Below are 71068 nucleotides of genomic sequence, written 5' to 3'. Positions count from 1 at the left end.
ATGCATGGTAACTTCTCTACAGTATTCAGTATGAGAGGACTCCATGATTTATACAATACCTCCTGCCATAGACATTTCCATGTTTTTAAGCTTTATAGACTCTGTTGTGATAAGCAACCATGTACATGATCTGACCTGGTTCCTGAGGTATATACTTTTCAGTTTTATCAGATGTTGCCAAATAGCTCTCCAAAATTATGGCAACAGTTTATATTCAGTTTATAAGTAGTCCGTTCATCCACAGCCAACCACGGTGCCATCAGACTTCACTGTCCTGCTAATATAAGAGTTGGTAATTTACCATTATTCTCAGCAGCACCGTCTCTTGTTCCATGGCTGGCTGACTCCCTAAGGAACTTCCTTCTTGCAATAATGGAACACTGCCTTATTTTCTCCATTGATCCCCACTCTGTTCTCCTCACACTGGAGGCTCTGATTATGGCCATCTAAGATTCCCCCAGAACATTTCCTCAAGTGTTTCCATCAAGTCAGGGACCCCCATAGTTAGCAACTCTTTTTTTAATCAGAATTTAAATTTTATATGCAGAGGGGCTGTGTGCGGTTTGGGGAAGAGTGTGTTCATATTGGAGGCAAACAGCTTGTAAAACTTTCTGTGAAAATAGCTCAGAGAGCCTAAAAAATCATATTTGACTTGGACTACTATCTTAATTTAGGCTGCTATAGTAAATTATCATTGATCGGCATATAAACAACAGAAATTTATTTCTCATAGTTCTAGAGACTGAAAGTCTGAGATCAGGGTCCCAGCATGGTGGGATTCTGATAAGGGCCCTCTTCCAGGTTGCAGGATACTTTTCACCGGATCCTCTCATTGCAGAAAGGGCAAGGGGGTTCTCAGGGTCTCTTTTAAAAGGGCACTAATCCCATTCAGAAGGGCTGTCCTTATGACCTAATCACCTCCCAAAGGCTCCATCTCCAAATATCATCACATTGGGGATTAGGTTTCAACATATGAATTTTGAGGGGATATAAGCATTCAGTCTATAGCAATAATCCAGTTGGTAACCATTAAAACCTTTTCTTGTGCACAGAAATTATTTGTCATACCCCAGATTCCATCTTTTTAACATGCACTGGCTCTATTTTTACTTAAAATCTGGATTCAATTAACCAGACACTTTAGTCCTACAGAAACCATGGAGCTAAAGAGCTTTGCCATCACTGAAATCACCATTAGCCTCCTCAATAAGTAACATAAACTGAGTCATAGTTCTCATGGGGTAGCACTGGTGTTGTGCAAAATATTTAATGATCCACACCATGCAGAAGCTGATCAATCAGAGCTGATAGTACCCGTCAACAGCCTGGGGCAGCCATACTATGCCAACCAGCTGAAGAGCAACCTGGGCCCAAGACCTTCCTCCTCATTACTGCACTGCCAGACTTCTGGATTATGTGGGCCACAAGGGTCAGGGCAGAGTGAGTGGGTAGAGGATGAAGTCAGGACATCACACCAACACAGTATCTGACCAGAACCCCAAGAACTGGCTCACAAAGAGTGGGGCCAGGTGTGGTGGCTCACACCTGTAATCCCAGCACCTTTGGAGGCCAAGGTGGATGGATCGCTTGAGCCTAGGAGTTTAAAACCAGCCAGCAACATGGCAAAACTCTCTCTCTACAAAAAAATTTTAAAAATTAAGCCGCATGTGGTGACACACGCCTGCAGTCCAAATTCCTTGAGAGGCTGAGGTGAGATGATCATTTGAGCTCAGGTCAAGGCAGCCGTGAGCCGTGACCACCATGCCACTGAATTCCAGCCTGGCCCGGGTAACAGAGTAAGACTCTGTCTCAAAAAACAAAAAAAAAAAAAAAAAGAGAGAGAGAAGAAGAAGAAGAAGAAGGAAGCATATTGCCCTAAATCCATCGTCTGTGCTCCTTAGACTGCACCAGTCAGTTTCCCTTTCATTGCTTGCTACTTTGAAAATTGAGCATCTCTCTCTGAAATATAAGACGAGTTCTCTGAGGGTTGGGGTTGAGAGTGAAGGTGGTGGAGGTAGTAGAGATGGCAGAGGTGGACGTGGTGGCCTTTTGATGGAAATGTGATAATAAGATGTACTTTACTAAGAAACCAATCCAAGGGAAAAATGGAAAGTGAAAAATGGAAACGTGGAAATCTACAAGATGTGAGTCAACCTGAAGAACCATAGAGTTCAGTTAAAAGAAGAAATATAAGTGATTTTATCAGGAGGGTGAACTGGACACCACCCAGACAGAAAGTGACTTGGAAGATACTGAAAGTCTGCTTTGCTAAAAGCAGCTCCATGATATGTTCTTGACTTGTCTTGATGGTCAAGGAGGTGATTACCTTATAATGCCACCTCCAAGTTCTGCTTTCAACTCTAGGTGGGCTCAATTTCTGGGGGCCAAGGGCTGCCGGCAAGCTCCCCTCCTGAGCAGCTCACACCTGGACAGCCTTTCTCTATCCTCAGCTTCCTCCTCAGGCCAAGGTAGACAGCTTGGCAGACAAGGAGTTCTCATGACCATAGGCTTCACGGCTTCCTCCCTCCCTAACCTGGCCAGAGTTGCACAAGAAACAGTAGGTCAGAGAGACTCAAGAGTTCTCCAAGTATAGACTTGGGTTTACACAGTTTTATAAGCACCCAACTCCTCCTTCCAGGGCAGCATCACAGTGCAACCCCCAGACCGACCCAGATTGGTCCACACTTCCAGTTCCAAGTATTTCCATCAGTAGGATTTGAGCAGAGACCTGAGGTCTGATGTAGGGCAGTTCCTGCAAGTCTGTCCTCAGTCAGAACCCCAATGCTGGTTGGAGCATGAGGCATGCCATCCACCACACCTGGAGCCAAGAGTCCCCTCCCAGGATGTGTCACCAGGGCAGATACATCTGGAGACAGACCTGTGAGGGTTCCACTGACCCTGTTGTTTTCCTGTTATCAAGTCTATATATCTTTTAATATAATTTGAACTTGACCAAACTGATTTATATTTGTTGCCTACTTTACTCTGTATCATCTTATTCACCGATAAAAGATGCCCTCCTGTATCATACTCAGTCGATGATCCCCAGCAGAGCTGCTTGGCTGTCTTTGCCCCAGGGCATTGGTTGCCTGCCCAGAAGAGAATCTGGCCACTGGCTTCCTCACTTTATCTCCCAACAGACCAGCCATCTCCGCCTTCTCAAGGGGTGAGGGTTGGGCATGGCACAGCCACCATCATGCCCACCACCGTGGGAGTGGCCACAGCTGAACACCCAGCCAGTGTGTCTCATGGTTGCCCAAGCAACAACCTAGAAGTGTAGGGAAATTAATGTCTCCCCCCGGGTGAACTTTCACTAGTGCCAGTTAAGAGATGGGAAGGAGGGGATAAATTCCTTGTCCTTTCACCCATACACACACACTGTTTACATGATTCTTTTTCTGGAAACAACCCAAGTGTCCAAAGAAAGAAGCTTTGTTCTGAAGACTGTGACCAACTCAGTAATGCACCCCCTGAATTTTACTCTCCTTCCACCACCTCACAGCATTCCCCTCAAGTTTGCTGCCCTGAAATTTCATCCCACCCCGACCCTTCCTCTCCTGTAAAGTGTTAGCATGGAAATTTACCTCGGGCTCTGTTTTGTTAGAGTACCTAGAAAGATAGCCACTTAAAATCATCTCACTCACTAATGTTGTTATGTAACAACATTAGTCGGTGGAGAGTGAGCTGCAAGATGACTGCCAAGGTCTGGGCCAGCGGTATGAAGGTTGAATCTGGGAAGAGGCATACCATGGAAAAAGATGGTGATGAATGAGAGCTGTTGTGGAGCTGGCACTGGTATCCTCGGACACCGACTGGATGGGGAGGACGAGGGGAGGAGCCCAGAGCTGAGTTTGGGATCTTAGCCTGAGAGGCAATAGAGCCATTAATAGACACAGGGGACAGGGGAAGTTGGGAGTGAGCATGGGCTTTCCGGTAAGACAGACCCAGATTCTAGTGCAGGCTGTGCCACTGACTAGCTTTGTGACCTTGGGCATGTTACTTGCCATCGCTAGACCTCATTTCTTCATCCCTAAGGTGGCGTCAATGAGGATCCCTCATCTATTTAAGAGAATGAAATGAACTGATAGGACAGAGCCTGGCATGTAGCGGAGCTGGATAAAAGAATGTGGTATGTGTCTTTTTTGCCTTGGCCCGGCCAGAGACTCCTCCAACAGTGCAGTGTGGCTGGGACTGAGTCATGACCTCTGAGGTGCCTCCCAGGCTGCCCATCCAGGGGTTGATGGAGGGCCTCCACCCCTTCCTGGGGGATTGTTAGCTGGTGAAATAAAAAGTGTAGGAAGTCTCCAGCAACTGTGGAGAAGGTACCCTCAGAGCACCTCATGCCCTGGCTCCTGCCTGCCCCCTGTCCACTCAGGGGCTCCACAGTGTGGGGAGAGATGAGAGGGAGATGGGGGACCAATGCTTGGCAGATCCCGGTGCAGCATTTCTCATTGTGATTGGTACAGTCCCTACGAAAGACTTTTTTGGGAACAGGTTAGAAATACAGATTTCTGGTCTCCCCGACCTGTGAATCAGACTCTGGGTTGGTCCCGGGAACCTGTATTTGCACATGCCCCACAGGTGAGTCTGCTGACTACTAAGGTCTGAAAACTGCTGTCAGGACCCTGGACCCAGAGGCTGTGATCCTGTGTGGCTTCTTCCCTCTGAACGTGCTGAGGCTGGAAGGGATTTGGCTCATGAGGGTCCTCCTTCCATCAGAGAGCTTGCCCAGGACATTTTTGTCTCTCTACCCTCACTTTGATGCCAGCCATCACCACAAGCACCCTCTCTATCTGCCTCAGGGAATTTCCTTGTCTCTCTATCTCTCTCTCATCTCTCCCTGTCTCGCTCTCTCTGTCTCTTGATCCCTTTGATTCCCTTTGTTCCGTTTCTGTTGTTCTCTCTTTCTTTGTCTCTCTCTGACTGTCCTGTCCTTCTATTTCTTTCCCTATGTCTCTATGTCTGTCTCTTTCTGCCCCTCGACTTCTCTCATCCTCAATCTTAGTCTCTTTGTTCCCTTCCTCTGGCTATCTTTCCTCCATATTTGTCTCTCTGCCTGTCTGTGGTTCTTTCTTCCTGTCTTTGTGTCTCTGTGTCTCTCTGTTTATCTGTCTCTCAGTGTCTCTGTCTCTCTCTCTGTCCCTATGTCTCGCTCTCTCTGTGCGTGTGTGTCTGTGTGTGTGTGTGTGTGTGTCTGTGTGTGTGTGTGTGTGTCCCCTGTTTCCCCCCCTCTCTCTTCCCCTGTCTTCACCCTTCCTGGAGGATTCCAGGCTGGCGGCCGGGAACAGATGGCTGTCAGGCCTTGGTCAGAGGCCCCTTTTCATCGGGGAGGCCCCTCCCACAGTGGTGGCTTTTCAGCGACCACCTGGGGAGTGCAAACTGTCCTGTCACAAACAGGTCGCTGTCACCACTGTGATCCAGGTCCAGGCCCAGCCCTGGGCCCGCCTGCCTCCAGTAACCCGGACACAGGCCAGGCTCCCGCCTTGCTTGTGCAATAGGGGGCCAGAAGCCTGACCTCAGGGAACTGGATGGGGCAGGGGGAGCCTTGGACGCAGTAGCCTTTTCCCAGGTCCAGGGCAGCACCAGGAGGTAGAGGTCCCTCATGGACACCAGGTCAGCCCTGACCTTTCTCACTGAGAGGAAGTGGTCACAGCAGTGTAGATGCCCTGGACCCATTCCCCTAGCCCAATCCCCTTCGAACTAGGAGATGGGGAGAATAAGCCAGTCTGGAGTGCCGTGAAGCTCCCTGCCTGATTTCTCCCAGGCCTACAGGGTGGGACCAGAAGTAGCCTTGTGCACCTGTCCTGAGGGTGGCTCTGCCCACCTCAGTCTACAGAGCATGTGAGCATCTGCTGAGAAGCCAGGACTCCCTCCTCTGCTCCTGTTGCCCCCACCATTCCCTTCTCTTCTTTCCTGGGTCAGACCCCAAAGCAACCTGAGAAAAATCTCTGCACTGGGGGATAGGGGAAACAGATGTCAAGGAGCCCTTTATTTCCTGCAGGCCATGCAGCGGGCCAGTGCTGAATTCAGAGCAGCCACTTCAAGCGGGAATCAATATACCCATTATTCAGATGAGAAAACCAAGACCCACAAAACGGAAAATACTCTTCCAACATCCCATGGCACTAGTAGGGTAGGTATTAAAGTTCAAATGGCCTGGTTACACACACACACACACACACACACACACACACACAGAGAACTGCTTAAAGAAACACCTGTCATGTGCCAGGAGGTAGGCTGTTCTAGGAAAATGCAAACAAATGGCCCTATCCTTGCCATAGAGAGCTGTCCTACACAAATGCCTGTGCACACATCACCACCCTGATGTAGGTGGGATCCTAGAGTGAGGTGCATGCACACGGGGCTGTCTCTGTCCCTGCTCTTCCCATCCCAAATGCCAGAGATGCCCTGAGTGTGAGATCAGCCACAGGGCTGCATGTCTGCACTTGTGTCCTAGGTTCAGGTTTGGGCTGGTACTGCTTGTGAGCAGTCGCTACTGTGTGCCTGGCTGTGTGCTGAGGGCACACTCTGCATTGCCTCACTTTGCCTTCCACCCTGGGCAGAGGGCATGATTGCTGCTGGGTTGCAGATAAGGAGGCTGAGGCTCTGACTCACTTGGGAATGCTGCAACTTCAACTCCCTGGTTCCTAGACGGCCTTTTTAGGATGAAAATAAAAATACCCAGCAGGGGCCCTCCAAGACACAGGGAAGCAAAGGGCAAGCCGCAAACTGAAGCAGCCTAACAGGTGTCCTGATGCCGGAGGAGGCCAGGGCAGCCCCTAGGCGCAGGCTCCAGAGGGAAGGTCCAAGTCTTGTGGTTCGCATACACCCCACAGTCGGCCCACCCCTTCAGCGGCCCAGCAGCAGCTAGGCCTAGAAGCTCTCCCCAAGCCCTGCCCTTCCCTGTCCCCATCCCGTCCTACTCTCCCTTCTGGCTGTAGGGAGGACAGGATGGCAGGATGCAGTGTGAGAAGGCCTGGCTCAGGTTTCCCTCCCCTCTTCCTGGCAGGGATTACATGGTGAGAAAGGAGGACAGCTGAGCTGGCCAGTGGGCCGCCCTGCCATGCCAAGAGGAAAGCTGGGGAGGAAGGACGGCTGAGGTAACTCAGGCCTGGTGCAGCCACTCTCCTCATCCCCATATCCCTCCTTCCTGAACCCTCTTGGTCCCCGCATGCCAGGGAATGATCCACTGGACCCAGCACCAAGACTTGAGAACCTGCACCCCCTTTCCCCCAAACGCTGCTCTCTGGAATTGGCAAAGACAAAGCCAAGTAGGTTTCTGAGCAGACGGACAGACTGACTTCAGAGAATAGAAGGCCCCCAGGGTTTGTGGGCAGCAGCGGGGCTCACGTGAATGAGATCTCTTTTATTCTAGAATATCTAATTAGCACTGACACTCTCCCCTAGCCTCTGCCATATCCTTACTCCACAGGCTCTGCAGCAGTGAGAAGGCGTCTGTCTAGTGATCTGCTGGTCTGCCTCACCTCAACCAAGCCCTTCACCCTGGGATGTCACTAGAGCTCTTGGTTACTTGAGCCACCTACCTAACCATTTGTGAACACTTCAGCCATGGGACAGCAATTGTCAATCAATAGTCCTCAGAGACTCATCAGAATGGTCAGGGTACAGTTTGGTGGTACCAAGCAATGAGCATGGGGTGGACCTAGAAAGTGCCAGGAATGATGTACCCGCAGAAAACCGTGCACATCCTGGGTGCCAGAGGGGCCTGTATCTGGGGCACATGGAGCCATGACCTCTCCTCTCTAGGATCCTGCTCTACCTCCACTCCCATCCCCAAGAGGAGATCCTGGATCAGAAAAGCGAAGCTGGACATTAAACTGGCTGTGTGAATGCCCCCAGATCTGGCCTGAGGTTACCTGGCAAATTCTGGCCAGAGAGCCCAGGGTCAGGAATCTTCCAGTAGGACCCTGGATCGATACAGCTGCCAAGGGATGCTTTAGTTCCCTGTCAAACAGGCACAACCTGGCATCAGACTCCAACAGCTGTGCATGCCCACCATCTCCTTCTCACTGAGTGATAGACTTTGTGGTTCCTATCCACACACACCTTCAGGCAGCACAGCCCAGAAACTATCTGTCAAGTAGCATGCTTTTCAATTGTCCTAGACATGTTTGCTTTAAACTCCACTCTGATGCTCTGTATTAGCAAACATATTTGAACTAGCCCTGCTCTTTGTGTTTTATTCATGCTGAATAGCTACCTTCTCAGAGCCCAGTTCCTCATCTCTAAAATGCAGGCAACTAACCACCTCAAAAGGTTGTTGGGATGATTAAGATTGCAAAGGCACCTAGCACAGGGCCCAGCATAGAGTGGGTACCCAATACACATTTTTCCCTCCTTCTTTACCACTGTCTTAATTCGTTTGGGCTGCTATTACAAAACTCCATTAACTGAGTGGCTTATAGACAACAGAAATTTATTTCTTACAGCTCTAGACACTGGGAAATCCAAGATGAAGGTGGCAGCAAATTCTGTGTCTGTTGAGTCTGTTGAGAGCACACACTTCCTGGTTCAAAGACGGCACCTTTTTTTTTTTTTTTTTGAGATGAAATCTCACTCTGTCTCCCAGGCTAGAGTGCAATGTCATGATTTCAGCTCACTGCAAGCTCCGCCTCCTGAGTTCAAGCGATTCTCCTACCTCAGCCTCCTGGGTAGCTGGGATTACCAGTGTGCGTCACCACACCCAGCTAATTTTTGTGTTTGTAGTAGAGACAGGGTTTTGCCATGTTGGCCAGGTTGGTCTCCAACTCCTGACCTCAGGTGATCCACCCGCCTTGGCCCCCCAAAGTGCTGGGATTACAGGCATGAGCCACCATGCCCAGCCGGCACCTTCTTGCTATGTTCTCACACAGCAGAAGGAGCAAAGGAGGTTTTTTGAACTGCTTTTACAAGGGCACTAATTCCATTTATGAGGGCTCCAGCCTTACGACTTAATCAATTCCGAAAGGCTCCACCTCTTGATATTATCACCTTAGGAGTTAGGATCTCAACATATGAATTGGGGGGGACACAAATATTCAGCCCATAGCACCTTCTTTCCCTACTCCTTCCTTCCTTCCTCTCTTCCTTCCTGCCTCCTGCCTTCCAGCTTTCCAGCCTAGCTTTCCTGCCTTCCTTCCCTTTTTCCCCTTTATCCTCTCTCTCTCTCTCTTTTCATAATATCTTCCCAGAAAGGAGAGTGCCAAGCATTTCAATTGCTCCTCATTCAGCTCTCTCTCTTCTCCTTCATCCAGATTCTTTGTGTTTCTTCTCTCAGGACCCTCTTCAATTCCATTGTTATCTTCATAAGTGGATCTACACGCTCTCTTCTAGGTCAACTACAAGAGAGAGATTCGTTCATCTGTGTGTCCCCACAACATCAGACACAGTCTTAGAACATAATGTTGGTTACAGATGGAATGAAGGAATCATAATTGGATGGCAATGGGGGAGGGGGGAATCTGAATGAATAAAGAATGGGTGAATGGACAAAGCACATTAGATGGAAGGTATAGAAGGGTGGGGTTGGCTGATGGTTTGCACAGTGGTGTCTAGGTTGCAATGGAAGGAATAGCTAAGTGGGATGGATGGAATAGATGGAGTGGATGGATGGATATGAAAGAGCATAGTGCTCAATCAAGTATGTGGTAGAGTGGAGGGATAAACAGATGGACAAAAGCACATATGCCATGTCTGGCTTTGGGCTGGGCAGGAAGGCTGCAAGAAACTCACTAAAATGTTTTCATCCCCAAATCACAATTTTCATTCTCTCTCCCATTGTTCTCAAACCACAAAGATGGGGGTGGTGAGGAAGTGGGTAGTTGACAACAGCCGGGCCCGGGTGCTACCTGCCTTCCAGCCTTGCCCATACCCTCACTAAGGGAGTCCTGCCATAGACTCCAGGCATCACAATGCTTAGAGCCACAGGACCCAGAAAAGGGCTGAGGACTTACTTGCCCCTTCCTAGCCCTCTTTCCACTCTCACCCTCAGAAGAGGCTATACTGAAGGAAAATTGACTGTACTGGTGGAGCCTTGACTGTCCTCACACTCAACACCAAAGGTTGGAAAGCTGCCAATTTCACTTCCCAGTCTGCTTTGCCCACAGGGCAAGCTTGCACACTCACTGCACCAAAGTTCAGCTGGGAGTCGATGCTATGTTGCCCTCACTAAATCAAGAGCTCCCTGGGAGCAGGAGTTGTATCATCCTCACTGCCCCATTCCAGTGATAGAGTTCCTGGTACAGAGTTGGCATAGAAAAAAAAAAAGATGTTTGTGAGTTAAGTAAAATGAACAATGAGTCTTACACACAACTGCCTGTTGTTGGGAGCAAATAGTGATAGACCTTTGTCTAGGACACTGAGTGTGAATCCTAGCTCTGCCACTTCTGAACTATGTGACCTTACCAAGTCCCACACCTCCCCGAACCTTTATTTCCTCATCTGTGAACTCAGGATAATAGTTGATACCACTCAACTATCCCCTGTGGCTTTGAGGATCATATTAGGAACTGGCTTCTAATCTAGTCCTTTTCGAAGCCCCCACCACCACCCCAGGAGCCTTGACAGCCAAGCCCCAAAGCCGCTCATCCCTCCATGTCAACCTCCTTGCCCAGAGGACAGAGCGGAGCCTTGTGGGGAAGGGATCGGCAGGCCACAGGACTTGAACGTGCCCCACTTTCGGGCTTCTGCTACTAGGCCTGCGCATAATCACCCTGACCTCAATATTTCTCTGTGAATTATGGAAAGAGAGTTCTCTGAAAATGAGACGTGTGAAAAGTTCCACCAGGCTCCCCCTCTTCCCCTCATTTCATCCTTTGCAATTTAATAAGGACCACGGCTTATTAGCTGTTCCTGTCCAGCTCGCCTTGTCCTGTGCCTGCACACGTGAGACTAAAAATACCCGCGGCTCCTATTAGAAGCTCTGCCCCAGGGACGGGCAAGGCTGGAGTCTGCACTGACACTGAAAACGCTCCTGCATGCCCCCTGGGATCCAGGCCACTGGGCTCCTCCTGCTTGGGGCGGAAGAACACCAACATCCTCCCACCAGGCCCCTGGGGGTGGACAGTAATCATCAAAAGGCTGCTCTTAGCTCATCTCATGGTTTTGTTGAGATCCGCCAAAGCGCTTTTCTATGTTCCTCCTCACCACCTGATCAGACAATCTCGAACCACTAGGGAGAGGTCCTCTCTCAGGGGGCTCCCACCACTAGGAGCACTCACTGCCTGGGCCCTGTGAGTGGCTGGCCCACATTTCAGCCTGCTCCTGGAAAAATGCCTTTTCACTGAAACGTGCAGAATGGCAAGCACATTAGGCTTGGGGGAGGACTGGGCCCATCCGGAAGCTACTGGGGAACTGTGTGAACCAATTTCTCAATCCTTTCTGTGTCAGTAAAATGGGCTTAAAGGCATCAGCCCGGCTTCGGGCTATTGTGAAGACTACGTGAATTCATGGAAATGGAAATGCAGAATTCTGCACAGAAGGAGGTGACTGGTATTGAGCAGACTCTGAAGCCTGACCTGCAGAGGAGTGAGTCCTTGTTTACGTCAGAGAGAGGGGCGGGTCAAGGAATATGCAAGGAGCATTTCAATAGCTGGGTAATCAAGACTTGGCTAGGTTAAAGAGGTAATCTCTCCATGCGCTCTCATGTGCCACTGGATACCTCTCTTGGCATTGCCCAGGATATTTTGGAAGTGGTGGTGAGAGACAGATTGATCTTCATCATCTCCCTCCCCAGCAAAGGGCCAAGAATGCCATGGAGTGTAAAGACTCCAAAATTCAAAGTACCCAAAATTTGGAAAGCAGTGCTTCCCACACTTGCACATTATTATATGCAAGAGGATGAGATTTTAATGAGCTCTGGACAAAAAAATATGGAAAGTAAATTAAGGTGTCATGAACAGAAATACTTTGAGAAAGGGAGTGGCTGACAAACTGATCAGGAAGAGACGCACCAGAAAGGTTAAGAATGAAAATTGCTCTTAACAGCATGAATCACGGCTTGTGACTTCTGATGGGGGCAGGGGGCAGGGCTGGTGTCTGCATGGGACTGAGCAGCGCTGTCTCAGAACCAAGCTCTCCCCAAATTCATGCTCCAGATGGTTCTGTCAGTGTGGAGGATGGTGCCTTCAGAGCTGCTTGTCCTCGTTTAACCTTCTTCTCCGTTCCCTGCAGGTCTGTGCGAGAGACACAGAAGAGCAAATGCTACACATCTCTGGAAAGCTCAGCTCTAGCTCCAGGCTAAAGGAAGAAGTCTCAGCTTGCTGGGAGGATTAATTCTGTCCAATTTGATTCAAACATTTGTTGAGCACTTTCTGGGTGCAACAAACATAGGCACAAAGTGTTGGGGGATTCAGGAATGAGTAAGACCATGACCTGGCCCCCTGGCCCTCAAAGAGCTTCAAGTAATCAGAACTATGAGCACGACTCTGCCATAGACTTTGCTACGAAATACAACAGATCTGAGGTAGGTTGGAAGAGTATTTTTTTTCCAACCAATATTTAAATATTTGTGCCGTTAAAGTAGGAAAAAGAACTAAGGATATGAATTTTTTAAATACACACACATGCACACACACTACACACACACAAGGTAAATTTATGCTTAAAAATTGTTCAATCTCCATGGTAATAAAAATGAAAATTAGAAAAGGTTACTATGTATCGGCCGGGCACAGTGGCTCATGCCTGTAATCCCAGCACTTTGGGAGGCCCAGGCGGGTGGATCACACGGTCAGGAGATCGAGACTATCCTGGCTAACACAGTGAAACCCCATCCCTACTAAAAATACAAAAAATTAGCCAGGCGCGGTGGTGCACACCTGTAGTCCCAGCTACTCCGGAGGCTGAGGCAGGAGAATGACTTGAACCCAGGAGGCGGAGGTTGCAGTGAGCCGAGATCGCGCCACTGCACTCCAGCCTGGGCAACAGAACGAGACTTCATCTCAAAAAAATAAATAAATAAAATAAAAAGAAAAGGTTACCATGTATCAATCATCATAATGGCAAAGGTTGATGTACCGATAGTTTTCAATGTTTGTGGTAGTGTATGGAGAGGTTGACATATACAGCTAGTGAGTGTAAATAGGCACAATCTTTCTGGTAGGTAATTTGACATTTCATATATATATATCTCTCAATCCTTAAAATAGTCATAGTCTTTGACTCAGTAATTCTACTTCCAAGAATCTATTCTAAGGAAATAACCAGAAATGCAGTCAAAGATATTTATTATCACATTATTTATAAAAGTAGACAATGCAAAACAAACTAAGAGTCCAACAATGAGAAAATAGAAAAATGGATTGTGGCATGTCAGTATAAAAAGTGACTAAGCAATCTTCTTTTAAATTAGCTTTTGAAGAGTTTTTGGTAAACTATTCATTACATGTTCAGTGAAAAAAAAATCATGATACCAAACTGTATATGGTGCAATACCAATTATAGTTTTTAAATAAAAATATTCATTTTTATTTTACACCTATTGATTTGGTTTGGCTGCGTCCCTGCCAAAATCTCAACTTGAATTTTATCTCCCAGAATTCCCATGTGTTGTGGGAGGGGCCCAGGGGGAGGCAATTGAATCATGGGGGCCAGTCTTTCCCGTGCCATTCTCCTGATAGTGAATAAGTCTCACGAGATCTGATGGGTCTATCAGGGGTTTCTGCTTTTGCTTCTTCCTCATTTTCTCTCGCTGTTACCATATAAGAAGAGGCTTTTGCCTCCTGTCATAATTCTGAGGCCTCCCCAACTATGTAGAACTATAAGTCCAATTAAACCTCTTTTTCTTCCCAGTCTCAGGTATGTCTTTGTCAGCAGCATGAAAACAGACTAATACACCTATATATAATAAATGTTCATTTATTTTACCCTATGTGGTAGTCATAATGAAAGGAAATAGTAAATAACAAAATGTTTAAAAGTGATTATCTCTAGTTGGTGGCATGATGGGATTTAGGTGGCTTTATTTTCTTCTTTACATAGTTCTTGCACTTTCTAAATTGTTAGTAATGAGCCTGAATTTGACACAGTCTCTTGTCTCCTGATGCCCTGTGGGACTTTATGACCCAGCTCACCCAGAGGGGTCTCCTGAGTCTGAGGACTGAGCTGGGCCTGGCCCTTCAGCTTGGGTGGAGGCCCTGTGTCTCCCCTGCCAGTCCTCTCCATCTGAGCCCAGTTCCCACCTCACCCAGCACTCTACCCCACACTACCCCAAAAGATCCTCCTTTTCTTACACAGCATCTGTATGTGGTGTTTGACTGTCTCTTCATACCATCACCACCCTTGCCTAGCGTCTTCCCCAGAAGGCCAGTCTCAAGTGACAGTGGTTTTGATCATGCCTAGGACAACCATGGGACCTGCACCCTCACCCTTGTGAATATCCTTGCCCCTGCTCTCCCAACCCTGCTGACCAGGACCAGCATCACCGCTCAGATGGGCAGCTGAAGCTTCACCCACAGCAGACTGGCCCTGGCTGCTCTTCTGCTCCTCTCAGAGCTCTTCCCCTGCACCATAGCACCAACCAGACTGCCCTGGTTTCACTTCCTGAGACACGCCGTTTTCTCTCTCACCTCCAGCACTCCTTCCAGCCCCTCCTGTTTCCTGCCCAGGCTCCTCCTTGCCTGGAAAGCCCGGTCCCTCTCTCCTACTCATTCATCCCTAAGGACACTGTTTGGGAATGTAGCTTTCTTGGCCCCTCCTCTCTGGGAGGACAGGTGCCCCTCCCCTGTATTTACTCTTTGATTTCATCCTATGGCATTGCACACAGTGGGGTCTCAAGAACAAGCCGTCATCTGTGCTGGGAAACATCTTCATGGCAAACCTAGCAGAGGTGGAAAGCTCTCTTTACAGTGTAACCATCCTCACCCCAGAATGGTATGGAACTATCACAACACAAAAATTTCTTTTCCTGTCTACAAAAATCGTAGTCTTCTGCCTTCCTCTCCATCCCTAGCAGGACTACCTCACTGCTCCTGAAGACTGCTGAATGCTCCCAGCCACCAACTTTTCACTACTGCCACTGCCACCAGTTCTGTCCCCACCCAAAACAACTGATGACACAGAAACTGTAAAATCTGTCCCCAAAAGCCCAGCTCAGGGCTTGAGCTCAAAGAATTTTTCCAAGACAGAGGTCTTGAAACCCCGGGTCAAGGTGTGTTCATCATGATTCTTAAGACCATCTTCCCCACAGGCTGACAGCTGATCTTTTCCCTGGCCTGGGCACTATGCAGCCTCAGCTCATGGGCATGTTATGGTCATATAGGTTGGGGGGGCAGGTGTTGTTCAGCACATGAGCTTTGGAGCATACAGAGTTGGGTGGGGTGTCAAGGGTTGGGTGTCCCCTGCTACCTGTAAGACACATGTGAGACCTTGGGTAGGTCACATTACGTTTCTAAGCCTCTGTTTTCTCATCTATAAAACGGAGATGATGCAAAGGATTATCCTACTGAATGCACACAGAGAGTTCACAAGTGTCATTGGGGTGGGAAAGAAGCAGAACTGTGCTGTGCCGTAACTCCTGCCAAACAGGCTGCAGCCGCAGAGATCTGATGTCAGTTCTTCAAGGAATGGATTCTGTGGCTCACTGAGTTTTTCTGTGATTGTAGAACAGTGGCCACAGAGCAGTGATATGGGAAGGAAGACAACGCGGAGGTCAGAGATGGCCCTGTTTCCTTCTATACTCCATCTCCAACTGTGAAACCACATCCATGAGACCTTCCCCAGAGCAGGACCCAGCAGGGGGTCTGACCGGAATACAGGAAGTTACCATAGCTATAACGACCCATAGCTAAGTACCTTATCTCATTTAATCCCAGCAATACCCTCACCCACTTGACAGATGAGGAAAACTGAGGCTCGGAGAGGTTAAGTACATTGTTCACTATTACCCTGCTGGGAGACAGTGTCTGGAAACAGGTTTGCCTGGCATAATTGTTCCAGAGGGGATTGATATGATTTCCAACTTTGGTGAGTGTGGGACAAGAGCAGGGGTGAGCTTCCAAATTAACTATTGGGATTGTAAAAAGAGGCACCACAGAGAACTGGCATTCCCCAGAACCTCCAAGGTCTGGGGTACCCAGGAAGGCTTCAAAGTAGAGGGAAGGAAATGGCTCCAGTTCCTTCTATACCCGCCCTCCAACTGTGAAACCACATTCATGAGACCCTACCCACAGGGTCCTGAGGGATGCCTAAACTGTACTTGCCAGGGAAGTCCAAAGGGGTTTTCCAGGCAGAAATCATAGCAATAGCAAAGGCTCAGAAGCAGAAGCAAGCTAAGCCAGGCCGGTCAAGAGGCCATGGGAAGCCTACACTGGCTGTGGAAAGGTTTCTAGGAAAGGTATCCCGTATCCCATGTAAGGATTCACTCATCTCAGGGGAGGCTGAGGGAGTTAGGAGACTGGAACTTGGTCTGTTACTCTTCACCAACCCACACCACTCTCTGTGTGCCTCTTCCCCACATCATCGATGGAGAAAATTCCCTGCCAAAAGCCTTTCTTGCATTGGCTTACTTACTCTCTCTCTATAGGGAAGAGAGAAACTTGCCTCTTGGAATCCCAAGAGTGGTAAAAACAGTTATGACTGATGGTCCCTGCAAAACTACTTCTGAGGGAACTGGGAGGGTCAAAACACACTCCTCTCTGGTGACAGTTTCAGCTGCCAGGTTGAAGCTGCCCCTGGTGAACACTTCTCATCTCCAAAACAGCAGAACCAACTCAGGGCCCAGAACCATTCAGACAACTGACAAATCTCACCTTCTAGCAAAGGAGTGGATGCAGGGCTGCTGACAGCTGGATGTGTCTAAGTGTTGAATTTGACGAAGGTGACAATACAACTATTTTGACTGCTCTTTGTCTTTTTGGATCCTGGAATTTCCCACTCATTTTGATTAAAATAAAGTTTTGCTCAAGAATGGAGAAGGCCCCTGGTTTGTCAGATCCTAAGACAAGGAGGCAGATGAATTATTTAGGTCAGAATACAGAGAGCCTTGCATCTTTTTTACTCAAGATAGTGGCAGGATGGAGGGGCTAGTATGGTGTGTCTGGGGTGTAGAGGACATGGTTTTTGCTGAAGCGTGTGTGGGTTTGGTAGGGAAAAAGGAAGAGATGGGTCTGGAGATTTGCAGTTTGGGGGTTCTGTCATTTGTCCCATTGACTATCTGAGCAGCTGCAGGGAGGATTTGAGCAGAAGGGACAGAGCCTCTACTTGAACGATATCCCAGCCACCTCAGTCTTCTCTTGTCTCTCCTTCCCCTGTCCTGATCTATCCAAATGCCTTCAGCCACATCACCTTCCCCATGGTGTCTCCCTCTCCGCCCAAGAATGGATAGTGGGGAAGAGGGGAGGCAGCTAGGTCAACCCAGGCCGAGGATGGGAATAGAGTTGGCATTAAGAAGAGCATCTCATCTATGCTCCTGGCAGGCCCCAGAAGCTGGGCTGTTGGACTGATGGCCATGGGTAAACCTCTAGGAAGAGGGTCTAGGTGTCAGGCAGCACCAGGATCCAGGGGCAGCAACATCTCCCAGAGCAGTCGAGGTAACTCCAACGTCAGGAGTTTGCTCCAAAGCGGTGTCCACACTGCAATTCTTTCCAAAGGAAACATTGGTCAATGTCTGGAGGCATTCTAAGTTGTCGCAATCGGGAAGTGAATGTGATTGGCATCTAGTGGGTAGAGGCCAGGGATGCTGCTAAACATCCCACAGTGTACGGGAAAGCTCCGCAAAAGAGAATTATCTGGCTCAAAATGTCAATAGCACCAAGGATGAGAGGCCCTGCTCCAAAGCTGTCTTCAGACATAGCAGAGAGACATGAGGCCTCCACACCATCTCCCCAGACCCCTGGCAGCCCATTCCCAGGTCAGAATATCCTTCTCCAGAGGCAGTTCTGGGAGGGGGCACCAGAGTTTGCGAGTTCCTAGCAATGACACTTTCCAGCAGGAGAGCAGGGGTTGGGAGATGGGAATGCAAGTGTAAGGAAATGAGACTTCAGCTCCCCCCACCATCACCACCACTCAGATCCATCCAGCAACCAGGGGTGCTGCACACGGGCTTCTTGTTGGTTTCAGCACTTCAGACAACCTGACACTTGAAGGAGTTAGGCAACACTGACTGGCCCAGGGTAGCTGGGGGAACTCTGGGACCTGAGATCTGCCTCAGCAATCTCCAACACCCCAAGAGCTTTGCGTAATTCATAGTTCTTACTTCCCCAGCCACACAGAGAGCAAGTGTTAGCCAGCCTCCCAGGGGTGTGTGTGTGTGTGTGTGTGTGTGTGTGTGTGTGTACCTGCACACATACAGATAGGACAAGACTCACTTTAGCAGAAGGAAACCTGCCTTGGGAGTCACCCATCTCCGCTTGTCTGTCTATGGCCTCAGCTCTCTGGGGACTCCAGTTCAACATTTCTGGAAGCCAATAACCTCTCCTTTCATCAGATGCCCAGTGGGTGAGGTGGGGGCAGGGTGGCAGGGGGCGCTGGTAATGCAATGAGACAGCAGCCTTTACATGCGACCAAACTCTGAGCCACTGTTATTGGGGGAAGACCTTCAGAATCTCAGGGTGTGGCTGTGACATGTCTCCTGCTTCTCTGCTCCACCAGTCACTTCTCACTCCCTCTGTCCCTTTACTTATCCTTAAAATGAAGTAAGGGTGAACTATTTCCTACCTACATGTGAAGGTATTACCCACCATGTGAAGACCACTTTCTGTACACCAGGTGCCTTATATTCATGCCATTCTCACAAGAGCCATGTGAGAAATTTTTACCAACCCAGTGATAAGGGTAAGAAGGTGGAGGGGAAATGGCTGGTCCAAGGTCACACAGCCAGGAAGTGATGGAACTGGTACTGGAATGCAGTCTATGTGACACTGGCTCCTCCAAGGAGGATCTGGGAACTCTCAGGGCCATGCTACAAGGTGGGGTCCACACACTCCAATGTGGGGAGGGCTCCCAGAGCAAAGGCCTCCATGTGGGGGGCATTTATTAACAGTAAAAACTCGAATTAGAGGAACGCCCCCAGCAGGGTGGGCAGTTAGTGCCCCTGGGTACCGGGCAGAAGCCTATGTAAACACTCCTGAGACCTACAGCCAAACCCCTGCTGCTGTTGGCTGGGCAGGCCAGGCCGGGCTAAAAATAGAAGGCTTCTCAGGTCCAGCTCCCTGTGCCCCAGCCTCCTCCTCTCCCCCTCCCTCCTTCCCCACAGGGCAGGAGCCAGGCTTCTAGAAGGAACAGAGACTTTAAGACTTTCGTTTCAGATCAAAGAGGATCGTTAGCTTGATACTCAATGGGCATGTTCCAAGTTCTAGAGGGGCCGTAACTGGGGGGAGCTCCTGACTCCAAAACCCCACCCAACTCCCTCCTAGGGAGAGAGCTGTCAACCTCCAAAACCCACCCGGGGAACGAGGGAGGTCGAGGCCAAAACTTGGCCAATTTCTGCACATCTTGCAATTCAATCTGGAGCCCCTTTGCTGTCTTTCCTTTTCCTGAACCTACTGTCAATGTTGACAGCACTGTGCGATTTCTGTATTTGCCAGAGGCTTCTCGTGGGAGGTGGGCTCCGGGCCCTCTCGGGAACCCTCCGGAGACCGTGGGGATGAGGCAGCGCTCAGCCAGAGAAGTCCTGGAGCCCAGGACCAGCGCTTCAAGTGCACCGAGCGGGAGGCAGGGGCGCAGGGAGGGAGGCTCTGGACCGGCCGCCTCTGCCGACTATGGCCCCGGTGCAGGTCAAGGCTTGGGCCTGGGGATTTCCTTTCAAAGGTGACTTAGAACAGCTTCATTAGGGTAGCGCCCTCCCAGGAGGGCCCTAATGGCGTGTTTGGCAGAGTCAGCGAAACGCGGCGCCCTGCAGCTCCAGCGGCGGGGGAGCGCCCTCTCCCGCGCCCTCGCCCTCTCCCGTGTGGGGCAGCTGCGCGCACGGGGCCATTTGCAGCGCAAGCAGCCTAGTGTGCGGCCGCGGCGCCCAGGTCGGAAGGGAGGCGGCATCATGGAGCTGAAGAAGGACATCAACGCCGTATCCATCGACATGCTGCTGATCGTGCACTCGGAGAAGCGGCGCGCCGCACAGGGTACGCACTCAGACCAGCAGGCGGACCCGAGCGCGCTGCTGCAGCGCCGAGGAGGTAACGCGCGCCCGACCCGGGTCCCCGGGTACCCCGGCACCTCGGCCTCCTTGCCACAGGGCCCGCCCGCCGGGGGGCGCCCATTGCTCCCCCGAATGAGGTCTGCGAGCCCGACCCTCTCCCCCATGGCTGCCGTCGCTTCCCCGCAGTGGCACCGGCGTCCCGTGGCAACGCGCAGTCCCGTGGCAACGCGCAGCCCCGTGATTGCCCCAGTTTGACTCCCTGTGCAGGCCTGTGGGTGCTTCCGTCACCCCTGGGAGTCTTTTTCCTCCCAGCCACTCCCTGACGGGGAGAGCAAGACTGGAAGATACCCTGGAGGAAGGCGGCCAGAGCCTCAGGGCTCACTCACGGGTAGCAGAGGCCTGCTCCCCTCCCACAGCACACTGCAGGGCACAGGGGACGCTGGGAAACCTTTGTGCTGAGTCAGCCTTTGAGATGGGGAGCTCCCTGTGTGGCCCTGCACAGTTTACAGCCTCAGTTTCTCCTTTCTTGAGACTTTCTCCTAGCCTTCTATAGATGGCAGGCATGAAAAGGCGTAAAAGGAACGCAGGTTTGGATAGGGTAAGATTTGAAACCTGCTGTCTCCACTTGAACTTATCCATCAATTTTACTTGTCCTACATATTTTCTGGGTAAATTTATAAATTGTAGATTGGTAAAATAAAGTGACTGTTTACAGAGTGATTGTGGAAAGCAGGATCCGGGCCTCTCTGTTCTTCAGACGACAGAACACAATGTGAATAGAGTGCAGATGGATGATAAGGAAGGTTAAATAAGCCCCTGAAAAGCCAGAGAACCTCAGGGTCCTGGATGGCAAGCTGTCTCCCAGGCTGGTGTGAGGATGCACTAGGCAGACTGTGGCCAGTTCTTTAGAAGTTAGGCCTGACAGTCCATGCAGGAGAATGACTTCTGCCTCTCTCCTCCCCTCCAGCTCTGGAGCTCCTTGGAATTCCTGCTGCTGCTCTGCCCTTGGTTCTTCTGTCCCCAGAGCCTCTGTGTGCATTGAACATCCACTTTCCACCTGCCTTGCTAAAGTAATGCTGCTGTGGCTGGCCTTGCCACTACCAGCCACATAGGCTACAGCTGCCTCCGGAGCCCTGGGGACTTCCTGGGAAGGCAGACAGGGGAAAGAAACAGAATCTGGAGGGCTGAGTATGTTGACAGGCACTCTAGTCTCAGGGCTGATTCCTGACTGAAGCAGGAGTTGTTTGGATTCATTGGCTCTTTAGTTCTCAGACCTGCTCTTGGGAGAAGGGGAAATGGCCTGTCCAGGGTATTTGTAGTTAGAAAATCAGCAGAGGGCATCAACTTCTTGATAGAAATGAGACTGCTCTGAATACATGTACCACAGTCCAGAATGCCTTCTCCAGTGTATGGTGAGGCCTAGTTCCAGGTCAGCCCACAAGTCCCGCGATCCTCTCTGATCACGTCACTTCTAAAGACTCTGACACTAGAAAGGGCAAAGAATGCAGAGAAGCCCAGGAAATACCAGGCATCAGGACTGTCCTGAGAGGTGCCCAACACCCAGCACAAACTCGCCATGACTCCAGACTAAAGGATGCACACTTGTGACTGTGACAGAGAAAAAAAGACCCCTAATGGCTGGGCCCTTTCTGCTGAGCTTTTCTCCAAATATTTTCCTGATGGCCGTTTCTCACAGATGCTATGAATGACAGTGTAGAGATTTCTGTCACTTATTCACAACCAGAGCAGAGAGGAGGGAAAGTGCATGACTTTTGATGCCTGGTGGTCAACAATGATATTCAGGAGACCCCGGGGTAAGCCAGCCTGCAGACCCCCTCCTCAAAAAACAGCCTAAGGGAGGAAAATGCCTAACAAGATCAGCTTGTTCCAAAGCCTCCCATGGGTGCAAAGATCTAAAACAAACCCATGATCACTTTCAGGTATCTCCTCCTTTCTCCTCCGCACTCCAGGTCCTCCACTGGAGAGTGGATCTTCCTTGGCTATGTAAAAGAGGGCCTAGACTCCATGTCAGGAAAGATCAAGGCTCAGTTATTGTTGCAATGAAGAGGATGGAGTAATCTGTAACCAGTGGCCCTTCTGCTGGTGGCCTTGTGGAAGAAAAGAGTCAGGGGGACAAGAAGGCAAGGAGAGTGTGGACAGGCTACATCACTAGGAATTTGGGCTACAGAGCCAGCAGATGTTCTCTCCCATTTCTGTAAGGCATCCTCCCAGTCATTTCCCTAGAACAGTTCTTCTCCAAAACGTGCCTGAAAGCCCTCAACTCCTATCAGAAAGTAAAGTGCATATATTCCTTCGGCAGTAGAGGATATAGCCTATAGCTGCCTGCAGCAAGACCCAATGAGCTTTGAAGTTTCAGGCCTTATCCCAAAAATCTATGTGATTTGTGTATTCTACTCCATAGGTGTGTCATGAGGGTTCCAAGTGGTAAGTCACTGGCCCTGGCTATGGGGGACTCTGCAGAAAAGAAGGGTGTTAAGAAGGGAGTGGCGGCCCCTGAGTGGTTGAGAGGGCTGGAGAATAAGACTCAAGGCTGAACTTCCAGGAACAGTGCCATCAGCAGTACCACAGAGCTGGTCTAGTGAGGAAACCTCCTCGGCCACCAAGGAGCCCTGAATACTCCTTCCGCGCCAGAATCTCAATTTTATTGCAGCAGCACCCGCTGCCAGAACGTATCCCCATGCTGTGCCAGGAACTCGACCTTGCGGCTACCACTTGCAGCCGCAGCCAGAGTGAGAGCTTTCCTTCCCTTCCTTGTTGCATCACCAGGTCCCAAGGCAGAGTGAAACACAGGTACATCAGATTGGCCATGGCTAGGCCATACGTGTTTACCCTCTAGCTGCAAGGGAGGCCAAGAGAACTGGCAACTGTCATTTTCCGTTCCCATTGGGATTGACGGTCTTAGCCCACTCCTCCCACTCTATATCAAGACTCTAAAAGTGAGTGATTCACCACTTACAGAAATAGGCAGGCAACATGGATAGCAAATGACTTCTAAAATAATGCTTTCATGTGTATGCAGAGGAGAGGTGGAAATGGAAAATGGGCATCTCTACTACAAAAATTCTCCCCAAATGATCCTGATAACCAACCCCACTGCCCTTGAAAACTGTTTTAACACTTTTTAGATGTTTTGAATTTTGAGAGTTGCATTCATTTCCTCAGGGGCATCTGATTGATGGGTAACCTCTCTCAGATTCCAAGAGAGCCAAGATCCGCCTGCTCTACCATAACCCAGATAAGTCTGCAACTGGCACATCACTCTTTTGCCCTGGGTCTCCCGCCTCAGAGAAACTTGTTATTTTGCAGGATTCCAAGGCATTGGGAATGGAGTCCGAAGATGGCAGAAATTAGAAGGAAATGACCTTCACGGTAAATTCTCTTTTTCCTTTCAACCTATAGGATTTAATACATTGAATAATAACTGGAAGGATTGGGTTTCACTCATTTGAAGACTGGCCCTAGACATCTAACCACTGAACAGAAAGTGGCTGCTCCTGACCCAGCCAGGCCTCTAGGACCCCTGTGACTGTGGGAAGTGGTCCCTGGTGTCAGGCTCTCCTGGAGGCTATGGCTGAAGAACAGGAACTTGAGCACCCATTTGTTTGCTGGCTGAGCTGTAGGGGAGGACTTAACATCCCTTGGGATGGTGAGGTTTGAGTGTGCTCCTATGAGAGGCAGTCATCTATGTTTTGAAAATGTTTCCCAGCAGAGAGGACAGTGGTCTGCCTTGGGACGGTATGACTTGAGGCCTGAGAAGATGCCACTCAAGGGTTCTATAGCTTCCTGCTGGCCTGGACCCAAAATACAATAAGAAGTCGGCTTCCAAAGCCTCTTTTTTCTGGTGCCAGGCATCTGCCACCCCAGGCCCAGGATCTCTTTGGGAACACTAAGGGGCCAACTATAAAAGGCTTTATTCTATTCCCTTTAGAGTTCATTAGCCCAGCCTCCAGGGACAAACATCAGGGACATTGCACAGTGGGCACATGAGGGTTCTAGTAGAGACCAAACCTCTACTCCCAGAACCCCAGTAGAGAACTCCATCCGCCCCCAGCTAAGTGAGCCCTGGGATCAGATGATTGGTTTATCAAATGCCAGTCTAAAGGAACCACCCTCCATGACACAAATGGGGAAATAGAATTGCAGATGAATAGGACTAAACTGCTATGTTCTACCATCCTTCTGACAATAATGAAAGGGAAAGATGAAGTTCTAAAAGTGAATTCATTCACTCATTCTGTCCACAAATGCCTAGAGTGCTTACTTTGTGCCAGGCATGAGTCTAAATATTGGAAATGAAACAGTGAAAAAGACAACCAAGAACACTGCCCTCAGGGGAGCTGTGTGAAAATGATTGGAATTGTAATGCACTGCAGGTGAGTCTCGACACCCTGCAGGTGAAGAGTGTTCCTATGTCCCCTGCCTTTGGTAGGAGTCCTCAAGACACACCCTCCACCCCTACCCTGCCACTGCCAGGGAACCACCCCCTCTGTGACCTAACCTATAGACATGCATGGGTGCAATGGCTTCCCTGTAACCTTGCTACAGGGGCCATCAGTTGGTAGACATGCCAGCTTTAGCTCTACTGAAGTAGACGCCAAAGCTAACAAAACTCTGCTATGGGCTATTGAGAATTTTGATAAGAATCAGACCCCCAGAGACCTGTTAGCCACAGAAATGGCCATGCAGGGCATGGAAGGTATGCATGCTCGGCCCATGTGTGAGTGGGTGAGCGGGCAAGCAAGCCACAAGTGGAAGCAAAGAAGCACAGCATCCTTGTTGGTTGCGGCTCTCTCATACCTTGCCTGAGTTGTCTGACACTCATCTTAGGGCTTCTCAGGCATGTTATTACATCAGGAGAAGATTGAAATATACTGAATTCATTCTATTTTTACCATCTTCTGGGTTTCTGATTTAGGAGAAGGTTAGTGGAAAAATATCACAAAACACAAAGTGACACATTGACTATTACAAGACCATTACAAGACTCTTGTAAAAGACATGAAGTGAGTCTTAGCACTATGTGTCAGCTGATAGAAGATGATTAAAATAGTCCTTGCAAAACCACCATGAGAACTGGGAGTTTCAGGTACATGCAGGGCTGGAGAGAGGCTCTACAGAGGCCCTGAGCCCAGAAAAAAATGACACTTCTACCATTCCACCAACATGTGTAAAGCAAAATTTCATTTATTTTTCAAATGGTGCGTTTACATGCATGCAGAAATCAAAATTAGTTTCTTTCTGTGTTTTCTGATGCTGAGATTCTGAGTGCAGGTATTGAAGCTGACCTTTTCTCATACCTGTCTTACCGGTGCCCAAGGCACCCAGCCCTGGTAACCAGCAGGCTGCCCAGCCCTGGTAACTGGATGGCTTCCATCTTAGAAGGAAGTGGCTGATGGCATGTGCTGGTGGAGTGCACACAGACGCTGCTGAGCATGGGGTTGATCCAGAAGGGCGCATATTCCCCTTCTTGCTACCCCGTGCACTGCTTGGGCTGGGGCATTGGCAGGGTGCTGAGACTAGAGAGCTCCAAACTTTTCGAAGCAGCAGGTGTTTGGGCCCAGCCGCCTCCTCACCCCCGCCACCCCACCCCGATAGCTTGCCCAGCAACGGGCTTCCCCTGCTGTGATTGGCTACTTTCCTTGGTCCTGGACAAAGTCTGCCTAGTAGCACAGGGACTGACGCTCCACAGCTAAAAGGAAACCAATTGTGCAGCCTTGACTATAAATACCCCACAGCAGCTATGCCAGCCAATCACCCTCCTTGAGGATTCCCTTCCCGGATTTTGTTTCCTCCCTCAGCCAGCCGAGGCACTGCCAGCTGTGCCTGCAGGAGGCGGCCCTGGCCTCCCTGTCCTCGCCTGGTCTGGGGCTCCAGCCCTGCATGCCACATCACCCTGTATTGGAATACACAGTGGACCTGGCCCTCGGCTGACTAGTGTGGGGCTCAGGGACCTAGCTGCGCCTGTTCACAGGAGAAGGCTGGAGCAGGCAGGCTTTCCAGGGCAAGACCCTGTCAGGTGGATCACAAATCCAGCCTGACTCAGTACCTCACCCCCTACCTTGATTGGCTTCTGCGTGGGCCCAGGCATGGGAACCACTGAGTGGCTCATCTGCACAAGAAGAATCATCTAAATGGACCTGTTCAGGCCAATGCCCCAGAGGCATACTTGTTTCCACACTGAGGCCCTGGTCCCAGTGGTCACCTCCAGTGACAAACCCACTGCAAGCCAGCAGGAAGCTATAGAGAGAAGATGGCAGGCCAGGGTGGTAGTGGTGGGTGAACCTCCAGCTGCCACCATCCTCCCCTTGCCCAGCCTTTCCCCCACCCCTCTGAAGCAGAGGTTCAAGGGCAGCCTCACTAAGAGCAGGCCACAGCAGCAACTGTAAAGAAGGGAGGAAAGGTCATGCTTCCCATAGGAGGGCAAGTAAGCCTGTGACCTCCCACTTCTTGGCCAATGGCAGGAACTAGGCATCACTCCATGGCAGCCTGACTCCACTAGGCACTGAGGACAACTCTGTGTCCCAGGGACAGAAATATCCCAGCATGTGGAGAGAATGTGTGTAGAGTGCATGCCCTGCAAATGTTTGTGAAACAGAACCAAACTACACATCATCCCGTCTCCTAGGCTGCTTCTTCTCATCAACAAGCAGGAGGCTCAGCCGGGCGCAGTGGCTCATGCCTGTAATCCCAGCACTTTGGGAGGCCGAGGCGGGTGGATCACGAGGTCAGGAAATCAAGACCATCCTGGCTAACACGGTGAAACCCCATCTGTACTAAAAATACAAAAAAATTAGCCAGGCGTGGTGGCGGGTGCCTGTAGTCCCAGCTACTTGGGAGGCTGAGGCAGGAGAATGGCATGAACCCAGGAGGTAGACAGAGCTTGCAGTGAGCGGAGATCACGCCACTGCCCTCCAGCCTGGGGGACAGAGCAAGACTCTATCTCAAAAAAAAAAAAAAAAAAAAGAAGCAGAAGGCTCAACTGGGAGTCAGAAGACCTGGGGTTTAAGTCCCAGGTCAGAACCTCCCAGCCTGCTCCACAGAAAGGTGTGAAGATCAGTGAGGCATCTGTGTATGGACAGTGCTTTTGAAACTGTGCCTGATGACACCAAAGTTGGGAGTTATGGCTACAAAGACCATGGAAGACTGGTAGCCTGTTCCAGAAGAAACCCAGCATGTGCTGGCACATGATAAGAGTCACAAGGGGTATGTGCACATGGGCTTCCAGGCATTTGTCTCCATGCACAGTGTCATTGTGCTGGTTTGCACATGTGCAAACTGTGAGGGTGCGCACACATTTAGGCCTGGGGATGTGCTTGGCCCTCGCCAGCCCACCTTTCCTGCAAACACATACAGCCCTTTGCTCTGCCTGGGGTCAATTCCCCAGTGGTCACTGCAGGCCTCTCTGTCTTCCTTAAATAGAAAACTTGGTGGAGAAGCAGCACCCTCAGCAGCCCCAGGTGATCACTTCCTACGACAGCCAAGGTAAGTGATTCACTGCTAGCCATGACCTCCCCTGCAGATGTGTGCCCAGACCTGATGCTCTGGCCAGTGACAGCCCAGGATGTGGAGCTCAGACTATGGGGAGCAGGGTCCTCTCTGCACCCATGGGTTTTGGAAAACCCTTTTCCTCTCCCTGTGTCTCACGGGAAGCAGCAAGAGGCTGCACAGTCTGAGTCTTCCCCTCACCATGAGATCAAGAAATAAAGCCCGTGGGCCTCAGAGCCCGCTGCTGTCATCATCTTCACTATTACTGTCATCACTATTCAACATTCAACATTCAGCATTTGTTGAATGCTAACCATGTGCCAGACTTGTGCACTTATTCTCATGTAAATTAGGCTTCACAGTAATCCTGTTTACCATCCTCAAATTACAGATGAGTAAACTGAGGCTTGGAAAGGCTGTCATGTGTCCAAGATCACATGGCCAGCAAGAGTCAGAGCTGTGCAGCCTGACCCCCAGCAAGTCTCAGCTGTTAACCTTCACACATCTCTGCTTCCTCATCTCCCCTGGAAACCAGTCTCCCTCCTGCTGGCTCATGGCATCCAAGCCCTCCCTTGTCCTGACCCAAAGCAGTTATTCGGCCTCTCCTGCTGAGACTGAGCCTTCCCAGGGCATCCTATCCAGTGAGTTTGCCACAGCAAGGCAGAGTGAGAGGCACCTTCGTTGGGAGTCCTCACTTTTTGGGGACAGACTCTGGGGACTCGGGGAAGGCAGGCAAGAGCATCACTGACTCTACAGTTGACTGGATCTGAGCACATGACAAGATAGAGACAGGAGGGCCCCACAGCAGTGGTGGCGGGAGGCCAGGTTAGAGAGTCTCACTCCCACCGTGGTTAACTGCTCTGCATTCAATACTGGGCCCTGGTGTCTGTGTGCTCTCACAGGCTCAGCCGTAAGAGTTCATCACGCTTGCTCTGAGAGTTGATGTCCTAACCTGCAAGGAAATTATCTGATCAAATTCAGAGGCAGTGACTTCCCCCATGCCCCACATGAAGCAGGAGGACTCTGGAGGCCCTGGAGGATTGGAACCTCTCAGGGAATTGCTCTCTGAAATACAGGTGGACCAGCTTCTCTAGAGGAAGGCGCTGGCAGGTAGTGATGAAAGGCCAGCCAACTGGGGTTACCAGCATGGGGGAGCTGGCTCTCCTCACAGTGCAGGCCAGTGTCCCTTTAGGCCAGAATTCCTGAGAGTGCAGCTCTAGGACAGGCCTTAGAGACCTCTGTGGGCCCAGCAGGACCTGCCACCAGCCCTAGAAACCACAAGGAAAAGCCCACATGCTGTTGCTTCTCGAAAATGAACTCAACTACACATGGCTCAACACAAAAAAAAAGGACTCAGAGATATCTGGCTCTAATGAGAGTGGATTAGCACCACTTACCTCACTTAGTGAAGAAGACAGACAAAGGCCGCTGTCCTTGTGGAGCTGACATCCTAGTGAGGAGACACAGACAATCCTGACAAGTCAAACACCCTGATCCAGATAAGGCATGAGGGGAAGTGAAGCAGGAAGGATGATAAGGAGTGTATGTGGGAATGGGGGCCTGGGACTGTGCAGGGGTGTGTATTCATTTTCTATAGCAGCTATAGGAAATTTCCACAAATGAGGTGGCTTAAAATATCACAGATTTGTTCTCTCACACTTCTGCAGCCCAGAAGTCCAAAATCTGTTTTACAGGGCTAAAGTCAAAGTGTCAGCAGGGCTGGCTTTTTTTAGAGGCTCTAGGGGTGCCTTCGTTACTTGCCTCTTCCTGCTGCTAGAGGCTGCAGGCCCACCATGGCTTGTGGCTGCCTCACTCCAATCTCTGCTTCCATTGTCACATTGCCTTCTCTGCTTATAAATAGCTGAATCTCCCCGTGCTCCCTTGTATAAGGATATGTGTGGTTGTATTCAGGGCCCAGCCAGATAATCAGGATGGTCTCTCTATCTCGAGATCCTTAATTTAATCACAACCGCATAGTCCTCTTTGCCGTATAAGGTAACATTCACAGGTTCCAGCGATTCTGGCATGGATATCTCTAAAGGTCATTCTTCCGCCTATCCCAGGGGACAATTTAAAGTGGAGTAGGTGAGAACAGTCTCATTGGGAAAGTGACATCTAAGCAAGGAAAGAAGTGAAGAACAAATGATGTGGGTATCTGGGGAAGGGCTTCCAGCAGAGGGAGCAGTGAGTGTGAAAGCCCCGGGGCAGGAGCGTGTCTGCGTGTTCAAGGAGCAGGCAACTGTGCTGTGGAGAGGAAGGGAGGGGCATGGGCAAGGTGGGGGTAGCAGGAGAAGAGTCAGAGAGGACACAGGGCAGAGTTGGCAGGGCCTGGGAGGCTTCTAATCTGAGTGCGATTGGAAACCATTAGATGGTTGTAAACATGACTGCTTCCAATGCGAAGAGAATAAACAGAGGGGGCAAAGTTGGAAGCAAGACAACCCTTAAGAGGCATCATGATAATCCAGCAGGAGACGTTCCCCCACGGTGTGAATTTGGGGTATACGAGAAAGAGAGGAGTCAAGGCTTGGGACCTGAGCAATGGGGAGGATGAAGGTGAGGGAGATGCAGGAGGAGCAGGTTGGGAAAGAAACATGAATTCAAATTTGACTTTGTGGAGGCTGGTGCCAGCACCTGCCATTTTGGAAAGCAGTGGCCAGAGAATCGTTACTCCATGTGCCACTTTCTTATTCATCCCATGAGCCTTGACAACCTTTGGGCTCTGTTCTGAGAACCACACCAGCCCCCAGAGAAGCCTTCTTGGAAGCTCTATCACAGTAATAGCGGTGACCAGAGGCGGGACACTTGGTGTGTGCCAGATATTAAGCTAAGCCCCTCTCATGGCTCACCTCATTCAATCTCCACACCCACCTTCTGTGGAAGGTTATCATCCTCATTTTACAGATAGAGAAGCTCAGAGAGATTTAAATAACTTGCCTGAAGTCGCACAGTTAGCACATTCCAAACCCAGAAGAGGAACCCATGTCTGTGTGCTCTCGAAACCGGCGGGCTTAACTACTCCACCATACTGTCCCTTCCATACAGGACAGGGGCCAATCTGGTGGTGTTGATCTGGGTACAGTACCCCCACCCAACCCCCACCCTCAATGTGCAGCCTAAGGTTTCAGTCTGAACTCGTTGCTCGGAATGCTTCAACATTGTCCCTCCTCCTCAGCCTCTCTTTCAATGATAGACTTTATGCAACAGGTGACAAAGGAACATTGGAATCCTGGGTCAGGGAAGGGGCTTTGGAGATGGATCTGTAGTGGGTGTGTGGGTTGAATGAATGGAAGGTGGGTAATCACAAGGAGCCCCTGCAAAGGACTTTTTTTTTTTTTTTTTTTTTTTTTTTTGAGACAGAGTCTCACTCTGTGGCCCAGGCTGGATCACAGCTCACTCCAGCCTCAAACTCCTGGGCTCAAGTGATCCTCCTTCCTCAGCCTCCTGAGTAGCTGGGGCCACAGGCAAGTGCCACCATATGGCTGGGTTTTTTTTTTTATTTTTTGTAGAGATGGGATCTCACTATGTTGCCCAGAATGGTCTCAAACCCCTAGGCTCAAGCGACCCCCCTCCCTCAGGTTTCCAAAGTGCTGGGATTACAGGCATAAGCCACCATGCCTGACCCCAAAGGACATTCTTGGGGAGTCAGTTTTCTGTTGGGGCTTCTGTCCTCGAGGTCATCAGCTCTTATTCCCATGCAAACACTTTGTAGAGTAGCCTTCTTTGATCATGCGTGCACTGGGGTCAAAGTGCCATGTTTCCAGACCTCAGACCTCCCTGTGGAGCTCCAGCCCATAGAAGGAATCATGAACGGTCCTTTGTTTTCAGTTCCTAATGGAAGCCAGGGGCAGGGCTGCCAGTGATGACCTTCATCATGCACACCAGCAGATGCCTAGTCGCAGCCCTGAGCTCTGGAACACTAGCTTGTCATCTCACAATGAGAGCTGCTGTGTGGGGTTTTCATGCTGTGTCTGGCAGTACCCCCTAAGGGTGGTGTTCCAGCATGTTATACAGAGCTAGACAGTCCCTGTCACCATCTAGCATGCTCGTTCCTGGGATGTCACTGCTCTCCACTTCCTGACTACTGCATCCTGGGTGGAGTCACAGCATGTCTCTGTTGAATAACTAACCAGGGACTATTTAAGGGTATTTTTTTTAAACTACCAATGCTTTAGCTGTTTTTCTGACTCTAAGCTACTGCAGGAAAAAAAAAAAAAAAAAAAAAAACTCCAAGGTAGAGGAAAAAAGGCTGTAAATGTGCCAACCTGTTACAGAAAAAGTTAACAAACACCTTAAACCAATGATGGCAAGTATTTCACATGAATCCCATGACCCCTGCATACATATATACACCCGTGCACATGCACACACACACACACCTGACAGTCTTTGTTAATTGATCCCTTCAGGCAGCCACTTCCAATCAGAGTTAATGAAAAACATGAAACCTGTTTGCCATACTGCGTTAGGTGTTCTGAGCCAATTAGGCCTTTAGATAAATCCTGATTGAAACCTGAAGAGATCTGGAGAGCAGCTGTCAGGTAGGAGAAACCTGACTGGGTGAAAGGCAGGTGCAGGGCAGTACGCATGTGGACATTCTCGTGCTTGCCTGTGTGCTCTGTTCCTGAGAAGGCGGGGGAAAAGCAAGGAGACCTGGCGGGGTCTAGGAAAGGGGCCAGGGAGCCACTTCTGAGGATTAGCAGAAAACAATCTCTAACAAGCTCTTAACTAAGATGGTCAAAACTGCAGCTTCAGAAATGTGACTTTGTTGACAGCTGGTGGAGCTGGGGAGAGGTGCATGAGAGAGGTCAGCCAGGCAGCCTGGAATCCCAGGAAGGGCCTCCTGTAGGTTTGGTTGTGATGGTTCATAGTCAAGATTAGAATAATGTACTGTGCTGTACTTAGGCTGTACTTAGGGTTTAGATCTGACTGCAAATTTTGCTCCAAATGATCTACTCTCTGTTAGAGATTGGCCACGTTAATATTTTTTCTTAAATTAAGAGTTTTATTTGATCCAGGAGTGTCATAGCCAGCAAACTCTCTCCACTCCATGCCTTAAGGAAGCATAAAGCTATATTGTGAATGCTCTTCCCCTTGAAACAGCGTGTCCAGCCCAGGCCCAGTTCCTGGAGCCAGCAAAGCCTCCCGGTGGTGCCCTCACACACCTGTAAGTGAGAGCAGGAATCACACTCCTACGCAGATCAGGGAGGCCGAGAAATGGGCTGTTTTCCTTGAGGGAATGCTAAGCAGCAGCACAGCTTTGGGGGAGAACCAGGAAGTGGGATTCAGGAAAATATTGGACATTGACCCCTGTCCAAGAGGGAAGAGGAATCACAGAAAGGAGAGAAGGGATTAGGAATAGTGATGGCTGGAGCTTCTGGGCCAGGGCCATGCTCCGAACGTGAGCCCACCTCTACACCCTGCCCTGGAGGGACTTTAACAGCAGTTTGTTTTTCAGCTTGATCACTCTTTCACAAAGAGACATGGCTGAAGTGGGACATGGCTAATACCCATAGAGACATGGCTCAGGACACCTAACACAGGGTGGCAAACAGGTGTCATGTTTTTCATTAACTCTGACTGATTGGAAGTGGCTGCCGGAAGCAACTAATTAACAGACTGTCAGGTGTGTGTGTGAAAGTACCTGGGCATTATGAGAAGTTTGGGGAAGAGATTCGTTGTTGAACCCTAGGCCGGTAAGTTGTTCACTTTTGCAGTTTCTCTAAGCATATGGAGATTGTTCCAGTCCAGCATTTTCCGAATTGTGTTTGACAAAATAGTATTGGGTCAAATCGAGTTCTTTACTACAGGACTACTCAGATCATTGTGTATTGTGACCTGTGAGAGGGGAGAGAGTGAACATGTTTCTCAATTCATTTTTCACAAGGCATCTTGAAGTCAAGTACCACTTAGCACCCACTTTACAAGACACCTCAGAGGGTTTGAGGTGGAGAAAGTGAAAAGGAGAAGAACAGGCCCATGCCTCACTCTGATGGGAATACACACAGGAAGTATTTGCTGATGGTGACAGCACCCGATCCTATGACCAGAACTGAATTATGCCTTGAACTCTGAAATACTTAATGTTTTAATTATAAACTCACAAGCTGATTTTCTCTCAACATGGAATATGCTAGAAACCACACTTCAAAATGAATGTTAACCCCTTCAAAGCTACGCTTGGCAGAGGCCACATTGTATCTTTTCAAATTGTTTGAGAATGACCCTCTTTGGCATGCAGAACAAGTTTATGAGTTACACAAAAAAGACAGTATTGTTATTCTACGAAAAATAATTGCAACGCATTTAGCAGGCAAAGGGTTATAAAAGGAGGTTTTACAAAATCAACGAGGAAAAAATAATACTTCAATAGGAAAATAGCCAATTCACAACATAAGAATTTAAAATGGTAAATAAGTATATGCAAAGAATACTACAATAAAACTAAATGTACAAAGCAACCAGGTATTATTATTCATTGATAAAAATTTTAAGGGTTGATAAAACCAAACATCAGTGAGTGTATGTGTGATCTACTTTTGCGTTACAAACCACCACACAACTTAGCAGCTTTAGACAATAAGCATTTACGAGCTCACCAATCTGCAGTTTGGCTAGAAACTCTCATTGGATCCATACCCAGCTGATCTTGGATCTTGGGTGGGCTTGCTCATGTGCTTGTTGTCAGCTGGTGGGTTGGCTGGAGACCAGCTGGTCTGGGATAGCCTCACCTGAGAGGCTATGCTCTGCTCCATGTGAGCTCTCATCTACAACCTGGCTCATTCACATGGCAGTTATGGCTAGGATCCCAAGAATGAGAATGGAAACCTCAAAGTCTCTAGATGCCTAGACTCAGAATTTGTGCAACATCACTTCTGCCATGTGCTAACTGGCCAAACCAAATCAAAAGCCCAGCCCGGATTCAAGGGGTGGAACAAAAGACCTCTCATTGGGGGGAAGTGCAAAGTATTGCACTTTGTGACCAATTTTGCAATCAAGCACAGCGAGAATGTGCAAAATGGGCATTCTCTTGCATAGTACTGATGAGCTCATAAACTGATAAAATCATTCGTGAGAAAAATTCGCCAATATCTAACAAAAGCCTTTAAAATATCCATATTATTTGATTCATACTTAAGAATTTATTCAAAGGAACTGATTTGCAAAGTGTGCAAATCACTTTACATACATACAAAGATGTTTGTATCAGAGTGTTCATTGCATCGTTTCTAATAGCAAAACTGTGAAAAGCTAAATATTCAACAAATAGGGATTGCTTATATGGATTATAAACCATCTACAAAATAGAATACTATGCAGCCATTTGAAATGATAACATATGGCTATGCTTACTGACATGTAAAGATTTAAATGAAGAAAGCAGGTTATGAAAAATATGTTTACTGTAATCTGCTTTGGATTTTTAAATGTAGAAATGAAGTCTTAAAGGAGTTTCACTTTCTACTTTATATCTTTCTGTGCCATCCAAGTTTTTGTTTTAATTCTGCTTGGGTTTTTTTGTGTGTGGTTGGTATTTTTGCTTTTATTTTTATTTTACATTAACATACAGTAAAATTGAATTTTTGTAGTGTGCAGTTTTGATTGCTAACACATGCATAGATTTGTGTAACCACCACCACGGTGGTTACCATCATCAGAATATACAGAATACACCACCATCAGAATATACAGCAGTTCTATTACCCTCTTTAAAATTATCTTGTATGGACTCTAATCCTCCCATCACTCTTTGAGTTCCCTTGTGTTGTTGCAAAGTACTTTTTTTTTTTTTTTTAGACAGACTCTCGCTCTGTTGTCCAGGCTGGAGTGCAATGGCACGATCTTGGCTCACTGCAACCTCTGCCTCCCAGGTCCAAGCGATTCTCCTGCCTCAACCTCCCAAGTAGCTGGGGTTACAGGTGCCTGCCACCACACCCAGCTAATCTCTGTATTTTTAATAGAGATGGGGTTTCACCATGTTGGCCAGGCTGGTCTCAAACTCCTGACCTCAAGTGATCCTGGGATTACAGGCATGAGCCATCATGCCCAGCCGAGAACTATTTCTTGATACAGATGTACCACAGGTTGTTTATCCAATTCACTCACTGAAGGACTTTTAAGTTGTTTCCAGTTTGGGGTGATTATGAATAGAGCTGCTATATAAACATTTGTGTACAGGTTTTTGTGTGAACATAAGTTTTCATTTCTCTGGGATAAATGCCCAACAGGGCAATTTTTAGGTTGCATGGTAAGTACATGTTTTGTTTTATAAGAAACTGCCAAACAATTTTCCAGAGTGACTGTTCTATTTTACAATCCCACTAGCAATATATGAGATCCAATTTCTTTGCATCCTTGTCAGCATATGATATTATCACTATTTTTAAATTACAGTCACCCCTCAGTATACATGGGGGATTGGTTCCAGGACCACCCACATATAACCAAATGTGGGCATACTCAAGTCCCACAGTCGTCCCTGCAGAAACCCCATATAGGAAAAGTTGGTCCTCTACATGCGAGTTTTGCACTCCACGAACAGTACTCTGCATCTGCATCTGGTAGAAAAAAAGGACGTATGAGTGGACTTGTGCAGTTCAAAACCATGTTGTTCAAGGGCCAGTTGTATATTATTGCTCTTCTAATAGATGTAATGTCTCATTTTGGTTTTAACTTGCCTTTTCCTAATGGCTGATGATGCTGAACATCTTTTCATGTGCTTATTTTCCATCCATAATCTCTTTTATGGTAAAATATCTGTTCTTTTTCCCTTTTTCCAATTGAATTGCCTTTGCACTTTTGTAAAAATTTATTTTGCCATGTTTGTGTGAATCTATTTTTTATTATTCTGTTGATTGATCTGTTTATCCTCTTACCAATATCACACTGTTGTGATTACAGCATCTTCACTAATGCATCTTAAAATCAAAGAGTGGGAGTCCTCCCATCTTTTTTTTCAAAATTCGTTTAGTTATTCCAGTTCCTGTGCCTTGATGTCTATATTTTATAATTATGTATTTGCACAGTTCCCCCAAAGTGTTTGGTTGAACTTGTATTAAATCTATAGATCAATTTTGAGAGAACTGCCCACTTGACAATTCTAAGTCTTCCAATCCATAAACATGGTATGTCTCCCTATCTATTTAAGTCCTCTTTAATGTGTTTAATCCTATTTTGGAGTTTTCAGTACGCGATTATTACCCATGTTTGGGATTTTTGTTTGTTTTAGATTTAGAACTAATATTTTAATTTTGGAACTATGGGAAATGGTTATTTTTAAATTCCATCTCCAATTGCTTATGGCCAATATACAGAAATACAATTGATGTTTGTATGTTAACCTTGTATACTGTGACCATGCTAAACTAACTTACTAGTTCTAGGAGCTTTTTCTTGGAGATTACTTGGGATTTTCTATGTAGACAGACATATCAACTATGAATAAGGACAGTTTTATTTCTTCCTTGCCAATCTGTAGGCCTTTTATTTCTCTTTCTTGTCTTATTACACAGGGTGGGACTTCCAGTACAATATTATTAGGATCAGTGAAAGTGGACATCTATGACTTGTTCCCAATATTATTCTAAGTTGTAGAAATTATGTACACATAGGTTTTGTATCATTCCTTTATTATTATTTTAATACTTATGAGGGCCTATAGTGATAGCCCTCATTTCATTCCTGATATTGGTGTATTTACCCCTGATTTGTGTCTTACCTCTTTTTTTTCTTGGTCAGATCAGTAAAATCTTTACTGATCTGTTTATCAGTATTATTTAAAAAAGAACCAGCATTTAGTTTCATTCATTATTCTCTGCTGTTGTTTTTAATTTCAGTGATTTATTCTCTCATTTTTATGATTTTCTTCCTTCTGCTTGCCTTGGATTTAGTCTTCATTTCTCTACTTTCTTAAAATGGAAGCTTAGATTGTTGATTTGAAACCTTTCTTTTTTCTGTAATAAGAATTTAATGCTACAAATTTCCTCTTGAAGCACTGCTTTGGCTTCATCTCACACATTTTGATGTGTTTTATTTTCATTTTCAATGAGTTCAAAATATTTTCGAATTTTCCTTGAGACTTCTTCTTTGATCTATGTGTGATTTGAAAGTATGTTAATTTTTAATATTTGGAAATTTTCCAGTTGCTTTCTGTTTTTTACTTCTAGTTTAGTTCATTATGGTCAGAGAAGAGTTTTGTATGATTTCAGTTCTCTTCAACTTTTTAAGGTTTGTTTTGTGACCAAGGATGTAGTCCATCTTGGTGACTATTCAATGGGCATTTGACATGAATGTGTGTTGTGCCGTGATTAGATGGAATCTTTTATAAACATCAAATAAATTTTATTCATTGTGTGGTTCATTTCTTCTGTATATTTGCTGATTTTCTTTCAATTAATTCTTTCAATGACTGAAAAATCAGCAAATATATAGAAAATAGATTTGTCTATTCCTCCTTTTCGTCCTATCAGTTCTTGTTTCATGCATTTTAAAACTTTGTTGTTGTTTGACATAGGTATATTGAAGGCTGTTATGTATTCTTGCTAATATTCCTCTGTCCCTGATATTTTCCTTTCTCTGAAGTGTGCTTTGTCCGATATTAATATAGCAACTCCAGCTTTCTATTATCTTTTCACTTAATCAACCTTTATCATAATAGTTAAAGTTGGATCCTTGGAAACTGAATGTAGTTTAATCTTATGTATTTACCCTTTCTGACAATCTCTATTTTTTAATTAGTATGTTTAGACCATTTACACTTAATGTAATTATTGATACATTTGTATTTAGGTTTTCTACTTTATTATTTGTTTTCTGTTTGTGCCTCTGTTTCCTCTTTCCTGCTTTCCTTTCCTTTCAGAATTACATTTAAATTTGCCTATTAAGTTTTTTACTATATCTCCATGTATATCTATTTTTGTATGTATTATATGTACTTAACTTTTCATAGACTAATTATAGTTAATATTAATATTTCAAGTAGAATGAGGAAATCTTACCTCCATATAGGTACATTCACTCTCCTACTCTATGTTGTAGTTGTCATATATTTCACATCTATCAAAAACCTATCAGATGTTATAATTATTTCTTTCAATTATTATTCATATTGTCAAGAACTTGAGAGGAGAGCAGACTAATATATTTATCTAGATATTTACCATTTCTATCCCTCTTCCAAGTTTTCCTCTGGTATAATTTCTCTTCCATCTGAAGAACTTCCGTTAGCATTTCTTTTGGAGCAAGTGTGTTGGTATCAAATTCTCTTGGCTTTACATCACCTTTCACTGGCTACTTTCCATATTTTTTTCTTTAATAGTTTGATTATGCATCTGGACTTGGATTTTCTTACATTTATCCTGTTTAGAATTCACTGAGTTTCTTGAATCAGTAAGGTTTTATGTCTTTTGCCAGATTTCAGAAGTTTTCATTATTTCCTCAAATATTTTCTCTGCATCACATTATTTCTGTTTGCCTTCTGAGACTTTAGTGACATGAATGTTAGACTTTTAGGTATGGACCTACAGATCCCTGAGGCACTATTCACATTTTCTGTTGTTCAAACTGGACAATACCTGCTGATCTATCTTCAAGTTCTCTGTGTTCTCTGTCATTTTCATTCTGCTATTGAGTATATCCAGAGGATTTTTAACCATATTTTTCAGTCTAAAAGCTTCACTTACTTCTCCTTTATATCTTCTTTTTATTGCTGATACTTTATATCTTTCCATTTATCTCAAAACTGCTTGCCATTACTTGTTAGAGCATGTTATTGTGGCTGGTTTTTTGTGTGTGGAGTTGTGTGGAGTTGGCATCTGTTGATTATCTTTTCCTTTTCAAATTAAGATTTTCCTGAGTCTTTGTAGCTGAGTAATTTTGAATTGTAGACTTTGCAATGCTATACAGATCTGCCCTGCATGTGCACTACCCAGTGGCCAGTCTGGGACCTGGGCATTAATCTACCCCATAGTTTACTTCCTGAAGACTGTGGTATGATGTTTAGGATGAGATCCATGCATGCACAGTTCAGAGGTGACCACAGGAGTCCATCTACAACTTTATGGAATTGCCTTCTTGAGCTCCCCCCTCTTCATGACCCATTTCTCATTCCTCTACCCAAAAAGCTGGAGCTTCAGTTTCCTCACTCTGCCATATGGGCCTCACAACTGTGTCTGCATCTGGGGCAAATCAGCAGAAAACAGAGAGAAAAAACAATAAATATTTGCCCTCATTTTCTTGGGACTGTAACTTCTCTGGTAGAAGAAAATAGTTATCCTTGCCCCAAAGTTGTAGGTGCCTGCATGGCCACCAACATCACTGCTGCCATTGCTACCAACAGAATTGCCTGGGGACTGAGTTGGGAAATAACAGAATAAAGAGGGGGAAAACCAACAAAAGATTTCTTTCGCTCTCTCTGACTCTTAGGGGTTCCCTTTCTCACTCTGCAGGCCAGAAAGAGAGGATTTCTCTTGTGTGCTCTTTTTCTGCATCCACTGTACCCTTCTGGGTTTGAGAATGCCTTTACGTTCAGTCTAGATGATACCAGAGGGGGAAGAAGAATGGTAAATTCACTGTCAATTTGCTAATGCTTTAAAAATTCTTCCCAGTCTTTGCCAGTTATTCTATTATTTACTTTGCAGAATCCTCTAATAGTTGCCCCTTACATTCAGTACATTGTTTATAATTGCATTCAGTGGGAGAGACAGGGCTGAGTTTGCTTTACTCCATCTTGCCTGAATTTGGAAACTATCTGCTTGGTTTGTTGTTGTTTTGATTTAAAGAAAAAAGCAAGGATGATTTGTACACACAAAAGAAAGTTCTAAAACTAATTGTTTTGTTATTCAATCATCAGTCATGAGGCATTTACCCTTTCCTGGCAGCATCTGGTTGAGAATGTCATCTCTTTTTCCTTTGTAGGGACACAACTGACTGTGGAAGTCCACCCTCGAGATGCCATGCCCCAGCTACTCAAGAAGTTCTCCTTGGCTAAACGTATGTATGACAGAGGTACTCATGGTGGAGGGCTGGCAGAGAGGATTGAAGGCAGCTGGTTGGGCCAGATCCCAGCGCAAGCATCTTCTGAGGGAAGGAGAAGAGTGACATGGGCCTGCAAACTGGGAAAAGGCAGAAGCATGACAGCTTCATCCTTGGAGACTCTTTTCTCCACACCCAGCTACCACTGATTTTGCATCTCTGGAATTAGTCATAGGTAACACAAGACATTTAGGTGAAGACACATTGCATCACAAGAGTGTTGTTGCTGTGGCTTTTAGATACCATTTGTTTACTGCCCAAAAAGTGGCATGCAAAATGCTAAGTACTTTAACATTTATTAACTTTTTAACCTTTTGATGTATACTAATATCATCCCCACTTTTTAGATCAGCAAAGTGAGGCTTAGAGAGGTGAAGTGACTACCCATGTCACCCAGCTAGGAAGTGGGTCAGAACCCAGGTATGACTCTGAAGCCTGTGGTCTTAACCAGCATACTTTTCAGCCCTCAGTGCAGTGCACATAGGCCCAGGCCCAGGACCATGATGTCTCCCCAACTCCCTTCTCAGTCCCCTCCCTGCATCTGTCCACCTTATTGCTAAACAGGGACCTCAGGAGGAATGCAGGTTAAGTAACAGAGGCTGCAGAACAACTGAGGCTCAAGTCCTTTTTAGGTCCATGCAGTGAGCCAAAGTCCTCCAAAACTGTCTGGTCCTGTAGTTGTCAGCAGTCAGGATCTCAAGAGAGTAGTCTACTGTAAAGAGGGCAGGCTCTAGGGTCGACTGTCTAGGTTCATGTTTCAGCTGTGTGAGCTTGGGCCAGTGGCCTAACCCCTCTTTTAAACTCAGTTTTCTCATCTATAAAAGAAGGAAAATAAGTGAAGCTGCCTCATAAGATTATAATGAGTTAAATGAGAGAGTAAATGTAAAGCCCAAACCAGGCAGAGTAAGTGTGTAACAAATGCTAGCTATCATTTTGAACCTTTATCATTCTATCAAAAACTTAGGTGGGAAAAAAATGTAGGTGTGAAATACAAAATGCAGGTGTGAGAAATAAATGGAGCACTGTTTCTCAGAATGACCTGCGTGTGGTTGCAATCTTCTTTGTTATATTTATAGCCTAAAGTGGCCTTCAGGGGCATAAAACTACCTGCTTTGGCATCCCCACCTTCAACTCCTCCTGATCCCATCAGGAACCCAAATCTTCCTGACCTGATTCCAGATCAGCAGGAAAAGTTCCTTTCCTTTTGCCCAGGGAGTCTAATAACTATTGGCTATGATTCTGCCTTTACAGTCTTAGATTTTTGGGATTCAGTTGGCCTTTAATCCTCCCAAGGAATAATTTAATTATGACCTGACCCTTCTAGGTTTTGACCTCCACACGAACCGCTTTCCCCTTTCTCCATCTTTGTTTCCATCCATGGTCAGTTCTTATCCCAGCATTATCTGGCAGTGGATTCAAGAAAGCAGGAAAATCCAAAAGAGGGCAGGAACACCAGGTTCCAGGAGGACCCACTGAATCATCCAAAGTGTTAGGTCAGAGCAAATACTAATTCCAGTTGCAGAATGCAGCTCCCTTTCTTGTCAGCCACTTCTGGTTCTTAGTCTTCCTTCTGCCATACCAGGAAGTTCCTGGCAATTCCAGCAGCAATTCTGTGGTCAGTGGGGTGGGAACAAGGAGGCTATGAAAAGGAGAGTACAGAGGAGGGGTCAAAAGCAAGGACCACCAGAAGATGAGTCATCAGTGCTTGCATTTCTGTTTCTTCTGAAGTATCTATACTTCTAATCTTTGGAATATTGTAGGTTTACAAGGTGATAAAAATGGAAACACAAGACCCCGGCAACCTGGAGGGAAAGATGCCCATGGTAAGTTCCAGAGTCTTCCAGGAGAATTCTCAAGAGAGCACATGGGGTTAGCCCATAGACTAATCTCCAATTGGCAGTTGCTTCCTGGGTCACTATGCTGAGAGGCTGGGGCCACCTTTGGGTTCAGGAGGGGAAGAGTGTCATGATTGATTAGCAGTGTCTGCCATGGATACAGGTGGAGAAGGAAAAAGCTCATGCACCAGATGTCATCCTAAAGCTAAAGTATAAACCCCACCAATAACAAGGCAGACCATTATAGGAAGCATATTAAAATCATAATTCAGGATTATGTTAACTTTAAATGGAGTGCCAAATGTCTGTAAGGTAGGAGGCATGTGAATAAGCAGAGTGAGGCAGAGGAATGAGAGGCATGATAGACAGCCTGTGTTGGAATCCTGCTTTTGCCCCTCATTTGCCTTCACTGTGCCTCAGTTTCCCCCTTAGTAGACCAGATGTTATCTAAGGCTGGGTGCAGCTCCATACTTCTTCCTATTGTTTTGCTTTAAAATCAGAATAATTTAATGGCACTGATATATTAAATGTATTTATGTAGAATCATATTTAGATCTTATATAATCTCACAGGTAGTTTTAATGAGGCATAAATCATGGGCATTTTTAATGTTCAGATATTGGAAAATGGAACCAAGAAAGGGGAAAACTAGTAATAGGGTTTTCAATAGCATTTTAGAAATGCCACCTTTATTCTAAATAGGAGTGCAGGGAGGCCTCATTTGCAGAGCTATACTGAGTGGAAATCTGTTGGATGTGTGAGTCCACTTTGAATGCACTTAGGTCACCCTGATGGCTCTTGTGAGAGCATGATAGGAACAGATTCTGCAGAGGGAGAGGGCACTGAGAAGGGGGAAGGCTCAGCAGGGGCCTGCCTGAGCATCCCCAGTCTTCTCTGGCTGCATTTGGACCACAAAGGGCAGGGGTTGATGACATAAGTCATGGTGGCTAGGCAAGAAACCCCTGGTCCCAAATATTGGTCAGCTCCCCAGTAAGTGGGCATTGCTTCTCAAACCATGCTGGCCCAGAAGAGGGTCACAAAAGGGCTGGGGCGAGGTCTAGAGGTGACACACACCCCTCCCCACATCTTTCAGGTCTAATAGCACCAGATTAAGTGACTCTCACTGACAGCGGCAGCCCTGAGGATGTGTGGGCAAATGCACCTGCAGTGTCCCCCACCAGGCAGGGAGGCCGCATGTCCTTCCCTGCATGCACTTGCAGAGGAGCCCCACACCCTGCACCCTCCCAGAGAGCAGTGTGTCACTAACATCACATGATTTACCATCTCATTCATGCTCCCGGGAATCCCACAGATGTGTACCTGAGGCCGGGGAGCTGGGTCCAGTCCCTCCCAGCAAGGTGGAGATCAGAACCAGACTGGAACCAAGGTAGAAGTGCAGGCCCATCAGGTGCTTTCTCACATGGCCCTACTCGTCCCAGACTTCCTACAATACCCTGGGGCCTCTCCAACACACCTCACTTGCCCAGCACCCAGAGGCTCCGGACATGGAGGCTGAAGGTGGGTGGGTCCACCTGGGTCAGGGGCTGAGTTCCTCTTTGGTCCCAACTTCTTCCCACTCCTATCCTGTCTTCCCACCCAGCCTCCCTGATTTTGATCTGCATGACTCAGGGACCCTTGGTTAAGAAAGGATCTGCCAGAGCCCAGGCTCTCTTCTGGGCTGGGACAGGGGTCTGTTGTCCATGCATCTGTTGGTCTAACCATTGGCCAGGCAGCCTTGCAGCAGCCCCCCAGCAGCAGCTGATTATAGCTGTCCTGTGTCCAGTGGGAAGCTTGCATGATTGCTGGCCCTGCATCAGCACTGGTCTCGAGTTTTCTCCCCTCCCTGTAGCTCTGTCTCAGAGACCTGACTCATGGCTTGGTCTCTGGGCAGGAGGCTCCCTGTGAGTAAGGCTAAGCATAGATGAGTGATTTGGAGGCCCAGCCTTTCTCAGGGCCCTGTTACCAGAACGCCATCACACGTGGTTGAGATGCTCAAGTCTCCAGTTGACCAAGGGCAAAGGAGGAAGCCTATCTGGGTGCCAAACGCGCCTTACCCTGCAGGACCCAGATGGCCCGGCCTTTCCATGCCCTCCTTCTCCACCCAGGCGTCCTTTGGCACCTCCACCCCAGCGCTGTGGTTGTGGCACAGACCTCCCTCCTTGAGCCTGTGAGCATGAGCAGCACTGCCTGGACACTCCCCAAAGAGCATTCATTCCCGGGAAAAATAACAGGGAATCCACGGAAAACCAAACGGTGGGAAAAAGGAGATTCCATCATCAATATGTCTGGGAACTGCTGGGTTAACTGAGGTTAAGCCCGTTTCCTACTTCTGACTTCTCAGAGTCTGCAGTAGGCGTATGTTCCCTGTAGGCCTCTAAGAGGACTGTGGGAGTTGCCATAGTTCCCAAACTAACTTGATCAGGGGACCCTTCTAGGAAAGTTCCCATATAGCTCTTAGGCTCAATGTTTCAGGCTTTGAGAATTGTCTTAAAAGTTGGACAGCCACAGCTCCTCAAAGAGACAGCAAGGCCTAGGCCAGACAGCCCTCCTCAGTGGGTCTCAGCTGCTGACCAAGCTGCCCTGTGTTTCCAGCCTACCCTTGGGATCGATCCAGCCTGAAATCCATGTCCCTGGACCTGCGGCAGTTTGAGAAACTGGATCTCCACGCCTCACAGGTAGGAGAGCTGGCTGCTCTGACCATGGGCCCCTTCGAGGTGGCTCAAGAGTTCTAGCAAAGCCTCTCCCTAGACACCTCCTGAGCATAACCTGAGTGGCTTGGTTGGATGGCCCTGGAATGCCTTTTCATAGCATATGGATGGGGACAGAAGGCACAAAGCAGCAGCCCCTGCCCAGGGCCAGAGGCCATTCCATCCCCCACCCCACCCACGATCCTGTTGCTCCCACCCAATACCGCACACCCTGGAGCGCTTCATTGGCGGGCCCCTCTGGCCAGCCCTGACCTGCCTTCTCCGTGTCCCTTTTGGCATTTCTGCTTCTAAGCTCTGCCCGCCTCCAGTCCATGGAGGAAGGGAGGAGAGGATGGGAGGACCATGGATGTAGATGGCCATGACCACTATAATCACAGCCGTGCTCACCTCTGAAGTGCATGAGCTGCCAAGCTCTCATGCCTCTGGGCCTGAGCATGTCTCAGGTTCAGGTGGGAGGGGCAGATGAAGAGCTGAAACACTAGGGACATATGGGAGTCATTGGAGCCAGGCAGGAGCTTCAGCACGGAGAGTCTGATAGGAGGAACGAGGTGCTGAACACTTTTGTGAAGTTAGGACATTAAATGGTCTTAGAAAGGCCACCTTGTAGGTACTCAGGAACCTTGTTTGTTGAAATAATGAGTGGATAGTGGGTGCATGGATCAAGAAAGCCAGATGAGAAGTAAGAACATGAGTTGAGGGCATCCTCCTGTCCTGGCAGAAGACATGGCCTGGATTAAGTGGAGACATTGAGGAAACAGAGGAGTGGAAAGGCCAATCCTGAGCTAGGGGCAGAGGGGAAGAACTCCATCACCAGAAGGTGTGGAGTGGGTGGGAGGTGGGGGAGAGGGGCTCCCGGACGGCTGGATTGACTCCTGGAGGGTGGATCAGTGCCTCCCCATGAGGAGCAAGGGAGAAGGAGCAGGTTTTAGGGGGTGAGTGTGTTTGGGATATGAGGGGCCCTACTCTCTGTGGCACACCCGGGGGAATTGCCCCCTGGGCAGCTGAATATACAAGCCTGGAAAGGTCTGGGCTGGAGACACTGATTGGGAGTCATCAGATTTCATTAAGAGCTGAAGCCATAGGTTGGGTATCATATTGCGGGGGCGGAGGAAGCCCATAGGGCGTGGAGCCATCAAAGAGGCTGGGGCAAGGCCAGGAAGGGTCAGAGTTCTGGAAGGTCTAGGGAGGGGCTCCCTGGGGCAGGCGTGGTCAACTGTGTGAGCTGTGCTATCTGCTCAAGTGAGATCAGGGCAGACTCATGTTGGCTACTGCAGCATCAAAGTGCACCTTACCTGCGAGGGGCAGTGCACAGGGGCTGGAGGCCTCAGGCCTCAGACCTCAGGTGGGTGGAAGAGCAAGCCGGAGGTGAGTAGTGGGGAGTGAGGAGAAGATCCCACAGGAGCCTGCAGAGAAGGGGAGGCTAGACATGAGCAGAACTGAGGAGACTGGGAGGGCATCCTAAGGTGGGGGAACAAGGCGGCATGGGGCAGCCAGGAAAGGAAGGGAGGAGGTGAGGACGTAGGAGAAGGAGGCCATTGATTGAAGAGGGGAAGTCCCTGCAAAGGCTGAAGATCTGAGACATAGAGATAGTTGAAGCAGGAGGGGAGGATGAGGCTCTTAGTGAGGAAGTCCCACCTGGCCTGCTATGAAGTGGAGGCCAGGCCATTCCCTGTGACTGAGGGAAGTCAGTGGGGTCAGGAGTCTGCAAAGGGCCCGGACTTTTGTAATGACCATCAGAAGGGATGGGTCAGGCTGCTAGCCATACTCAGAAAACAGTGCCAGGAAGCCAGCAGAGGCCAGAGACCCAGTCACAGAGCAGGGAGTGGCCAGAGCAAGCCAGGCCCAGGTGGGGCCAGGAGGTGGGGACCAAAGGACCAGAAGCCATGGCACTGAAGTAGAAGGCTAAGTCAGGACACCAGGCTGCAGTGCAGGCCAGCAATGCTGAGTACCATTCGGGGCCCTGGGACAGGGACAAGGACAAAGTCTGTGGCGTTGGAGCTGGACATAGAAGAAAATGAAACAGAAAGCAGCTGAGAGAGTAGAACAGGGGCCCAGAGGTCTCCAGAGGTCAGGGTGCCAGTGTGCTGGGCCAGTGGTCAGCAGGTGGGTCCTGGAGTCCCTTGTGAGCAGTGAGATGGTTCCAGCTGAAAACAAGGTCCTGGAGTACCCTCAAGGTGGAGGCTGTGGGGAATGTGGGCACCATTGCAGGACCCATTGCCCCAGCTTCTCTACAGAGATTAAACATGGTCAGGGCCACCTTCCAGCAACCTCAGCCCTGTTTCCCTGAGGGCCCCTAGGAAGAAAACTAATTTGTTCTTTTTTATCATAAAATAACATAAAATGTGCCATTTTAATAACTTTTAAATGTACAATTCACTAGCATTAATTATATTCACAATGTTGTCTACTCATCACCCAAAACAGAAGCTCTGTACCCATTAAGCAATGAAATTCCCATTTCTCCTCCCCCAGCCCCCAGTAATCTCTACTTACTGTCTATGACCTTTCCTACTCTAGGTATTTCATATGAGTGGAATCATACAATATTTGTCCTTTTGTGTCTGGCTTATGTCACTTAGCATCATGTTTTCAAGGTTCATCCGTGTCGTAGCATATATAGAACTTAATTCCTTCTTTTTATAGTTGAATAATATTCCCATTATATAGTATACATACTGTATATACTCTATTTTATTTGTCCTTTCATTCATGGATGGATGTTTTTTAACCTTTTGGCTATTGTGGATTTGTTGCAATGAACACTGGGGAAACAATGTCTGTTTGAGTCTCTGCCTTCAGTTTTTTGGGGTGTATACCTTGGACTGAAATTGCTAGATCATATGATAATTCTACATTTAACTTTCGGAGAAACTATCAAAATGTTGTCCACAGCAGCTGCACCATTTTACCTTCCCACCAGCATCGTACGAGGGTTCCAATTCCTTCATATTCGTGCCAACACATTATTTTCTGGTTTCATTTTTCAATAGTCATTTCATTAGGTCTTCAGTGTATCTCATTGTGGTTTTGATTTACATTTCTCTCATGACTAAGGATGTTGAGCAATTTTTATGTGCTTATTGGCCATTTGTATATCTTCTTTAGAGAAATATCTGTTCAAGTCCTTTGTCCCTTTTTGAATTGGGTTGGTTTTGTTTTTGTGGAGTTCTAGGAGTTCTTTTTATATTCTGAATATTTAGCCCTTATTGGATATATGATTTGCAATGTTTTCTCTCATTTTGTAAGTTATCTTTTTGCTTTCTAAATGATATCGTTTAATGTACAGACATTTTTTATTTTCATGAATGGCCTTTTATCTGTTTTTTTCTTTGTTGCTTGTGCCTTTGGTGCCATATCTAAGAATTCATTGCCAAATCCAAGGTCATGAAGGTTAACCCCAGTGTTTTCTTCTAAGAGTTTTACGGTTTAAGCTCTTATATTTGAGTCACTGATCCATTTTGAGTTGATTTTTGTATATGGCATGAGGTAGAGATCCAATTTTATTCTTTTGCATGTGGAAACCCAATTGTCCCAGCACCATTTGTAAAAGAGACTCTTCTTTCCCCACTGAATGGACTTGACACCCTTGTCAAAGATCCGCTAACCATAGATATGTGGGTCCGTTTCTGGACTCTCAGTTATATTCCATTTGTCTATATAATCTTTATGGCAGTATCAAACTGTTTTGATTACTGTAGTTCTACAGTAAGTTTTGAAAATGGGAAATTTGTGTCCTTCAAATGTGTTCTTTTTTCAAAATTGTTTTGGCTACTTGGAATGTATAGGAATTTGAGAACTGATTTTTCCATTTCAGCACCAAAAGGTATTGGAATTTTGATAAGGATTATGTTAAATCCTTAGTATTGACCGTGACCAGGGGCTGCTACAGCTGTCCAGATGCCTGCCTGGCTAGCCCCCAGATCTGCCGAGAAAAGCTGTGGTGGCTCTAGGGCCTGTGATTGAGCTGGTCAGCACCACCTGCCCTGTCCAACTTCCCCCACTTCCTCCCAATTGGTCCTCAGCCAGCCTTTGCCCCTCAGGGCCTCTCCTCCAGCTTCTCTGCCTGGGGGAAGAGCAGCACTGGCTATAGGTGCAAGGTACTGGGCTGCCAACAGCCCCTCCTTGAGGCCCTAATACAGCATCCCCTTCCTGCTCCCCAGGTGACAGCCAAGAGTGGCCTAGACGAACTGGTGAGTGACCTGCTCCAGGAGGCCCATACTGACCTGGAAAGGGTCCGTGCCATCTGGATCTGGATCTGCCATCACATAGGTAGGCCCACCTGTGGCACTGCTGGCTCTAGAATCCCTTGCTTCCTTTCCCCGCAGGCCTCTGCTCCTATCAGGTTATTCACATGTGCAGAGTGACATGAAAGGTGGGCGGGGAGAGGGACCCAGGAGACTGGACTGATGAACCAGAGAGTTACCAAGGAGGATAAAATTTACCATGTGCTATTAGTCTCCATGAAAGTTAGTTGGAGGAGAATCCCTTGCAGCCTTCTGCCCATAGCCAGTGCCCAGAGCTGGAAACTTCATCCAGCAGCAGCCTTCCCTCTGTCCCAGCCTTCCCTCTGTCTCATCTCCACAGAGGTGAGAGCCCGGAGCAGCAGGTCATCTCAAAGAAGGATGATCATTGGTGGGGAGAACTTGCAGCTGTTTGAAAAGTGATTGCAATATCAGAGGGTTCATTAAATACCAGAGCCAGGAAAAGTGGGTTCTCCACTTCCTGCTCCTACACTAGCAATGTTGGCCACTGGTCCCAGCTCAGTCTCCAAGGTTCTTGGAGCCACCTGAGGGACCTAGGCCTATGCAGCTGCCCACAGTTCTCCACAGGATGGCCTTGGGAAGCTCCCAGGTCAAGCAGAACTGCAGAGGTGGTGGCTAAGGGATGCTGCCCCTTGCCCCCTTGCAAACACAAATGAAAGTGGACAGGGCCAGATCACGAGGTGGACTCCTAGTCCTTTGATATAAAGACCAGCCGGGTCTTTCTCAGCCTGCTGCCACTGGGCTTTTCTTTTGTTCTTCTGGAACAACAGTAGGGAATGCAGCTTAGAGAATGAGCTTGCCAGGCACAGGTAGGAGGTCCAAACTGAGGATGTGAGAGACCCCAGCTCCCATCCCAACTCCACCAGCTGTGCCTGTGCCTTAAAGGGGCAGGGTCAGAAACAGGACATTTATAGGACTTCGTTACCGCTCCTATCCCCATGCCAATACACACATACACAGTCCCTTTGGGTCCTCAGTGGCTACAGAGACTTCTGCCTTAGGGCCTCACCGCAGGCCTCAGGCTTCTTTGCAATGTCTTCATCCCCTCCTTAGTGAAGTGACAGGCTGTGGGAGAGCAGCCTTCTCCACTTGGGGACGAGCTCTGTGTGCCCTATGGGTCAGCGTGAGGCCTCTGGGCTGCAGGAAGACGGGATCAGTGATTTCACTGGAACTGTGTGCAGAGCTGTGTGGTGGGGATTAGCGGAGAGAGTCCCATGCCCCTGCACTGTCCTACTCCCTTCTCCTCCTAGCCCCTCCTCAGGGGTTTGGGGAGCCAGGTGGCACCCTCTGCCAAGGCCTGCTCCTCCTCTCACCACTTGCAAAAAGAGGTGACAGTTCCCAGATCCCATGTGGGCTGGGGCTGTAGTTCCATTCAGCCCACTGTGGTTTCCTGGGGCTGGTGACGGCCAGAGCACAGCTAGGGGTGGGGGTGGAGTCTTCTCACCTCCCAGGCTCAGGTTCCTCATGATCCCCTCACCCGCCCTGTAGAGTACGACATTGCAGCTGCTCAGGAGAAGGACCGCCAAGCCTTCAAACCCACTGACATCCTGCGGACCCAGAAGACCAACTGTGACGGCTACGCTGGCCTCTTTGAGAGAATGTGCAGGTACGAGAGACAGGAGTCCCCGTGCTGACCACCAGATCCATCCCTCTCCCTCTTCCACAGTGCCATGTGCCTTTGCCCACATGCCAGGCCTGAAACCTGAGTTTGCAAACTCTGCTCTGGAACCCAAGTGAGTCCTGAAAAGGTCAATTTCTCCCTTTTTAACACCAGCATAATTGACTTTGTACCATCTGCCGGGCTTCGCGATGCATTAACATAATGGCAGATGAATGCACAGAGATAATTTGGTTATAAAAAGCCTTTTTTCCGCCTTCTCCCATCTCTATGCAGCTGAAGGTTAAAAGAATAGCAGGCCTGGGAGCGGGAGGACAGTGGCTGCAGATGCCAAGGGGACTGTGAAAGGCTGTCCTCAGGGCTGACACAGGGGGCCTCTTTTGGGGGAAACAAAAGATCTCCCACCTGAAAAGATTTGTCAGTTGGACAGCTGAATCACTAGGAAGCAGCTTCTCTTGGAGTCGCTGGGCTCCATTTTCAGCACTCTGGGAGTGGGCATATGGCCAGGTTGCTGGGGTGGGAGACAGCTCTGGCCTGAGCAGGAGAATGGGCCATTGCCGGTTCCCAGTGACTCAAAACAGGCTTAAGATGTGGGGTGGGGGAGGGGATGGCCACTGACCTCCACAGCTTCCTGAGCCTACTCTCTGAGGTCTGCTGGGTTCCCCCAGAAAACAGTCAGCTAGCTCTGGGGCCATCAAAGAACCCCTCCCCAGGGGGTGGATGAACGGCTGCCCACTGTCTCTGTAGGCTTCTGGGAGTGAGTCTTCTCAGGCACCCAGATGTCAGTCCACCAGAACTGCAGGTGGCAATTCATCAAAACAAGCGTAACACTTAGTCCACAGGCAGGCAGTTGTGATGGCCTCAGTGGTGCAGAGGCGGCAGCTGCTGGGCACTGGGTGCATGCAACCTATTCCTGGCCCAAACCCCCTGTTGTGCTGCCTCCTGTCCCCCATCACCACTGCCAAGAACAGGCACCCACCCGGCTGCTGAGTTGCTCTAACGACCTCTTGCTCTGCTCCCTGTTTTTCCCTTTTCTCACTTTCAAGGCCATTCCCTGAGACCACAGCCCCAGAGGCAGTCACGGTGGGTCAGGGTACAGAAGATGCCACCCTGGCTGCTTCCCACCCCCTACTCCAGACCCAAGCATACCCCCTGCTGCCTGTGGGCCTCTCCAGGAACCTGGATCCTCACTGGCCTCTCTACCCAGGCTCCCCTGGTCCTGGGTTCCTAACACCGCTAAAGGATCACACTGTCTGGCAAAGTCCTCCAAAATCTGACCTCAGCCAAGTTTCCAGCCTTGCACTGTGTGACACCACCTTCCCGTCCACCTCTGCATGCACACCTGCTCCCTCTCCCCAGTGCTCCTCCCAGGCCCCACTCCAGGACAGCCCACAACCTTCCCTGTCATATAGAAATGACAGGAAATGACAGGATATTCCTAGCAGACTCACGTGGAATGGGGCTTATTCTTTTAACTGATGAAATAGCCACAAGTCTTAGCTCCATTTGTGCCTAGCATCTTTCAGAACATGATTATTTTCATCTGATTTTGCAAATTTGAAAATGCTTAGCATTTTTTCCAAGTTCCAGGATATATCCCCCTTTATCCAGTATAAGCTTTCTAGCATACTGTAGAAGGAATGCCAGATTCGAAGCTAGAAAGACCTGGGTCTACCACGTAGAGTGGTATCGCCTCCTTGATCCAGTATAAGCATCCTAGCATCCTTTAGAAGGAGTGCCAAAGTTAAAGCCAGAAAGACCTGGCTCCCAGTGTTTCATTTACCACCTATTCGTTTTGTTCCTTTTGGTAAGGCACTTAACCTTTTGCAGCCTCAGTGCTCTCATCTATACCTGGCAGGGCTATAGGACTCAATGAGACTGCAGTTTTGGGGTTTACCAACCCGACTTTGGGGTGGGTGTTTTTTAACCTGTCTTGTCTTTCTTGACGATTGGAGTTCTTTTGCTCTGTGGAACTTTCCTACAGACTCCGCCAGCCTGCATAGATTCCGAAAATTGACACTTGCCTTGAGTGAAACTGTCAGCTTTTGCCCAGGTCCAGATACTTAACAACGGCCCTATTCTGGCCTGCAGCTTATCATTGAAACTCTCGCTAACATTTTGCATCATTTAAAGTTAGTTCCAACATGGTGATTACCATGTGCAAAATTCCTCACATCGCCTGAGATATGTAACAATAGTTCACAGTCCCCTGAATTCCTTTAACTTTTTCTTTAAAGATCAGTAACCTATCTATGCATCCCTCTACTAACTCTCTTTACCTTTAAAATAACTGCCAAAAGTTTGGTAAATTAATTAGCTAATTCCTTAATAACCGAGGACATGTAATCCACACTTGCCGATTTATCCCTGCTTGGTTGTCAGGGTGGCTTCTTAGACAGAGTTGTACCCACACGGACATCATTACTTTTTGCCAGTCCATTCTACCTCCCTGAAATTGCCTCATTAAAGACTGATTTAATAAAGTAATTTGGTGGGAAATTCAGATATTTTCACAACTTCATTCATTTCCTTCTGTCTTTCCCAAGTCACTGATGTGGGGTTTTTTTGGTTAGTGCTATAGCTTGTAACTGCTGGTCCAGTTTCCTTCTGACTTTCTATCACCCAATATTAATGTCTCTTTGCCTCAATTGCCCGCATCCTTAATTGATTCTGCCTAATTTCCTCGCAGGAGCCAAGCTTAATTCCCCAGACTGCTGCCCCTGAGTCAGCCTCCAGTAAATTCTCTTCCCGTTAGCATGGCTTTCACATCACCAGCTAGCAGGTTTTTCAGAGACTTTGGATAAAGCCAGGCGCTTATTACCAGTTTGAGCCCTGACACTAAGGGAGCTGGTTGTCACCAATCAGATGTCAGCTAGCTTTCCACCCATCCTCTAGCTGTCACCAAGAGCAGGGGCAGGAGTGTGTACAGTCAGATGGCTGCTTCTGGTTAGCAGTATGTCCCCTATAATCCTAAAACATCACTTGGTTCCAAAGGCCCCAGAAGATAGGGAGTGGCCATCTAAGCCTTCTTCTGGGAGATGCAGATTCATTGGATAATCTTAAATTATCACCAAATCTGATGCTGGTGTATAAGGCCTCTGAAAGGGACATCTTAGCCCCCCACACTTATAGCTACACCAAAGGGTGGCACTCACAAAGATAAGCTATGTCACTAGTGCAAACCATCTTTTCATTTCACTCTCTGTACCACCTATAAGTGTACAGACCAAAACAAAATCTTGATTTACAAAAGAGCTGGTGAAACACAAAGGTGCATCAGGACAACTGCATCCACTGCTGCTTCGGCCACTGGCTAGCTGTGTGTCCCCAGGCAAGGCAGCCTCTCTCTCTGAATAGCTGACTCCTCCCTCACCTGTCAGAGAGGAGGCCTCTGAAGTCACGTCCCATGAGGTTCTGCACAGGGCCCTGGAGAGAAAATTATTAGCAGGATTACTTGTTATTGACCTAGCTGTAAGGGTAATGTGTAAGAAAAGGGAAAAGAGAGCACATGGGAGAAATATAAACACACTGTCAGATTATAAGAAATCAAGTACATAAATTGTGAAAGATAAGTCATGGTTTGTTTGTCCTGCTGCACTATAGAAACCACAGTATTTTCAACAAAATAGCAAAAGAAAAGCATACTTCATTGTCTCTCCTACAGGCACCCTCCCTCCCTTTTTCCCCCACTTGGCTCAGACATTCTGGGAGAGGTGATCAGATTTGGGAGAGTCTACCGTGGTCAAAGCCCATTGGTGGAGGGTGCACCTGCCCACCCAGATATTTCAGCCACACTGCTGCTGGGGCCTGGCATTGGTGCTGACTGTAGCAGCATCACACAGTTCCTACGGCAGGGCCTGGACCATCTCAGTATAAAATAATACCAAATTAATACACTAGGATACACTGCACCAAACTGGAACATGCAGATCTTTTTAAATAATAAGGATCATGCATTCATAGAAGACTCAGCAGCTTCAGGGTTCATCAAGGGTACCCAGGTAATGACATTGGCTGCCCCTCTGTTCAGTCTCTTCCCATCAGGTCACATTTGGTGGCCATGTGGTTCTTTGCAGCCCTCAGGGCTTCTCTGATTGAGTCCCTGAGCCCTGACGTTTGCTGGAGAGGGGGCTGCAGCTTTCTCCAAATCCTCCAGGGTGCTCCTTGGAAGCTTGTTCAGGGCATCTTACATCCATGTTTTCATTGTGGCTTGGGATACCTATCAGCCATGAACTATGGAGGTGGAATTGAGGTTGTCAGTTCTGTAAAGTAGAAGCGAAGATTCTGCAGTCTGAGGTCATTAAATAAATCTCCTTGGGTGATATTTTAGGCTCTGGGGTGGCTGGTCGGAGCTCTTCAGGAGGTGGAAATGTTTCTGTGCTCTGCCCCTCCTTCAGTGCTCTCTGAGCTCCTGCCTGCAAAGTTAATTTCTCCACCTTTGGGCTCTCCGGGACTTTACTTATAGACTGGCATTTTATAAGCAAAGTTCTGGAGACAGTTCCAGTGACAGTTCCCATATCCACGCTCCTTCCAACTGTCAGCACATCTAGGGCAGCCACTGAGCCTTATTTTTGGGATATCATATTTTATTATGTTGTTACATTGTGTTGCATTGTATGGTGCCACGTCATGTTATAGTATTCCCTGCTACAGTGCTTTATACACAGCGTGTGCGGCCAGTGATCTTTTGATGACATGAAAGAGTTGTGGTTCATCCTGGCTAGCGAGAGTGGCTGGAGACGAAACTCCTGTGAGTTCCACAATCATTGTCTTATACATACAGATTATTTTGCACGAGAATTATGGCATATTTACAATAATGCTTTACATTATGACCTTCTTTGTCCAGTTCATCTGGCACATTGCTGCCAGGTAATAAAAGATCCTCATATCAGAGTCAAGCATGGCATAAGCTTATAGCTGAGTTTATATTTTCATCTTTTTTCTGCCCCAGGCATTTCCCACAGCCTTCTCAGCTTCTCCTCAGCCTGCCAGAGAAGAATCAACCCCTGGAGATCATTTAATGCCAACCTTTCTCACTGCCCATGATAAGCCTGGCAAGGCCACCCATGAGGTGACCATTAGACCTGAGAGGTGACCTTATTTCCTGGCTCTGGGGCCACCACCCCGACTCAGAGCAGTACAGGTGGACATCCCTGCCCCTCGCTTCTTCCTCCTCCTTTCCTTTCCAGGACTGGGGCACACTCTCACTGCTGCTCCCTGACTTCGTTCTTCCAATATTGCCTCCACTTCACCCCCTTGAGGGCAGGATGTCCCCTTGGACACATGGCCTAGGACATGGCTTCTCCCAGGAAGACATTCCATACCCACTCTGATTTACCCCACCACCTGGAGGCTGCACGAATGCTAAATTCCTCTCCTTCCTTCCTTGACTCCAGGTGGCTCTGAGCAGAGGACAAGCATCAGTGGGCAGCATGTCCAGAGGCCCACAGCTCCACTAAATCAGTTCACCTTAATGCAAAATGAGCCATTCTCCAAGCCCCATTGTTCCCAGGACTCCCCTTATCCCTCCACGTCATCCTAGAAAGTGATATGCACAGACGTTCTAGGCAGCAATGGAAAGTAATTTCCTGAAGAATATAATTTTAAGTAGTATTTATGGGTTTTTTTCCAATTCTCAAAGTAACACATAATCATTATTACAAATTTAGAAAATACAGAGAAGTTTCAAGAAAAAATTAAAATCACCTATAATCCCATTGCCAAGAGACCAGGTGCCTTTTGTGCCATCTCTTCCCCTCTCGCTCCCTGCCCCTCCTTCTCTGTGCATGCAGGCAGCACACACACACACACACACACAGCATTGGCATGACATCGTACTGACTGGAGAGACTGACATGCTGTTGTCAGTTCACGCTGTGTCAGGGGCACTGTTTAGCTCACTAAGTATTTTTCACATTTCTTCTCCTCACCCAGTCTCTGAGTAGATGGGACCCCACCTCCTATCGAATGTCTATCCCACCCCTACACCTCCACCCACTCCTCTGGCCTTGCTTTCCACTGGTCCCTCTCTGCTAGCTGTTTCCTCTCAGACTATAAACACATCCAGATTTCCTCATCCTGAGAACAACCCCCTCAGCCCTGCATCCCCCAGCACTCCCCACCACCCTCCACTCTCTGCACTGCAGAGAAATGAGGAGAGGGCACTCCAGGTATGCAGGCTGCACCTGCTCCCCTTCCTTCCATGGTCTCCTCAGCTACTGCCTCTTTCTGCCCTGGAATGGCTTATGGCCTTTGCCAGCAGAAAATCATGACACCAGGATCTAGTTTCTCTTGCAGTCTGTCCCCATGCCCCCAAGTGCTCCAAGAAGCCTTCTCACAGAGCCCAGCTGGTATGTTCTCATGGGATTCCTTAGAGGGCTTAGGAGGCCTGAACCTCCTCTTGTGAAACAGCAGGCAAAAGGGCGGGGTCCGGAAAACTTCCAAGCCCCTGAGGAACCTCAGCGCTAGTGACCCGGACTTTCCGCAGGTGAGCAGAGGTTAAGGCAGACATTGTAACACGTCCTCATTGCATGCATGTGAAGAAACAATGAGGGCAGGGAAAGTAGAATTTCTTAACCCTCAGGACATCACATTTGATCCCAATTACTCTCTCAGCAAGTGATATATATTAGTAATATTTAATCCAATATTTTGCTAATTTTAAATTACATGTTCATTTTTACTGCGAAGATTCCCCCCATTCCTATAGTAGATGCATGGCCATTTCATCCTATTACCCTGGAAGGCTCCATGGCCCTCTTGCTTACAGCAACTGAGGCTGGAGCCCTGGTCTGTGGAAGGGCCCCACCCCCATGGGCCCATCTCACTGAAACAGGTCACACCAACACCCTGGTCTGCAGACTTAGCTCAGCAGAGTAGAGCACAGGGTCAGCACTGAGTTGGGACTGAGCAGCCTGCGTGGTGCTCAAAGGAGCCCCATCAAAGGGGCATCAAGCACATCCTCGGTTTCGCAGGTTATGTATCTATTACACCAATTTTCTATGAGTGCAAGGAAAATGTCTTGAGGAAGGGGCACCTTTTCTAATTTACACAAAGGCTGGAGAAGGGCTAGCATGGGATGTCCCTAAGTCAGACTACCAGTGAAATTGTCTGCACAGTATCCTCCCTTGGCTGTCCTCGGGGGAGCAGGGCTGCTGAGGAGCAAGACTAGCTGGCCATGAAAGGATACCTGGGGTCTTGCTTTGGCCTTGGGCTGGTGCCCACAGCCCAGGCCTGGGCCTCAGGGTCTCAGCTCCAAATGTCTAGTTTTATGTCGTCCCCAGAGATGACCCATGCCCATCTTCCCATCCAGGTTCCCAGAAAGCGGTGCCATCTCTGCCGTGAGCAGTGGGGAGCACAATGTCAAAAGGACCCCAAAGCTCAGGTTGACTGGTCAGCGTTTCCGTTCCCCTCAGGACGGCCACAGAAGACTCCAGAATTGTGGCCAGGGCAGGCAGTCAGCAAATGACCTGAATGCACCATGATGGCTCTTGCACCATTCACAAAGGACAGGCCCACCAGTAAGACCTGAGCAAGCTGGCAGCTGGCCAGTCCTCCCTGGGCCAGGACTGGAGACACCCACCGCCTGCCCCTGGGTTCCCGTGCAGGCTTCCTTGGGAGGAATAGCAGCGGAGTAGGGCTTGTCTTCTGTACCCTCACAACTAGCAACCCCCCAACATCTCACGTGTGTCACGAGACCCATCGCGTCAGTCACATGTCCAGAGTGCCCTGGTTCTCCCAGCAGCTGTGCTCATCCCTTGCGTGTAGGTTTTGTTGCAGGAACATTGTCATTTCCCCGGCTCCTATTTTCTTGAAGCCAACCTCACGCTTGCCCCCATTTTTTCCTGCTGAAGAGCTGCTTGAGGAGCGTGTCGAGCAGGCTCTAGGGATGAACATTTCAGAATTGATCTGAATGGTGTTGGTCTCAGGGGAGGAGCAGACAGCGGAGACTGCAGCCAGTCTGTACCGACAGGACCAGCCAGCACTGTATCTCCCTGTCCCCCATGCCCAGAGATAAAAGTCCTCAAGGCTGTTTATATGTGAGTACAAGAAGCAAGAAAAAGGATAGGCAGGGAGGACTGATGGGCAGCAAACATGCCTGAAACCTGAGACCATGGACAGACTTGGAGGCAAGTCGCGGCAGGATCCCCCTCTCAGACCCCCTGTCCTGCCCCCAGGATCGCCGGAGTGCAGTGTATGACCGTGCCTGGCTACTCCAAGGGCTTCGGCTACCAGACAGGGCAGAGTTTCTCGGGGGAGTTTGACCATGCCTGGAATGCTGTGTACCTGGAGGGAAGATGGCACCTGGTGGACAGCACCTGGGGCAGCGGCCTGGTGGACACCACCACCTCCAAATTCACCTTCCTGTAAGTACTTGTCTCAGTTCTGCTGGGCGTCTAGCAGGTGGAAGTGGAGGAGGTGCCGGGTTGCATGAAGCAGCAGGTGGAGAAAGCCAAGCGGGAGAGGAAGGAGAGCCAGGAGGCCCCACGCTCACCCCTTCCCGGCTCTGAAGTGGGCTGGCTCCGGGCCAATTGTGAGGACCCACACCCTTTTGTCACCTCACCCTCCACTGACAAACACCCCCCTCTGACTCCCTATAACTCCCTCCACCAAAGCACTGAAAGCCTGGAGCGTTTGCCCCCAGGTCACATGTGAGGAAAGGCAGGGCTAATAGCCTTCTTTAGCTGTTGGCAGGTTCCCTTCCAGACTTTGGCCATTGACCGCATTACCAGGCACAAATGCCAGAATGTTCTCTTACTATTTTGCCCAGACACCAGGCTCCTTTTCCTCTCTGGTCTGAGTGAGAACGTATCACATTTCTGAGGAAAGGGCTGTGGTTTTGGGGGAAGGGGTGCTATTGGCGGTGCAGGGTCACTGTGAGGCACAGTGGGGCAGGGCGGCTGGGGTGCAGGGGACTGGAGCATTTCTATCCTCTGGGGCTCTGGCCAGCCCTGGCCTTAACCTGAGGCTACATACAATATTCTTCATGGATCATGATGCTATCAGCAGCTCAGATCCCTTTTTATTCAGAAACATGAGTGTGCTCTGTCTGATTTTTGCAGCTTAAATCTTGACACTCCCACACATGGGACAAATAGAAGCCATGTGCACACACATCCTACACGCAGGGCTCACGCACTCACAGATGCCCTCTTTACCACTGTTATTCTCAACACTGCTCCTCTTAGGCAGAGCAAAGCCTCCCCCGTCTCAGGAAGGGCCTCCCTGTTCTTCTCTTGATCCCCATTACTAACACCCGGAGAGTCAGCACTCCATTGGGTCCTGGAGAGCCACAAAAGGTCCCCACCAGCACAGCTGCACAGCACAGAAACAGGCTGTGGTAGATGGAGGCAGTGAATTCAAGCGCTCTGTCTCCCTGTCTTCCCACAACCCCACTGCGTGTTCCACAGGCTATGCCTTTGCCCCCTTTGAACTTCGGATTGTCTTTGAGCATGAGGGAGTCCGTTTTCCCCACGACACCCTAGGGCACTGAGGGCACTGTGGCTTCCCTTAGAAGCGACCTCAGACCCTGCCTTGGCTACAATTTCTGGAAGCATCCACTGAGGAGGAGTCTCCAGTGCCCATGTTAGAGTTGGAGATGGCACCTCTTCCCATCCAGGATGTCCACAGGACTGCTCCGGTGGGTGTGTTGGGCCCCTGCCTCCTCTACACAGAGCTGGCTGCTAACCAGTTTGTCTCTGCTCCAGCTACAATGAGTTCTACTTCCTCACCCATCCTGCACTGTTCATCGAGGACCACTTCCCAGACAACAAGAACTGGCAGCTACTAAAACCTCCTCAATCTCTGAGGCAGTTTGAGAACAACATGTATCACAAGAGTGAATTCTACAACAAAGGGATGCTGAGTGCCCACCCGGAGACTTCCATGATCAGAACAGGTGAGCCCGGAGCAGGTGCCTGTGTGCTAGCAGCAGGGATGGAGCGTTTCGCACTGTCCTCCAGGAGCCCGCCTGACACTGTGCTTTCAGGGCATGCCCTTCCAGGAGCATGGCCTGTGAGCTTAGCACAAAGCTTGTGTGTGCATGTGGATGTGTGGGGGCTGCTGAGGCAGCCCAGGCCATCAGGGCAGGGAAGGGCCATAGGCCACATCAGCGGGGACAGAAGCTCACTCACACTAGCATAAACCCAGAAAGGGATGTGTCTGAAGGCTGAAGGTTTCCTAGAACTTGAGGGCTGGACACACAGCCTGGCCTGTCACAGAAGCCAGGGCTGGGTGGTTCCTAGCTGGGTGAGTCTCTCTCAGCTCACAGAGCAGGGAAAAGGACTGCGTCACCCCCACTACACATAGCCTCTGGGCTCAGGTGCCCAACAGAAGCTACTGGCCTGCTGTGTTCTCTTCCCCAACTCCTGCTGGAGAGAATACATGGCCTCAGCAGAGCTGCAATCTGGGTGTTGGTGGTCCAACCAGCAAGGGTGGGGAGCAGCAGGGGTCTCCCAGGACAGGTGGGGGCAGTCCCATCCAAGACAGAGAGTTGGGGCAGACTTCCTTAGGGAGGTGGCCACTGAGCTGGGTCTTGGGAGAAGAGAACAGGCATAGTAGCTAGACAGAGATCGACATGTTTTAGGCGGCAGAGGAGAAGAGGGGACACAGTAAGCCCCCAGCCTCCAAACTCAGGCACCCCTAGATGAGGGCCAGGCTCCAGACCTCTGTCTGGCTGGCTCAGTACCCCTCCTTTCTGGAGGCGGGACCCAGTGGTTTCCAGCCCACTCTCCTGGGGCAGTATAGGATACCCAGTTTAGCCATCTCCCATGGCTGGCCTAGGCTGACATTTGCTCCCCCAACCCTCACCATGGAGCCATAGCAGCTGAGTATGTTTGCATACTCTGAGGCATATGGGGGCTACCTTGAGGGGGCCAGAACTGGTCACAAAAATGCAGGGCCTTCTGTGGAAGATTGTCTCTTATGCCTCTCCAAGGCCTTGGCACCTGATCCAGTGCTGGGCACACAGCCTGGGCACACTGCAGAGCCCTGTAAGTCAGGTCAGCCCAGCCTCCCACACCTCAGCAAAGGACTGCCTGGCGGCACTGTCTCTGCCACTGGGGACGCCATCCACCCAGGACAGGAGGTCTGAGATCACACTGACTATTAGCACAAAGTGCCTGTGGGTGGCCCAGAGCCCCTGGGGAGCTCCCACCCACACTGCAGGGCAATGAGGCAGCCTGAAGCACAGATGCCCCCAAGTTAGTTCCAACTGACTTGTCCCTTCCACCACACAATAGCTTCCTTTGCCAGGTTGCTGAGCTCTTGCATACTCTTCCATCTCCAAATACCTGGCAGCTCCTGCGGCTAAAATAACAGCCTGAAGTTGCTCACTTTGGGAATCCATTTCCTGCACTTACAATAGATGGAGGGCTCGTTCAATGTATCATAGGCCATTGAACCATCGGAAAGAACTGACCAGGTCAAAGCAATACCAAACTGATGCCATTGAGTGGAGTTTGCCTTTTCAAGAGACATAAAAATATAAACACCAGATTCCTTAATTTATAGAAATCTAAACCTAAATATGATTCCATATATCTGATACATATTTACAGAGTATTTCTTTGTGGTAGCTAGTTAAGAGTGGGGAGGGGAAGGAAGCAAAATAGGGAAACTGAGGTGAGCAGAAAGGAAGGGAAGGAAGAGGGCACCTAGATAAGGGGGTGGAAAGCTGCCAGGCTCCAGGAGAGCGCCGCGGAGGGGAAAGGAGAGGTGGAGGAGGCGGGTCGACTGGAAGAGCCCGTGGGCTCCCACAGAGGTCTGCAGGGGTGACCAGTCCTTTATTTCAAGTCTTCCCAGTCATTCAACACACCTTTGGCAAGAACCCTCTGGGTGAGACACCACAACCAGGCACTAAGACATGGCAGGAAATGAAGCAGGCTGGCCCCTTCCCCACCGAGCCCACAGCCCGGCAAGGAGTTCAGACACTACACAGAAGTGCTCACGTGATGAATTACAGCAGTGGAACGTTCTCTGAAGGAGAGCCAGGGCTAGGAGAGAGCTTGCCAGGGAACTCAGCCTCAGCTGAAGGGTCCGGGTGGGCTGCTTTGCCATCGGGACATTACCACGAGGCCTTATCCAGGTTTGGGGGAAGTGGTGGGGAGGGAGGAGTGGGTGGGAGGACCCTGAGGCATGAAGGGTGTGGCCTTGGAGGATCTACGAGAGCGCTTGATACTGGCGAGGCAGGAAGAGACAGGTCTCCGCATGGGTCTCCAGCTTCAGGGCTCTGTCATGAGCCCGGGAGTAGCCAGGCAAACATTTTCAAAGGAGCCCTGGGGCTGCTCTGTGGGGTGCTGGGTGGTGCTCCACAATCAAAAGTGAATCGCAGGGGGATCTGGGCCTCACTGTGCAGGACTCACAGCCAGTTGTGAGATGGAACAGGACAGGGGCCATGCGCAGTGAGGAGCTGAGGTAGCTTCTGCCCACTGAGCTAGTTCAGAAGTGAGGGGAGAGGGGGGTTTTCACCAAGAGGAGATAACAAGTCTGTTGATCTTGGTCACTTTCCTTTGGAGGTTACCGTGGGACAGATGTGGCATGCAGTGGCTGAAGGCAGTAGAGAAAGCAAGTAGGCAAATAAAATAGCACTCAAGCACCAAGACTCACACGATTTCAGTGTAACAGAAGGGGAAGCAATGGCATTGGGGTTAAGCAGTGCTCAGAGAGTGGGATGAGGGCCAGGCCTCAAAGAGTGGGGGTTGCAAAGGGAGGAGAGGACTCGGAGGAAGGCGTGGAGGCCAGCAGCCTAGGTCCTCCAAGGTCTGAGGGGCCTCATTATTAGGAAGTCACTGGAGGGTGGGGGCAGAGGGAAGTCACTGGGGTGCCAGAAAGCTGAGGGGCAGAGAGGAAACGGAGGCAGTGGGGGGGGACATGTGGGAGTGCAGGGCAGGTGCAGAGTGGGCAGCATCTGAGAAGGCTGGGACAGCTTTCGAGGTAGAACAGCCGTGAAGAAGGTAGAGGAGCTGTCTAAGCAGCCTCCCCATCATGCTGGCCCGTGTGGGCTTCTCCCATTCCTGAGGTGGGAGTTGGCATGGAATGCACATTCAATGGGAAGTGTATTCAGGCCGTTATCCTAGAGCCCAGGCACAGTGTCCTGCCTCCCCCACCAAGAGCCCAAGCTAGGGGAACGTTCCTGGTGACGTGGATCAGACAGCCTCTCTCCTTCCTTTGCGCTCAACTGTGAACAGGGCTGGGGAGGTTGCTGGGGCTGGGAGCAGATGACCAGTTTCTGAGAGAAGTAAGGCGAGGCTCTAAGAAGCCACTGCCCCTCCCTGTGGCCCTGGGAGCCAGGAAGGACCAGGCAGGTGGGTCCTCATGGGCTACAAAGACTAGAGAACTGACCAATTCTCCCTGAAAATCAATGACCAGGACAGATGAAGATGAAACTGCAGAGTAAAGGGAGAGACGGTGGCGGGGGTGGTGGTGTGTGGCAGTGTGGGGGTTGCAAAAGACCCTCCTGTGCACACACTGACTTTTCAGGACCCATTCCTGAAACATGGCTAAGATACACCTATGTGAGAAGCATGGGGTGGGGGAGGTGGGGATCAGGGAACTGCCCCACCCCAACCTCCTGTGCACAGTCTCAAGGAGTGAACCCATTCTCACTAGTTTTAAGGACAATGTGTTGACATGACAGCATTGACACTTAGATAGATGCTGGAGGGAGCAAGGTGAAAGCTAGACCTGATACTTGGGGGAGAAGGTGCCCCTCCTGCCCCATGACCCTCTCTGGACACAGGCAACCTTCATCTAATGTGAATCAAATGGGCAGGATGCACACATACCGCTGGGGACAAATTTTTCTAGAGGCTCCTTAGCTTTCATTTATCTCAAAGAAAACTACCTGAAGGGAGTAGGGAACCCTTCCAGTGGTGTGCTGCCACTGGCTGCTGCCGCGCTCAGTGAAGTCATATTGGGTGCTTGAAATGGACTGTGGTGAAAGTATTGACACCATGGAAATAGGCAAGCACTATAAGTCAAGACGTTTTTCTCCCAGGGAGACAGTTGTTAAACATTTACCAACACGTCAGCACATGCTGGACCCATCTCTGTTGACCCCGACTTTCTCTCCACAGTGAACGGGAAGGCCACGGTCACCATTGAGAGCTGCGCCCCAACACTGTTCATGTTCATGCTCAACGGCAAGCAAGAGCATGGGCTGCTGAGCCTCAGGAAGAATGGGATGAAGTTGGAGGTGTACCCTCCAACCATGGGCACTCACAAGCTGCAGATCTTTGCCAAGGGCAACTCCGACATCTACAGCTCAGTGCTGGAGTACACGCTCAAGTGCAATTATGTGGACATGGGTGTCCGGCTGCCTGCTGAGCTTCACCAGCCCGTGGGCCCTAGCTGGTTCTCGGAGCAGATGGGCATCATGAAGCCCTCCCACCCTGACCCTATCATCCACACGAGCGATGGGCGCTGCTCCATCAGCTTCAGCGTAGAGGAGGGCATTAACGTCCTGGCTTCCCTCCATGGGGATGATGGCCCCATCACTGAGGAGACACAGCGGCGCTACATCTTCCAGCTGCACTGGGAGAAGCGGACCGAGCTGAAAGTCCAGCTGCCCCATGCCGGCAAGTTTGCCCTCAAGATCTTTGTCAAGAAGAGGCAGGAACCAGGAAACTACATCTTCGTCTTTAATTACCTCCTATGCTGTGCCAACACCAAGGTGAACTGGCCCATGTTCCCTGAGAGCTTTGGCAACTGGGGGCAGGACAATGAGCTGCTGGAGCCTCTGTCGGGTGTGCTTCCTGCCAACCGGAACATCCCATTCAAATTGAAGCTGCATGGTATTGCCAAAGTCCTGGTAAAGGGGCAGGACACATGGCCCCTGACCCTGAACCACGAGGGCTACTGGGAGGGCAGCTGCAGCACAGCTGGCTGCCAGGAAGTCTATGTCATGGTGCTGGAGAATGCCAACCACAACTTCTACTCCTACATCCTGAAATACAAGGTGAATGCCCAGTGAGGCCTGTGCCCCGGTCTTACCCTCCCAAAGGGCCAAGCCAGACCTCCCCAGGGAGGGCTCAAGGGAAGTGCAGGGAGCCCTGGACGCCACTGAGTCTGCATGAAATCCCTTCTAGGCCTCTGCCTCAGTGTCCCTCCTCTGAAACAGGAGCTGTGATCTTTGTGTTCCGAAGGCTTCACTCAGGTGTGGCTGTGACTGAGGGGACAGAAGCAGTGGCTCTTTAGAAGAAAAAGGTGCTATGTAAATCTAAGGTATTGTAAACTGTACACCTGCATCCAGATGCCCCTTCTCGTGTTAGTGCTGCTGTTGTTGTTGTTGTTGTAGGGCTGATGTGGGAAAGCAGGGATATTGCCCAGGTTGACAGCTTTTCACATGATGCTTAGAGAATTCTCTTTCGTGCCCAAGGGGACATGATTTGCAAGGCTGAGTTGTCCTTGAATCACAGAGCCCCTTTCAAGCAACATCACCATGCCTCTCGACAGCTCCAGGCCCCCAGGGAATCTTGGACTATCTTCTCCTCCCAGACCTCATCATCTTCCGCATCCTGCTGCTTCTTCATTAGCTACTTCTTGTTCTTCGAGAGCCCTAGTAAAAGGGTGTGGTGAGGAATCTAGCTGACCCACAACTGGCTGGAAGCTGATTATCTCCACCATCCCTAAGTATAGTCAGGAATGTGACAACCAGAAAGTTGTGAGGAGACTCCAAAGCAAAGAGCAGCCCATGCCCGCTGTGGCTGTGCAGGTGGGAGGGACACTGTCGGCAGAGCTGCAGCCTGTGTCTGAGTGTGTAAGACCTCCAGCTCTGCTCTGAGAGGAGTGCACAGGGTAGTTAGTTCAGTCTAAGGCCTGGAGTGCCCTCCAGGCCCTCGCAGGGCCTGGGTCTCAGGCCCCTGCCCCGCCTCCACAGGGAGCCTCCAGAGGCTGGCCAGGCCCTTGGGGAGCCTTGCAGATAGCCGTGAATAAGGACCTGGCCGCAGATCAGGTGAGTAGTGCAGTGCGGCAATGCCGAGGAGACTCACACCTTAACAGGGCTCTGCCTGCCCCCAGCGTCTCTACCAGCAAAGCCAGGGCTGGGAAGACTTCCAGCTGCACGGGAACAGCTTTTGTGCCTGTCTCAGAGCAAACGTCCCATCCCATCTCCTTTCATCCCTTCTCTGAGAAGATACCCACCTCCAGTCTCACCTTGCATGGGGACAGCTCAGGGCCCCTTGCTTGCTCAGGCCAGACTGAGAGGCCTCGGCTGCCCAGCTGGCCCTCAGCAGCGCCTCAGGCTGCCGTTGCCATGGCAACGGAGGAAAGGCTGGCTTCAGCGAGGGCACATGAGAGGGAAAGGCGAGAGAGGCCCCACATGGCTACTGCAGAACCATCCTGGCACACAGACACACTCCCTGCCGAACTCCTGGATTCTCCAGCTCCATGACCCCTGGCTGTCTCAGTACCCCCCACCCCTGAGAGCCAGCACTGCCTGGTACCTCTCCCCACTGCCCCTCCTCAGGCCTCCAGGCTCAGCCACAGCCAGGGCCAGCTGGGACCCTCACAGCTTCCTCCGCGGCATTCACCCTCACATCCCTGTATCCAACAAATGTCCATGGGGTGCTTTGGTAAGTGCCAGATGCTTGGGCTACAGAGGTGAACAAAGGGGGCCTGGCCATCCAGAGCACAGGGTGAGGAAACTGCCAGGTGGCAGCAGCCTCCCTTGCCCAGGTCCTGACTGAAGATCCAGGCTCCGGACACTTCTGTTCATTATCCCACGGGATCCCTCCCCTAAAAGTCCCCACTGCCACCCAGCAGGGTGGCCTAGCCCAGAGCCAGCTCACAAAGGTGCCCATCATCCAACAGACCGGGGGCATCGAGCACAAGGGGTGTCGCCCCTGGGGGACTGAACTGCCCTGGGCTGGTCCTGCGCCCTCCGCAGTCTCTGCCACCGAGGCCACTCAGCCAGCCTTGTGTCACTTACACCTGAAAAATGCACAAAGGCCCCGGAGGCATAACAGCTATGCACCACCACAGGGAAACAAGGGGAGTTTTACACCCTGAAAACAGCCTTCTTGCACACCTCTGATTTTATGGGCTGAAAGAAATGTGTTTGTTTCATCAAAATAATAAGTGCCTTGGATGACGCATGTCACTCACTGGACCCCGCGCTGGCTGCCTCGCCTAGTCCTGCTGGAGACCCCATACCTTTTCGATATGTAATATAATTAATCAATACATTCTGGAGCATGCTGAGAATGCCACCCAGCAAAATAGGAGCTGTCCCCAGCACCAGAGAGGGAGGCCCCGCCTCTCAAAGCACCGCAGGGCATCGGCAAGCCCCTCCCTCTCATTTAACCAAGGACCCCCTTTGTAAAGACAGCTGTAGGCGCAGTCAGAAAATCACCTGCATTTCTTTCCACTGAAGTAAAAATACATGAAATGAAATCTAATCTTCATGAATTTTTACACGCATGCTGCTCAGGGTAGACATTCGGAGTTGCATTTTGAAGGCTTTTCTTCAAATCCCCATCTTTGTTTCCCGGGCGACGAGTCCCAGTCGCCGGCGGAATGGCACGGGCGCCCCCAGGTGTCCGAAGTGCGGAGCTGCCGGCTGTATACGCCGCGAGGCCGCTCTATCACCCGGCTTTTTACGCAGAACTTGAAAATGCTGTGGAAATGTTTATGTTAAAATCACTAGGTGCTTTCTCGTGGCTTCTCAGCGCTTCCTCATGGGTACACGGAGGACATCTTTGTCACGCACAAGCTGTGAAGGCATCCTGGGGGGCAACCTGGTGTGTTGAAAAGACAAGGGATGTGATGGGACAGTTTTGCCTGGAAATCACTTCTTGAAACAGAAGCACTGGACGTAGGACTGGATGGAACAGCTGTGACTACACTCATTACTATACCAATGAAGGATTGGAACCGATAAAACTCAGAGGGTATCTGCTTGCAGTTCTCGGGATGGCAGCCCCCAGGCCACAGGGCAGAAGGGAACCGAGGGTGGAGGAGTGGTAGGCAGAGGCACTACCACCATGACTGCAGTTCACTTCTCTCCAGCTTGTTTCAGAAGTGCCACCAGCTCAGCTGGACTCCATTTTCAATCCGATTATGATCATTGTGAGTTCCCCATATGTTACATTGTCCTACCAGGACAGCCTCCTCACTGCCTGCTGAGATTAAAAGGAAATAAATAGACTAACTGAAGCATGAAGGATTTCGGCTAGACATAAAGAACTATTTCCTGTTGTTAAGCAGGAGGAACGAGTTGCCAAGAAAGTTTGTGAAATCCTCTTCTCAAAGGACTTGAAAAGGAGAAAAGTTTTCCCAGTGGTCTGAGGTTTTAGATGCCATGTTCACTAGAAGGAGTGGGTTTTCTCTTCTCGAAACCAATTAATTCCTGAGATATCCTGGTCTGTCTGCAGCAAACAGAGAGTTAACAGCATCACTACATCATTTGCTATTGGCAAAATTTTCAAAGATGGTGTGCCTCTATAGCCCACCTCGGTTTATCTTAGGTCTATAATTTCTTTTCATTTGGAGTAGATAGTCAGCAATTGAAAGAGGTGATTACTTCTCATAATGTGTGCATTGAGTTGTGTGGGCCGGTGGCTGTTAAGTATGCTTTCCCCACGTTGTTGCTGGTGTTGTTTTTCAATAAAATTTATATTCATTTTTATGCAACAATGTAATTATTGATTCATTCTTATCATGGATCTCACAAGGTGGGGAGTGGAGAGAAACAGGAAAAACACTTTCATGTTCAAAGGAAGCCTTAGAAAAAAATCAATGTCCCAGCCAGTTGAATGTGACGGTGAGATGCAAATGGAATGTCGGGTAAATAGCTATTTCACATTAAAGAAAACATAATTAGGTTAGCTTCAGCCACTCTATGGCTCACATGCCTTTGAAGAACATGAAGGCACTGTTTCTTTCATTGAATCTTGTTTAACTTGAAAATTTTAAAGTCAATCCTAATTTATTTTTATAGTGGGAGAAAAAAATTTACCAAAAATGCCTATCAGCCTACTTTTCTTTTATTTTGAATGTATATAAATATGTATTTCTTGATATTCATATACATGCAGAAACTTTCCAGGGTTCACCTAAGCAGATTATTCATAAATTAGATATTTAGAGAAATACAGAAAATGAAAAATCCAGACATTTCTGAGAAGCTGCTGTAACCATGGAGACCATTCTCGTAGCTGTAGTGTGAAGGACAAAAAGAACTTGTGTTCCCAAATCTGGCTTCGTCATGTCTCTCGCTGCTAGATCCACAAAAACGAGGCCCAGCATGCTTCTCCTTAGGAAGGAGACCTGACAGCATATTAAGAGGAAGTCAGAAGAAACAGTCTTCCGCACAAAAGAAGGAGTAACTCTTGAGTTATTAGAACAGTCTGAAAATGCCATCCCCAAAGCTGGAGTGGATGACCTCCAACGTCCCTTCCAGTCCGGAGAGTTTGTGATGCCGTGTCTCTGTGAACAGATGCTGGCAGGCAGTGGGCCTGGGGTTGTCAGTTACAGAACATCTGAAGGGCCCTGCTGTGGAACAGCCGAAGGGCCCTGCTGTGTTAAGAGCCTGCCCCTGGAGCCCCTGGCAGACTGCACTGCTGGCTCCTCTCTTGCCTGAGGGCAAGGGGCTGGAGAAAGCCCAGCAGAGGGACCAAAGGGGAAGAACAGCCTCTGACAGGATGTTGCTTCTGTCTGATTTTGCAAGCAGAACTAAAGGAAACTGAAAGTTAACTGGAATGTCCTCTTTGGGACATCTCAGGCATCTCCGAGTCAAAAGATGCTAAACTGGAGTTACTTCTCTCCCTCAAATTACTCCCAACTCCTCCTGGGTCCCCAGTTCAGTAAATGCATCCCTATCCAACCAGATAACTAAGTTAGACTCATGGCAGTTACTGGTGATGAAACCCAGTCCCTTCTGGCTGTGTCCCACCTCTCACCTGCTCTCCCAACTCCACCTTCTCTCCTTTCCCACGACCCGCTACAGCCCAGGTCCTCATCATCTCAGCTATACTGTCTGTGTCTTATACTTTCTATGGGCAGATGACTCGGCCCTATTACTGTCCACACTGGCC

At 49.0% G+C, this 71068-nt stretch overlaps 1 protein-coding gene across 2 annotated transcripts; it reads left to right on the top strand.

Moving 5' to 3' along the window:
• The first annotated feature begins 19306 nt into the window (after positions 1 to 19306).
• Positions 19307 to 69664, top strand: KY (kyphoscoliosis peptidase). 2 transcript variants are annotated; one of them, XM_012000021.1, is made up of 11 exons: positions 19307 to 20111; positions 23402 to 23464; positions 27515 to 27577; positions 40493 to 40567; positions 42370 to 42432; positions 45037 to 45119; positions 49313 to 49421; positions 50903 to 51020; positions 59213 to 59401; positions 60743 to 60933; positions 65111 to 69664. In XM_012000021.1, exons 1-11 carry the CDS (start codon positions 19799 to 19801, stop codon positions 66004 to 66006), a joined length of 2163 nt encoding a protein of 720 aa, XP_011855411.1. In that variant the 5' UTR covers positions 19307 to 19798; the 3' UTR covers positions 66007 to 69664. The 2 variants fall into 2 exon arrangements, with proteins under 2 accessions (XP_011855411.1, XP_011855412.1); XM_012000022.1 differs by lacking the exon at positions 27515 to 27577 and having other exon boundaries at positions 65111 to 66272.
• Positions 69665 to 71068: the final 1404 nt, after the last annotated feature.

The sequence above is a fragment of the Mandrillus leucophaeus genome, unplaced genomic scaffold, assembly GCF_000951045.1.
Source record: "Mandrillus leucophaeus isolate KB7577 unplaced genomic scaffold, Mleu.le_1.0 Scaffold612, whole genome shotgun sequence".
In the NCBI taxonomy this organism is placed as follows: Eukaryota; Metazoa; Chordata; class Mammalia; order Primates; family Cercopithecidae; genus Mandrillus; species Mandrillus leucophaeus.
The sequence above is the reverse complement of the archived record's forward strand: the minus strand, read 5'-3'. Positions and strand labels throughout refer to the sequence as shown.

What these genes read in the sequence shown, in the direction of transcription:
- KY (XM_012000021.1), top strand. Translation starts at nt 19,799, where the DNA reads ATGGCGTGTTTGGCAGAGTCAGCGAAACGCGGCGCCCTGCAGCTCCAG. An exon ending in GCTGCTGCAGCGCCGAGGAG is followed by an intron (nt 20,112 to 23,401) that starts GTAACGCGCGCC and finishes GTTATTTTGCAG; the next exon opens with GATTCCAAGGCATTGGGAAT. An exon ending in CACTTCCTACGACAGCCAAG is followed by an intron (nt 27,578 to 40,492) that starts GTAAGTGATTCA and finishes TTTCCTTTGTAG; the next exon opens with GGACACAACTGACTGTGGAA.